The following is a 72,089-nucleotide window of genomic DNA, read 5'->3' on the forward strand; positions in this document are numbered from 1 at the left end:
CATTCAGAGAACCACCAAGTCAGTGAACACATCTAGAGATTGGGAGGGTGTTGTGTCTAGAGACAGCACGGAAGCTTTAACTTCCTTAGGGGACGCCCCTCCTCCCCATGGGAACCTTCCCCTATAACTTGCCCAATGCATCTCTACCATTTGGCTGTGAAACCAAGTCCCCCTAAAACCGAGTTCCCCTGATGAGTTTAGGATTAACCTTTCTATCCAAAATTTTATTCCCTTTTTTGTCCCACCTCTGTTTCCCTCAGGATTAAGGAATATCAAAAAAAAAGGAGAGATTGAAACCAACCAGGACACTGCAGGGCCCTCCCAGTTACAAAAGCCCCTCCATATCCCCTGTTTCTTGTTGGTAGAAAAAGGCTTCAGTCTTCTAGGCCTTCCCTGAGCTCCAAAGAGCAGACTCAAGAAGTCATTAATTAGAGAAGCGAGGGAAAACTGAAACAAAAGAAAAGCAGTCAAGCAAGAAAAGCTTAAACAATGGTTCAGTGACAAAACAGAGTCCTAGTTCCTCCTCAAGGGATATACATAATAATCCGACGCGTATCTGTGAGTTGTTCTGTAGAAACTAAGACCCCCACCCAGGTGGAGGATGGTGACTCCATGCTAGACCACAAGCATGTGGACTTCAGACTGGTTTGAACCAGAAGGTTGATGATTAAGATCCCCAAAACATTACCCTGTTACCTCACCATCAACCAATCAGAAAAAAGTCCACAAGCTGCACCCCTCACCCCAAAGGTTGTCTTTTAAAAGTCTTCCCTAAAAGCCACCAGGCAGTTCCAGTCTTCTGAGCATGAACTGTTAGTTCTCCTTGTGTAGCACCCTGAAATAAACACTATCTTTCCTTCACTGCAATACGGTGTCAGGAGATTGCCTTCGCTGCAGATGGGAGAGTGGACCAGAGTTTGGTTTGGTAACAGCTGTTTCTGAGTTGTATCCTTTATAATTAACCAGTAATAAAAAGTAAACTGTTTTCCTGAGTTCTGTGAGCCATTCTAGCAAATTATTGAACTCAGGGAAGGGGGGTGGGTGTGGGTGTGGAAACCCTGATTAGCAGCCAAGTTGGACAAAGTGTGGGTAACCTGGGGACCCAATAGTTGTGACTGGCATCTAAAGTGAGGATATTCTTGTGGTCTGAGGATTTAGTATCAGAATTGATTTGAATTGTAGCACGTAATCGGTGTCCAGAGAATCCAAGAATTGTTTGTTGGTGTTGGAAAATACCATAGAACACTATAAACATATTTTGAAGACATATATCACGGAAAGGGGTTGAAGTATCATTATAAGCATTGTAGTCTAGGCCAACCTGGTCTAGGCCATCATCACCTCACCTCTCAACACAGCTTTCTCAACCGTCTCTTCTCCTCAGAGCAGCAAACGTGATCATTTAAAATAATAAATCATCTACTCAAAATCCTCTTCCCATGATACTAAGAATACAATGAATGCCTTACCATGACATAAAAGATCGGATAGTCCTTACCTCTTTAAATGCTTTTCTTTAACACCTTTCCTCTTTCCTTCTCTTGGACTCTTGTTTTTCCCCGACAAATTTCTCCTCAGGCTCTTCATATTTATCGTTCCTTCAGCCAGATTGACTCCCTCATCATGTCCTTCAGGACTTTACTCAAATATCACATCAGAGAGACTCTTCCTGATCACTGCTATGAAAACAATACCCCTCCACTAATATAACTCCTCTTCTTATTTCTCTTCATAATGAAGATACAAGGTACAAGACAATCTCTACCTCACCTCCATCTAGGACACAAACTCTATGCTTGCAGGCACTTTGTTTGGTCCTCGACCATACCTCCAGCTCCTGGACAGAACCCATTAACACACCTGAGTGAGTGAATAAATTCGGCAATGATATTAGGCAACAGTAAAGATAGACTGTTTCATTGCTCCTTTTTCATACATTCAGACCTACCAGAGGTTACAGGTATAGAGACAATGTATTACAAAACATAAGTCAGCGTTTCTCACTGGGGAGCAACTATGCAGCACCTGCATTTCTTACTGTTAAGATCAAATTCTAGGCTCTACTCCAGGCAGAATAAACAGAACTTCTGAAAATGAGACCTTCATTTTAACAAACTTCATTTTAACAAACTTCATAAAAACTGAATAAACAGAAACATCAATTAAATAGAGCTGGGAGGTCAGCAGGGGTTCTCTCACACCCTGCAAAGATTGGAGAGCCCAACAGAAAGAGAGACCCCTCTTCTTTGCTGGCAATGACTCAGCCAACGAAAAGCCATGGACTCGGTTGCCTGTAGCTCTCCCAACTCCCTAGTCCTCTCTATAAAAGTGCTCTCCTTCCCTTGCCTGCAGGGACTTGCAGGTGGCTGGCCACGGTTGCACATTCCGAACTGCAATTCTCTGCTGGTCCCAAATAAATATATCTTTTCTGGAGAAATATCTGGCAGTCGATCTGTTTCAGGTCAACACTTCCTTAGAGATTACCTGAAACTGTTGCATTGAAGAATGAGTTTTAAAAGTAAGGCTTTTCAAGGCTCACCATGACCTAATCTTAAGTCCCATCTCCACCGTCTTCACTCAGGGCATACTCTTTGCGAAGTTCCTACAAAACCAACTCCATGGTTTTTCCCGAACAAATCCTACCACACACTCTTCACTTAGCTCTTTCGTTCCTTTCAGGATTCCTTGAAAATTTTCCGGACCCCATAAATGCCTACTAAAATTCAGTTCATCTTTAGAAAGCCAGATCAAACACCCTCTTCTCTACACCAGGGTGGGGGGCATCCTTCAGTGCTCTCATAACACTTCTGCGGTCAGTATTGTATAAAAGTTATTTATGTAAAGATCCAGCTCCTTGATGTCTCTAGAGAGTAGGGACAGCTTCATTAACTGATTCTTCATTTTGTTTTTATTGCTTTTTTTAACAATAAATTCTGCACAGTAAAGATTCATTCAATAAATACTTGCTGAGTTAAAATGTATCTAGGCTATTCTTTTAGGTTTCTTAAGATTTTTACTAGCATAATCCTGATATGAGCTAATGTGAAACAAATATGGGAAAATATAATATTGCAAGTCAGGTGATCTAGACTATAAATTCTTCTCTATGCCTGAGTAGATATCCTTCCTTCGGCAAGTCATTTAAGTTTTCTGTGCCATAGATTAATCGTTTAGTGATAGTAGTTCCTGACCATTTCATAGTAATCTTCTTAGGATAAAATTAAATAAGTATGTATAAGTGCTTCAAAAATACTTTTAGAGGGCTGTACAAATGAAAGTTATTACTACTTTGGTTAATTTCACCTGCATTTAAAATAATAATAATCCCTGATGATGGAAGGTAATAGGCTTCTTGACTGCAAATATCTGAAATCCACTCTAATTAAACAGAAAACCAATTTACCAAAAGGATAGTAGATAGTTCACAGAAACACTGGAAAGATGTAAAGGAGGAGAAGAAATAAAGGAAACCAGAGTGCAGCCAAGATAGCACATAGGAGCAGTATGGATGGATACCATCATCTCTGACACTCATCCATCTAGCAGTGGACACCGTTGCACTTGAAAACCCACTAGGACAATTCCATGAGTGAACTCAACTCTCTTTGTGTTTGAATGAGTCCCTTAATATTGAATGTTCCATTTGTAATGTCCACTTAGCCAGGCTCTGATACTTGCCTACAATTTAGCTTCCAGGAAGTCAAAGAATTATCTACCCCTTTCACTTCTGTAGTGAGAGGCAGGGCCCACTTACCACTACTGTTAGGGTTATCCATCATAAGAAAGATGGTTGGATCCTTGGATGCTGAGCAGCCAAAAACAACATATGCTTACTGTAAGACTCATTTTGCCTATAGGAATATTTAAAATCTTGTTAGATGTTCTGTTTTCCTTGAAATAATTAAAACTCATTGTTGAACTTTACTAAGTACCTATCAGGTACCCAAAAAATTTACTTGAATGAAAATAATGGAAACATGTTTCAAAATAAAGGAGTAAATAATCTAAAAGATCTGATTACAATAGTATGACAGACAAAGTTATTACACAGATTAACAGCCAGGACTATGTGGAGAAGTAATTTTAAATAACATAAAATCTGAAAATGTGTGATGAATAACCCCCAACTATATCAGAAATCAAATTTAAAACTTTTTTTTTCCTCACAATTTGAAGCTTGGTTTAAATCTCTGTACCAATCTGGGTATTTTATGTATCTTAAATGTAAGAGGGAGAAAATTAAAGAAGAAATTAGCAATATTAAAAGACTATATCAGCATAAAATTATTTATGTCTTCTTGCAAATTTATGTATTATCTATGCTATACAGCAAGACATTCAATTTTCTGTATTTTTGTATGAGAACCCAAATGATTTAAATGTATTTATATGGATCTGGAAAAAATGCTTTATTAACTATGGGCACGGCCTAGATTTTTTCCCAGTCTTAGAAACTATGGAAAAGCGTAAGTTGTCATGTCTTCATTGAGGTACTGAGGCACAGTTTCAGCATTTGTAAATACAAGAATAGGAAAGATGCCATATGACCCAACACTGAGCTACCAACTAAGCTTTGACACACAGATACCCAAGAATTTGCATCTTCTTCAAAATAATTTCTCCCTTTTTAAGTTCTCCCTGTGAAAAGTGAAACTTTTTTCCAGTTCAGATGACTCAGGTTTGCTTGCCTTCAAATGAGCAAAAAGTGAAACTATTCAGTCTTTGAAAAAAATTCTGCTAACTCAAACCATTGGAAAGTTTAATAAGTATTATCACTCTCACTTTTCCCTGAAGAGATTCAACACAATTATTGCTAGAATTTGCCCTAGATTTTTAGTCAGCTGCTGCAGGAGAATAATAATACTGCCAAAGCAGTTCATTAAAGCTTGTGTTAATAAACTACAGCAAAATGAAACAAAAAATGGCCGATAGTTTTCAACTATTTCTCATTGGCAGCAATTACATTTATTTTTAAACATATGTAACCCCAAGTGACATTGTCCATAATTTTCACATTGGGTTCTCTTTCCAAGACAGTTAACTGACTTCCTGATGTTTCACAGTATGTCAATCCAGACAGCCTATGAAGGTGAGCTTTCTATGTTAGGGCTTAATAATGCCTCACTGTTCTAGAGGCCCCAAGTCCAAGATCAAGGCAACATCAGGGTTGGTTTCTGGGGGGTCTTGGCTTGCAGACAGACAACTTCTCACTGTGTCCTCACACAGCCTTTCTCCTTTGTGCAAGAGAAGACAGAGAGTGAGCTCTGGTGTCACTTCTTCTTCTAAGGGCACTGAACCCTATCAGATTAGGGTCCCATCCTTATAACCTCATTTAGCCTTAATCACCTCCCCAAAGGCCCTGTCTCCAAATACAGTCACATTCAGGGTTAGGGCTTCATTCAACATAAGAACTTTGAAGGGACACAAATCAATCCCTCACACTTACTTATTAGGTTTAGTTGAAACTCTACAAGTAAGTTTTCCACATAATAAGAACTTCAAACAAGTTATATCTCAGCTTAAAAGTATTCCTCTTATGAACCTTAAGAGTCTTCAGCAGAAACCCAATAAAAGCATGAAATTGTATGTTATTTATCATAAATCAGAATATGAGAATTTCAAGTTAAAAAGTTACTTCCCAATTCTTGAGGCCATTTATAAGATCATCATTTCAGTACACTGAGTTCTCTGCATTCAGAGTTTGCTTTCCCTAATACTGGAAAAGAGAACAGCTTTAATATTAGGCAGCTCCTAATAGTCATAGTAGTAAGACAAGAAAATAATATTTAATACATTCCCCAGGTATCTACAAAATTATAGTCAAATCACTGAACCTAAATTCAAGACCACAATTTTCATGTGTGCAGTCTCACCTCCCACCCAAGGAGTCAGGGTCAGACTTCCCAGGTTCAAATCCCAAGCCCATTTATTTTTAGCAGAACGACCTTGTACTAGTTACCTGACTTCCAAGTCTTCTTGCTCCCAGCTGGTATTTCTCCTACCTCAGCCTCTCTCATTTCCAGTCATGCCAGCACACACCTAATTCCTCACCTCTGCTCCTGTCCCTTCCATACCCAGAGAGCTTCCTCCTCCTTTCCTGCTTGACCAGACTGTCATTCTCAAAGCACCAGCTAGAGCTACTCCACAGTCCTTGATTACCCCCAATTTTCTTCAGTCTCTAAGTATTCATTACATATTTACCATAAATCCAGCTCTCTGATTTCCTTTCATCAGATTCTACTCACTTATTTTGGTTCCTACCAGTCTGTGTTTTATGTGTGTGAATGTACCATCCCCCCACCCCTATTCGTTCACAGACTCCACTTATTTTGTTTTTTTAATCACCCAGAGCACCTAGCAGAGTATATATTACACAGTAGATACTCAGGAAATATTTCATTGTTCTATATTGTGTTCAGCTTATGAATCCAAGTTATTTATGAATATTTTGACTAGCCTCGCCTCCCAGCTCTCAGCTTTCAGAAGACATGAATATGCTATTTTTGGATATCTAGCATAGTGCCTTGGAAATAGCAAACACTCAAGAAAAAATGTGGAATGAAGATTTGTTCTCATTGTCAGAACTTTAAGTGGCCGGCTGAGGCGAACAGGGAAAATAAGAAAAGCGGATCAGGGAGTAGTGCCTTGTCCACATTAACATGTGTACTGATTATGGCTCAGTACAGAAAGTAGCATTTCCTATGTTTAGAAGACAGAAAAGAAAGTTAACTGTTCAGTTGCAAAAAAAAAAATCTGAGAACAGAATTGAAAATCATCCATTTAAATGATACTTTGTGAATAAAGACTTTCTCACCAACAGGACCAAGCCTATTGTATTTTATGTTACAATTTTAAAATACATTTTTTATTCTTATGTTACGTGTCTCAAATGTATTAACTGATTTCTGGAACTTTCCATTATGTCCACGTGGCTCTAAGAGGTCTAAAAGATTCATGATTCCCTACCTTTAAGTATAATTAGTCAATTGCCAAGTCAGCTGAAATGTGAATGTTCTAGGCATTGTATGTACCATTGTCCCATGAATGGCAAATTCAAGCACTTAGAAGGATCTCCTCAAGCATAATTTCTTTTCAGTGTGCCCAAGTTCTATGTAGGGGAAAAATGACCACAGTCATCCCAGTCTAGTACCAGGTTAGCAACTACTCCAGCTATCTATGAGGCTAATATTTAAATAATAGCCATAGCTATAGTGACAAAGTTGATAGCCAGCTTTAAGTGTAAGCAGTGTGAAAAGGCCAGGGTATACACATACAAAATGGTCTTCACAGCTGGCTTGTAAGTTCTCCAGCCTCTCAGCCCATTCCTTTCCATTCCCACCAATTTTATGATACGTTTTCCTTCTTCCATCTGGTGTCCTCTAGTTCTCTTTACTATTCTTTGATCCATCCAAAACTGCTCTTGGGAAAAGATTATTTTTATACCTTAGTAGGAACTTGAATCAAAATGTCCCCTGCCCCAGAGACATTTCTATTTAATTCTCTTTTCTCAATATAGAAGAAAAGTTTTCCCATATGAATTTAATTTCTGCACCGGGGATGAGGTGGCAGTGTTTTCTTCATATTAAGTAAGTAAATATGTATGTTAAGGCTTCAGAAGAAAATGAACATCCTTTCAAACACCATCTGCTATGAAAATATATATCTCCAGCAGCCTCTTCCTCAGTGAAATCCTTCTAGAGAGCTTCAGTCTGCCAAGGTATCTTGGCACACAAATATGTAGGGAGACTCTGAAAGGACAGAGTACTTTTAATAAAAATTGAAAGTGTAATCCCTGGGTCTGGTCTCCATTTCTCTGGGTCAGTGAACCTCCTGAGAATCAGGGGCTTTGCTGAAACACTAACACCAGCAGGAAAAGTTAACAAATCTTCTCAAATCACTAAAACTTTAAGGAGGCCTGGACGCATTTTTGATCTCATCTCTGAGACTACACTAAAGTCTCCTTTCTTAAATACAGTCTTCAAAATGCAAAGAAAATGTGGCATATATAAAATTCCCTTTGCAGTGTATCACTGGACTGTTAGGTGTCACAGACTGACTGGCTGTCTCATTTTTCAGTATGATGATCATTGAAAACACATAATTAGGTTTCATAACCTCTTAGAAAGAGGATATAAAGGAGACTGACAAAAAAAGAGAAAAATTTGTTTTCCCTTATTTTATTTTGGTATATTTTTCAGTCAATATCAAGATCAAACTATACCCTGGAAAGAAAAAAAAAAGAGGCATATTAAATGTTTACCTAGTCCTCAAGGATAAGAAATTTATGACTAAGCTTAGTTTAGAGCCTAAAGAGTTAAGTGTTGTGTGTTGGGCCCACTGACGTCCTTCAAAGTCCAGCGACCCCCATTCCTGGGCTCTCAGATAAAGTACATTCTTTACTGGAAGTGTTTCCCCTAACAAACTAACAGCCCCAGGTAATGCCTACCTTGCCAGAGGCAAACCCCACCACCCTTCACGGATCCTAAACGTATTACCTCACCTACAGACAGAGACTTGTGCGCAAGACGATCAGGTACCTTGTGACCTGACCTTATAAAAGACCCCAATAACCGGCCTTCAGCGCTCACACAGGTGCCCCTCCCCCATGTGGCCTGCTGTTGTCCATGACAGTGGTCCCCTACTAAATTCCTTTCTATTCTTGTACTTGTCAACTGAAATAAATGTGCAGCCTCAAAGTTGAGAGTTACGTTTTATTTGGCGGGAGGACTTGAGCCAGGATGACACCCCCTCAGATGGCTCTGAGGGACTGCTCTGAAGAGGTAGGGGAGGAGCCAGGATATATAGGAGCTTTACAACAAAGACCAGGTAGTTGGAACAATAAAAGATTATTTGTTATTTAAAGAAAACCAGGCATCTCAAGTTACAGAATTTAGTGCCTTTCTATGTATGGGAGGAAGCAAACGTGGGCTCATTGAATTCATTCCTTTGACAAGCACCTAGCTATCTAGGGCCAGCAATCCTGTCCTTTCTTATTCTGAGTCCCCTCAGGGTGCACCATTGTGAGTGTCTGCAGAGGCTGGGCTGCAGGCCTGTCCTCACTAGGGGGTGGCGGCAGCCGCTGATGACTTGGTTTCAGCATTCTTTGTTTACTGATATGGTTGCAGTATTTTCGTTCACATACTTAACCTCTGGTAAATTCTTTTACCAACCCGCGTGTCACTGGCTCACTGACCGGCCACCCCATTGTGTCACACAACATTGTGAACATCAGTTTAAACCACTGCATTTTTATCATTTCTTCACTTTGTACAAGGATTCCTCATGCCTCCCAGCCTCAATCACAAGTTCAACTGTGAAAAGAAAAACACAAATCCAGAAGCTGATGACTAATAAGGTAAGACAGCACTTAACGTTAACATTTCTGTAGCAACATGCAAACATCTGCATCTTCTTGAATGTACACGCTGGCGCTCCCAAACACATACACAAATGTTTATAAACAGTGCTATATAAAGTCATAATAGTAAGACTTTCATAAACAAAAAGACACATGGAAAAATGCATTCTTCATCTCTCTAAGTACCTGAAGAGCATATAAGACATTAAACAAACCTGGCTTTCCTCCTTGCACATTTTACAAATGCAGTTGTTGTTTTGGTGTGTAAACGAAAAATACTGCGAGCCATATCAGTAAACAAAGAATGCTGAAGCCATCAAATCATCAATGGCTGCCACCACCCACCAGTGAAGACAAGCCTGCAGCCCAGCCTCTGCAACCACTCGCAATGATGCACCCTGAGGGGACTCAGAATAAGAAAGGACAGGATACTGGCCCTAGATAGCTAGATGCTTGTCAAAGGAATGAATTCAATCAACTCAAATGTTTGCTTCCTCCCATACACAGAAAAGCACTAAATTCTGTAACTTGAGATGCCTGGTTTTCTTTAGTTAACAAGTAATCTTTTAATGTTCCAACTACCTAGTCTTTGTTGTAAAACTCCTATATATCCTGGCTCCTCCCCTACCTCTTCGGTGGAGCAGTCCCTCAGAGCGATCTGAGAGGCTGTCATCCCGGGCTCGAAGGGGTTTGAGTCCTCAGAAATGCCCGCCAAATAAAACATAACTCTCAACTTTCAGGCTGTGCATTTATTTCAGTCGACACGGTGCTAAGCCTTTAAAAAGTCAGTTCAGAGTAAGGATCTCTGTATCCTGAAGATAAGAATATAAATCATCTCTTAGAAAACAGTACAGTCCACTCAAATCTGTCAAGCTTATAGCACATAAAGTTGTGCAAATGTGATTACCCTCCAGTTTCTCCACCTGAGAAATGCCTAGAGGTGTACTGGCTTATAATTTCAGACTCGTGAATGGTGTCATCTACTTCTAACATAGGAATATAGTTTCTGTAAGAATATAGTCTCTATACAGAAGAAAAAGACTGTCAACACTTGGAGTCTGATGGGGTGTTTTTGTTTTTTTCCAGGTAGTTTCACAGTAACTTAAATTTCAAAGCATAAATGATGTTTAAAGTGAAATGTTACATAATGTATTATTTAAAACTATATATATATATATATATATAATTTTATGTTTATGAAAACATTTTTCCAAAGACACTTTGGGTTAAAAAAAAAACTCCATAAATTCTAAATTCTAAACCACATTCCTCTCATAAAATAAAGTTTCTTATTCTTACCATCTAACTTAAGTCACTATTTAAATGTATAGTTCTGTTAGAGCAGGCAGATAGCTAGAGAAAGGGGAACACAGACCAAATGGCAGGAATTGGGCAGAAAGGAGGGGCCCAGGCCAAATGCAGAAAACCACACGTCATGTAAGCAGCAGGGATCCTTGGGCAGAGAAAGAAAAGCAGGAACCTTGGGGCTGATAAGGGATCATGCCTTTTGGGATGACAAGTGACCTGGAGAAGAACAAAGAAAGGTGAGAAAAGGCAGGAATTTCTAGTGTCCGAATGTAACCTTTTGCTCATTATGCCCTCATTTCAATAAAATTAGCCTTACAGATCAGACGTACCCATCATGCACAGATGGCATGACACTTCCGATCCAGACTAAATAAGGACAAAAATCCCTCCTCCCTTTGGGAAGGTGGAGTTGGGATGATAATCAGGGAATATGACCCCAAACCCTTCCCTCCCCAATGAATATTCCGCCCATTCATTTTTACACCCTATGTAACTAACTTGCCAAAGAAACTCAGGGCAGCCACTCACCTGAGCCTGCCCGCTCTCCCCTGAGAGTGTACTATCCATCCTTTAATAAATCTTCACTTTACCTTTTTCTAACCTCTAAGTCTTGTCTCTGAATACTTTCTGGGATGGGACAAGAACCTGGAACACCAGTTGCATCTATCAGCAACAGTTCCCAACAGCCATTTCATATCACTGCTATAGACTAACTGAGAGGAATGTGGTTTAGAATTTAGAATTTATGGAGTTTTTTTTTTAACCCAAAGTGTCTTTGGAAAAATGCATACCAAGAATGAACTAAGATTTAAAAGTAAATTTATTTACAACATAGAAGTCATATAAGCTATGTGCAAACAGTCATCCTCATAATCAGAGTAGACTATTTCGTAATAGTACCCATTTGAGTGGTAGCAGATTGTCTTCTCCAGCAAAAATATATCCCCTATGTCTCATATATTCATTCACTTGTATTCATTCAACTTAACATTTAATTTATCTCAATAATTATGCTAGGTTTCTACTAGAGGAAAAGCAACATAATAGCCAAATATAATTTGATGAATTTGAAAAGATAATGGCAAAATGTGTGAGAAGTTTTGGAGAAAAGAGAGAATGAGTTAACCTGTCCAGGTTGGGAATAGAGGGAACAGAGAAAAAACTTTAGGGAGGCTTTTAAGATGGATTATGAAAGATTAGTAAGCATTACCCTATTAGAAAAGTAAAAGAAAGCATTATAGGTATAGACAACAGCATATGCAAAGACCAAAAGCACAGGAAACTCTGGGAAGAGCAATATTGTGAATGTGAATACACCGATTACAAAGGCAAGAGATAAGGTTGGAAAGATAGTATCAGATTGGGAAGCTCTTTGCATATCATGCTAAGGAGGGGACCTGTCAGGAGCTTGCTTATAGATGAATAGTGATAAGACCTTTATTTAAATGTCACAGCCTGGACAGCAATGATATTGCAGTCAGAAGGACCAGGTTATTGTGATTATCTGACTGAATAGCACCAGAACCATAAACAAAGCAGAAGAGATTATTGAGCGGGATAAAAAACTGCCTACAATTTGTAACCTATAGTATTTATGGTATTCCTGAAAGGACCTTGAGGCATTTGGATAAACCAGTCCACAAGAAGGGGTCACAAATATAACAGATTTACTTATTTTCTCACAGGCAAGCTGAGCTAATGGAGAGCCCGGGCTGATGGAGGGTCAATGGGTGGGGAAGAATATCGAATCCTGAATGAATGTTACCAACAGGGAAGATGAAAGCTCTAAAGATGTAATTAACCATCATTGCAATTCTTGCACACACACAAAAACTTTACACAAATTTTTATACTGCCTGTATTCATAATAAGATAAAACTGGGAACTATCCAAATGTCCTTGGAGTGATGAATGAACAAATAAACTGTAATACAACTAACTGTTGCAGAAAGATCAGCCCCAGTACCTGACAAGCCAAATAACCCAGAGACAAGGTCTTGGAGCTTAGAAGAAAAGAGGCAATTTTATTGCTTTGCTGGGCAAAGGGGACTCACAGCACGCTAGTACCTTCAAAACTGTGAACCACCTTGGATATGGGGTGGGGTGGTTACATAGCCATAGCTCAAACAATAAAGCATTGATAAGAAGCAACAGAATCATTTTCTCATCAGAAGACTTAGAATGGCAACATGATGTCTCCACGCGACCAATTCTACTGAGGCCAGCGGTTAGATCTCTTTATCTCGTAAGCACTCAAGGTGTCATCTTCTTGGTAATTCAGGCTATTTTGTAAGGTTACAGTCCTTGGAGAAGGACTCAGAGACCAAGCTTGATTATTACTTTCAATTACTGGAATAAAGTAGAATCAATAAAATCAATAGCTTTAGTTTTAACAATAGGCCTGGAACTGTGAGTAGCAACCAATCAGTCAGGTCAGTTGACCCTTTTAAGGGCAAGCATAAGAATAAGCAGTCTGTTAGCCTAAGTGCAGCTTTTTATTAATCCTCCTTCACAACCATACAATGAATACTATTCAGCAATAGAATGGAACGAGATCCTTATATAAGCAACAATATGGATGATTCTCAAATACTTTGTGTGAAGTGAAACAAGCCAAATTCAAAGGACTAAATGTTATATGGTTCCACTTAAATGAGATTCTGGAAAAGTCTAAACTATAGAGGTAGAAGAAGTGGTTGCCAGAAGGGGGTTTGGGAAAAAGAGCTGACTACCAACGGTCAGCACACAGGAATTTTTGGCAATGATCAAGCTGTTCTTCGACTACGGTTGTTACATAACTTTATGCATTTGTAAATTATATCTCCATAAAAATGTGGAAAATAAAGTTTTAGATTTAAAAAAATTGTCATACATTCACTCAAAAGGATCTATTGTAAGTATGTTGGAAAATTTTGTTTCATAGAAAAAGGGTTTCCCTATGTTATTAAAAAAATTATTAACGTAATTTTGAAGGACTCTTTGATGACTATAATGTAAATCATTTAATGATATCTGCAGACTTCCATTTCTTTCATATTAAGAGTACCTTAAATTTTTAAATGAATGTTTACTGAGTAACAGCATTTCCTGAAGATACGCTCTCTTCTTCAAATTGTGTCCATGAACATTACAAGAAAATGCTCTATACAAATGTGACAAGCATGTGGTAAGTATAAAAATGTTTTCTAAAGACTATGGAGGGGGATTACCATTTTAAAGTTTCAGAAATCAAACTGATTTTTTAAATTTTAATTTGTAAGTACTTTTAAAAATAAAAAGTTACAAAAATAACAAAAAATGTGTGTGTGCGCGTGTGTGTGAATGACTGCATTTGCTCAAATATTTACATCATTCAGGGCCAGAGTACAATAATAATAACCAAGGAAATTATATTAGTAAAATACTATTACCAAATCTAAAGACTTCTTTTAATTTTGCCAATTAATAACTAATATCCTTTTCCTCTTCCAAAATGATCCAGGAAGACATGTATTTGTCATATCTTGTTAGTCTACTTTAATCTGAACTAATTCTTCATTCTTTCTTTGTCTTTCATGACCTTGATACATTTAAGGAGTACTGACCAATTATTTTGCAGAACGTCCCTCAAGTTGGGTTTGTCTACTATTTTCTCATTATTGAATTTAGTTTACACATATTTTGTACAAGTATCAGGAAAGTGATGTGTGTCCTTCTCAGTGAATCATATTAGGAGACACATGATGTCAATTTATTTATCACTGGTAGCATCTTCCATCATTCTCCACTGTAAAGTAACAACTTTCCCACTGTATCTTATGGGAAAATACTTTGAGATTGTAAATATTCTCTCTCATTACTAATTTTAGCATTAATTGATGATTCTTGCCTGAAAACGTCCTATAGTGGTTTTCTATTTCTATTATTCCTTCTATGCTTATTACTTTGGATTAAATAATAATGAAGATTTTTATCTTCCATTTATTTATTCAATTATTTATGTATAATAGTAAGTGTCATCAATTCTTATTTTATTGTATGGATTACAATTCAGCCACTGAGAGTCATCAAGTTGGCTCCGGTGTCTTTTTGATATATCTCAATCACTTTCTGAGCACTTCCTTACTTTCTGGCCCTACACTATGTTCCAGTCTCATCACACAATGTCTCTGTTCCAGCCACAGAATCAGTCATTTCTCCAAGGAGCTCATTTCTTTTGTTGGAGATCAATATTTAGAAACCAAGATGTGGTTGAGAGGTGTGCTCATTTGTGCTTTTGTGCCATTGCTCCTAGAACCTTTCAGGGACAGAGCTAAGAAATATATACCGGGGCATATAGATCATGAGTTCATCTGATTCCTCCAATTCTGATCCACTGATAATTGCCCAGCACTCAGAGCTAGGCCACGTTACTCTCCTGTTGAACATAAGCCATCTCACAGAATACCAATATCGGAAAAGGTTACTCTGAGACCATGACACAGTGAAACAAAACAAGACCACTTCATAATATTTTTCCTAACAGAGACAAAAACAAGGTCCCTGTGCTGCCCACCAAATACCAAATCTCTCCTAGCTGATAGAAGTGGCTGCTACTTCTTTTCCAATCACAGATTTATCCTCACTCTAGTCTGCCTTCCCTATAAATACAATTAATAAGGTACCCAAAGATGGAAAGGGAGGAAAGCCTCCCTTTCTGACAGCATCCAATCTAGAGTGAACCCCCACTTCCTTCAACGTTCACTCAGTTCATCTCCAACAAATGCCCAAATCCTATGATAGTTCTTTCTAATATTCTCTGAGACACCCTATGGTTCCCTAAAGCGTGTTCTCCCTTACTGCAAGGAAAAAGAAACCAAACTTGTCAATTATAGAAATGTTCCTGGTGGTCTTTGGCTGAAGGGCTCTGAGAGCAACAAGATTTATTCCAGCTCCTTCCTTCTCTCCTTAACTCTTCTTTCTTGGATAGTGAGAAATCTGGCTTTTATTATGCACAATGTATTTATTTATTTGCTTAACTCTAGAATACACACAAAAGAGCTTCAGAATTGCTTACCTATACACTTATGAAAAACAATTCTACGAACTGGAGTTCAATATTTGTATACAGTTCTTTTTATCTTTAGCCGTAAGAGTATATTCGTCAAAATGCTATTGTTTGAAGTCACTTGGGTTAATTCTTCTCTTTCTCTCCCTCACTGTGGTGATGCTATTTACTGCAATATATATAGGTCCATTTGGTTCTGGGTTTTTTCCCTTGTTGAGTTCCTTGTATCCAAGTTAATTTTAATCTTTTTTTTTTTTGAGTGTATGATGCACTGATAGGTTTCAAAAGATCAGAAGTGAAGCAAAAGGTATGTTCAGAGAAGTGTTAGCGTCATCCCTCTACATTGTTTTAATTGTCCCTTTCTTTCCATGTCACATTCACCTACTTTCTATAAGATCTACATCATTAGTGTTTGTTTTATGTCTTCAGTGTTTCTTCTGCTCAAGTGAATAAATACATGTATATATATGTATATTTTCTTATTTCCCTTTCTTACATGAATGATAGCCTACTAATTTGTATAGATACCAATTTTAACTTAATAATTTATCTTGGAAGGGATATTTGTTCTGCTTTTTTTTTTAATTTGATAGTATATCCTGCAAATTGCTACATAGCAGTTTTAGAGAGCTGTCTCATTTCTTTTTTTTTTTACAGGTACACTACACTCCATTGTGCTGATGTATCATGGTTCATTTAACCAATTTCTAATGTTTTCAAAGTTTGCAATTCCAAACAATACTGAATAACTTTGTGCATGGTTATCTTTATATTATTGGAGGTGTATCTTCAAGGAAAAGTCTTATAAGTGAAATTAATTGAGTCCAAAGGTAAATGAATATATAGTTTTGTTAGATGTTGCCAAATTCCCATCCTGTAGAGTTATATTCATCTGCATTCCCACTAGCAATATATGAGAGTGTTGGCGGACTCACAGCCTTGCCAACAGAATCTGGTCGTATTTTTTAATTTTCACCAATTGGAAAAGGTGATAATTGGTATCACAGTGTAATTTTAAGTTTTCTAATTATGCCTGAAGCTGGATGTCTTTTATGTTTTTCTTTGTTTTGTTCTGCTTTATTGTTTTTCAAACAAGTTTACTGAGGTATAACTGAGGTACAAAAAACTGTTCATATTTAATGTATACAATTTGATGAGTTTAGACATTTGCATACACCCATGAAACCATCACCACAATTAAAGTAATAGTCATATTCATCATCTCCAAAAATTTCCCTGTGTCCCTTTGGGTTTCCTGGTTCTGTTTTGTTCAGTGTTTTACAGTAAGAACACTTAAAAACTTGTTAAGAGAGTAGATCTTTTACTAAGTGCACATTACAGTATTGTTGACCACAGGTACTATGCTGAATAGCAGATCTCTAGAACTAATTCATCTTACATAAGTGAAAATTCATACTCTTTGAACAACTGCCCATTTCTCTCTCCCTCAGCCCCTGGTAACCACTGTTTTATTCTCTGCTTCTATGAATTTGACTATTTTAGGTTCCTCATATAAGTAAATTATGCAGTATTTTTCCTACTGTGACCGATTTATTTCACTTGTCATAATCTCCTCCAGGCTCATTGCTACAACTCAATAGTAATACTGATGATAATAATAACAATAATAATTGTTATTAAATAAAAATAAACAAAGAACTTGAATAGACATTTCTCCAAAAAAGACATATAAATGAATATATGTATGTGAAAAGATACTCAATGTTATTAATCATTAGGGAAATGCAGATCGAAACCACAATGAGATCTCATCTCACAGCAGTTAACATGGCTATTCTCAAAACAATAAAAGGTAAATGTTGGCAAAGGTGTGGAGAAATTGGAAACTTTTTTTTATGTTTAAAAGCTATTTTTATTGTGAATTATTTGTTAAACCTTCTTCCTAATTTCTATAAGGTTTTCTTCTCCTTCTAATTTCACAAGTTTTATCATGTATTGGGGATATTAACCCTTTATATGTGATATATCTTGAAAATATTTTCTCCAAATTTATCAAATGTCTTGGATTTTGCTTATGATTTTTTCATGCTTTTGAAAAACTTTTGTATAGTCAAATTTATCAAGTTTTTTTTCTAATTGCCTCTGATTTTACAATTGTTGGACCCCTAGTAGCTACTCTGTTGGACAGAAGTCTGGGTACTTGACAGTTTGACCAAAATTCTGAGATAGAGAAGGAGTGGGTACCCAAATGGAAATATATTGGGCAGACAACAGCAGCAAATATCGATTACAGAAACATCCCAGACTGAGGAGCTCCAGCTCTTCTCCTCCTTTCCTGACCCACACCCACTCTGTCCCCTGTGCTCATTCCGTTCTTTACAAGTGAAGATTTCTAAGACCAAGCTCCCATTTGTGCCAAATGGCCACACAGTACGTACACAGCTGTGCAAAGAAATCCATCAGTCCCTAGAGCGAAACTTCAGTGGGGAACAAAACCAACCCAGAATTTATGTTGATGCTTTTATTACCTGAAGTGTTACAAAAACAGCCAGTGAAATCAGCACTTTGATTCTTTCTCACTGCCCATGAACTGAAAATGCTCTCAATTCTGAATTAACCAGGCCCCATTTTCATGTCCTTTGCATACTTTCATGATCTTAAAAATTGCCTTCAGAAGAGAAAATAGCACATCAATCTGATATCTGAAAGTCAAAAGAGATACCGAACAGTGAAATAGTGTATGTGTGTGAATACCCTGACCTTTCAACATTTAGACTTATTGGCATTTATCTTCTCTTTTCATCTCTAGATAATAAGGCCATAAACAAACAAACAAAAGATGAAGGATGAGTGTGTAATAAAGCAAGGCAGATAAGAAGATATTTAATAGAAAATTCAAAGTTTATAATCAACAATATTCCCATTATAGTAAACGGGAAGTAGAAGTAGATTGGTTATATTCTTGCATCTTTTTAAACCTCATAAAAAGAAAAAATAGGTTGCAGCATGAATTTTTTAGTACAAAATTTGGATAGGATGATATTTTTCCTTTGTTCATACAGTTTTTCCATTTTGCCATAACTTAAATTCAAAATTATTCATGAAAGCTCAATATTCTTTATTTAATCTAATGGAATTTTACATCATTTTTATTCTTTTTTTTTTTTTACTGTTAATACCAACCAGCATGTCTCCACTTCACATTCAAAAAGGAAAAAATGAGTTCCTGAATAAAAATGAATTAAGTGAATACAACTTTTCAAAAGAAAGGACAACCAACAATTATTAAGTACCTGGTCCATGCCTGACATGTATGTGTATGTTTAGGTTTGTGTGTGTTGTATAACTCTTCTAATAATCCCATGAGGTAAATAAGTTTATCTCTATTGTACAGATTACAATACTGATGTATGTGCAAGAATAATAACTAGCTTCCTCAAAGTCCAACAGCAAATAAGCAGCAAAACTAAGACTATAACTCAACTTCTCTGATTCCAAAGTGATGTGTCTAATTTGAAAGCCTGGAGAGTTTCTTTTCAACTTACATTTATATTTTGTCTTATAGATAAATAAATGATAGTGTGAGCCAGTATATTTACATACAGCAAGTACTATTTTAAGGGAAGATAATGTAATCCCATATTCATTACTAACTACCAACAGCCAAATTACACCAGTTCCCAACTGTATTACACACTTACAGGTCCTTCACGCCCCTCCCACCCCCCTGATTTCTACATGGCTTTAGTGGATAGTTTCATGCACAGTGCCTGAGTCCTACCTCAAACACAAACTGCAGCATCTCAGATTTTTCTGGTTCAGGGAGAAGCTGAGAACACAGCTGTAAACTGTGCATAAGCATAGCACAGAATTACGGGAAGTTAATTTTCCCAAGGTCAACTCTCAACTAAGGTTAGTGGGAGTCAAGGAAATCAGACTGACCCTAGATAGAGGAAACCCCTTTGCCCATGGAGGTAACTAACCGTTTTTAGCTTTTCTCCCTTTTCTGCTTCATTGTCCTCACCCTCTCATTTCTGCTTCCCATGATCTTCTCCCAAGCCACTTGCATCCAAATCCTTATTTCAGGATGTGCTTTAAAAGAAACTCAAACTAAGACATAAATGATTCTATTGTTCTATAAAAAAAAAATCAAATCAGACAACACGTAAGTCCCTTATGTAGCAATCTTAAAACTTTGTGAGTCAATAAGATATATGCTTCTTTTCCTCATGTGACAAACCTAGGGAAGGTGGGCCATGCAAAAGCAAACCTGGACACTTTACATTGTCTGGGTAATAATATTTTTGATTTGACACCAAAAGCAAAGGCAACAAAAGCAAAAATAAACTAGTGTGACTACATCAAACTAAAAAGCATCTGCATAGCCAAGGACACTATGAACAAAATGAAAAGGAAACCTACTGAATGGGAGCAAATACCTGCTGGTAAGCGGTTAATATCCAAAATATATAAAGAACTCATACAACTCAATAGCAAAAGGCAAACAATCTGATTTTAAAATGAGCAGAGGAGCTGAATAGACATTTTTCCAAAGAAGACATACAGATGGCCAACAGGTACATGAAAAGAGGCTCAACATCACTAATCATCAAGGAAATGCAAATAAAAGCAATGAGCTATCACCTCACATCTTTTAGAATGGCTATTATCAAAAGACAAGAGATAACAAGTATTGAAGACATGCAGAGGAAAGAGAAACTTTCTGCACTACTGGTGGGAATATAAATTGGTACAGCCACTGTGGAAAACAGTATAGCTGTTCCTCAAAAAATTTAAAATAGAGAACTACCATACGATCCAGCAGTTCAACTTCTGGATGTACATCCAAGGGAAATAAAATCACTGTCTTGAAAAGGTATTCCCCACCATGTTCATTGCAGCATTGTTCACAACAGCCAAGACATGGAAACAACTGAAGTGTCCATCAATGGATGAATGGATAAAGAAAATGTGATATATACATATATACAATGGAGTATTTTTCAGACACAAAAGAGAAGGAAATTCTGCCATTTGTGACAATATCAATCAGCCTTATGCATAAAGGAAAGCATTATGGTAAGTGAAATAAATCACAGAAAAAGACAAATACTCATCTAGTCTAATTACTTGAAATACCATCTCACTTACTGTAAAATCTAAAAAAAAAAAAACTCATAGAGGTAGGTGGTGGGAGGTGAACAATATGGGTGAAGGTGCTTAAAAGGTACCATCTAGTTATGAGAGAATAGTAAGTTCCAGGGGTATAATGTACAGCATGATGACTATAATTAACAATATTATACTGTACATTTGAAAGTTGCTAAAAGAGTAGATCTTAAAAGTTCTCAGCTCAAAAAGAAAAATTTGTAACCACATGAGATGATGGATGTGAACTGAACTTATTGTGGTAATCACTTTGCAATATATACATTCACCAAATGGTTGTATTACACACCTAAAACTAATACAGTATTATATAGCAATTATATCTCAATAAAACTGAAGGGAAAAAAAGTAAAAACTCTCTCTCAATAAGCATGACAAGTTGGGGTAGAACTGAACCTGGTCATAATTGGAGGCAGTTGTTGTCAATAGAGTCTACATGTTTACGTGGATCCTTGAGACCTGAATCAATGTCTGGAATGCACCAGAATAGACATCTTTGATGAGAAAACACCAGCTGGTAATAACCATCATCATATATACAGCCAGCTAGATCCCACCCAAAGGAGGATTTGCACACTTTCTGGCCTCAAATCCCAACTCTTCCAAAACTAGTTGTATGACAGAAAACATGTGCTTTCACTCTCTGAGCCTCAGTGTTCTCATCTAAATAATACTGAAAACAATTAAAGCCTCCTAATTTTTTCATGAGAATGAAACAACACACTTTCATCAGACCATTTTGATTTACCTTATACTCTGTTGTTCATTCCTTTTCAAATCTTTAGTGCTTCCAACTCCAGTCTAATCCCTTAATATTTGATTGCCCCATAGTTGTCTTTTCTATTCTTCTCTTATTACTCCTTTGACGATGTCATCCAGCCTAATTACTTGAAATACCATCTAAATCATCTCTGTACATTATAACATTCTTCTCTAGTGGAAATATTCTATGTGTGCACTATCTAACATAGTAACTATTAACCACATGAGTCTGCGGAGCACTTTAGATGTACTAGTACATGTGGGGAATGGCTATGGTATTGGACAATACCGATCTACACAATGACTCCCAATTTATTACTCCAGATCATAGATCTGCCTACTTGTGATTTCCAATTGGAGATATCAATTAGGACATTTCAAATTCTGCATGTCCAAAACCGAACTGATCTCCCCTGACACCATCTGAGGTGATACAAGCCCACCTTACCAACAGTCCAAGACACAAAACTTGAAGTCATCTCTTACTCTTCCTGATCTCTCATACCCCAAATTGTACCTAGGCTCTGACCAATTTGCACCACCTTCTCTGATATCACCAGGGTTAGAGTCACCATCATTTTTCCAAGAAAACTACTATGATCATCCCCAATTGGGTCTCCTCCCTTCAATCCCTCGCCCTGCCTGAAGCTATTCTTAACTAGGTATCCAAGCTATCCTGTTAAAATACGTCAGACCGTGTCACTCCTTCATTCAACACTATGCAGTGACTCCCAGTATCAGAGTAAAAGCCAAATTATTTACAATGACTTTCAATTCCTGCATGGTCTCTGATCTTCTATTACAAACCAACACACTCACTATGCTCCAGTCCCGCTGTCTTCTGTTGCTTCTTGAACATAATAGGACACACCAACACCTTCTTAGCACCTTTCTTACAGTTGCTCCATCAGCCTGAAATGATCCTAAGCCAGATATTCATTTGAATAATGCCTTCAACTCTTATCCTTCTAGGTTTTGTTTAAAATTCACATTTTTAATGAAACCCAACTAACCATCCTATTTAATACAGCAAATTATCCTCTCCCTTTTGACAATCCTTACCATGCTCTATTTTTTTTCTCTCTCTTTTAACCTGGTGCTTATCACTTAACACCAGTCAAAGCTGATAGAAAACAAATGGTATGCTCAAATGGGGGGAAGGGAGTGAAGGAGCTATTGGGCAAATAAAAGGGAAATTAACTATGAATGTTGAAATACATCAAGCTAGAAACAACAAGACTCTAGTGCCACTCTTGGCTAAAACGGTGAGGAAGGAAGAGGTAGTTTGTTGGAATCTTGAGAAACCTGTAGGAGAGAGCATCTTACAGGAGCTAAGCCTGTTGCTAGATAAGCCTAGCCGTTAGCAACATTTAGACCAGTGGGCCAAAAGAACAGCTCTCATTCTCCTCTCAGGCTCTGATTTCCTTTTGTTGCCTCTCCTTGGTTGAACTTAATTGGAGGTCTGAAGGCAAAAGAGCCCATTGATTCATCTGTAAAACTCAGACTTCCAGAGCTCTGAGCAGGAAGAGGAAAAGATGTAATAAACCTAGAGAAGCAAACTGAGAATATCAATCACATGGACTTCTAATGTACTATATACTTATGTGCCACTGTTATTTTTTTTTTGCCTGTTTATCATCTGTATTTGTGTCCAAAATGTAAACTACACAAGGGCATGAATCTTTGCTTTGTCCGCTAATTGATCCCAAGGCCATAGAACAGTGTTGGGCTCAAAGAAGGTGCTCAAGAAAATTTTTTGGATGATTGAACGTATGAAAATATCTAGAAATTTCCTGAAATATGGTAAAAGCTTAAAATGTGAGTTTTCTTCCTTCCCTTGTTGTCTAAAACCTCAGCCTCCAAACAGCCCTGCCTAATATTGACAGTCGGTTATGAAACCATATAAATTTTACCTCTGTAATAACTCTTACATCCATCTCCTCTTTTCTATTCCCACGGCTCCTCCCATTATTCCAGACCCTCAAGACATCATCCTTGTGTCATAATAGCTTCCTAGCCGGACTCCCTACCTCGAGCCTTTCAATCCCTCTTAATTAACCTGTCTAGACTTCAGTGCAAAAGAAAAAAAATAAAAAAGGAAAATAATCACCATTCAACTGTTTTAAAATTGTTGAATTCATGATATAACTGAAAATTTTAAAATACAAAAAGGTACTAGGAAGAATAAATGACTACTGACTTAAAAATCTTTAGTTCTTTCCCAAGTCTGCAAACACATAAAACTCGATGTGCCCAAAGCTCCTTTCACTTCCTATCTGAAGTATCAACATTAATATAGGTTTCTTTACCTCCAACAATTTGTCATTCTCAAATATATCCTCCTTAAGGCTGACAAAAAGATCTTTCTAACATAGAAATCATGTTGTGTCTCTTCTCTACTTACAGTCATCACTGTGAGGAACACCATCACTGCCTGCATGACAGTATCCAGTTCCTAAGCTGGGCACACAAGGCTCTCCATCCTCCCTGTCCCACCTTAACCCTGGAGCTGAGCCTCGTTCCTAACAACTGAAGTTCCCAGAACTTACTAGACTTCCATGCCCTTACACAAATACTCTTCCTTGTGTCTGGAATTCCCTCTGCTTTCACACACCTAGCTAAAATCAACACATTTTCAAGACTTGGTAACAGCATCACTTCTTTTATACATTGAGAAAAAATATTCTGACCCAACAGGAATACCCCATTGTCATTCTCTCATTGTTTGCAGCTGCTATAGCAACTGTTACCCAACTTGTTTTGTTTCAAGTCTATCACCACTAAAATGTAAATCTTTTTAGGCAAGAGAGCATCTCTATGTTGTGCTGCTTTTAAAAGAAGGAAAAAATTACCTGTGTTAAATTATTCATTTCAGTGATTTTAATCATAGAAGAACTTGGAAACTCTCGAAGTAAGTATCAAACAATAGAGAAAGTCTTAAAATATAACATATCTACTGAAAGAATATAACCACTAATATGATGACTTATGATAATCATTCAACATGGAAAATATACATAATATTGGCACAAAATGAAAGACATAATTCTGTCTACACCTTGATTAATACTATGTAGTATTTGTATAAGCACAGAATCTATAAAGAAAAATTGAAAAATTAAGATATTTTCTATAATTGAGTGGTAATATTTCCTTCTTTGTTTTTTATGTCTGGTTTGTTATTTTGTGCTATTTGCATGATAAATAAAATAAAAAGAAGAAAAAATGATGAGAAAAGCACAACAAAAACACTTCATGGGGATGGAGCAGGGAGTGGGGGAATTGCAAAATGTCCTTCTGTCTGTAAAGATACAATCTTCTTTATATGGCAGTTCTGAAAATATTTGTCAGGTCCCTAAAAGTCAGTGAACCCAGGAAAATTACTTACTGCTCTCCAAAGCCACACACTCAATGACAGATTGACTTGTCAATATCCAAAAAAAGTCCATAATGTCTTGGAATCACCTTCCCACAATTATCCAAGAACAGGCAAACAAGATAAATCAGTTTTGAAACTTCTGGTGTAAACTAGGTCCAGTCTAGAGCACACCTGGGCATCTATTTCATACTAATAAGTCACTCTTTTAAAAATATCCTTCCTTCCTTCACGACTGTCCAAAGAAATTAACACAGGAAATATTTCTGAGGTGTGAGCAAGAAGATATTGACTGAGTCAGGCTGGCCCCAGGTCTATGTCTCATGTTTCTGCTGTCACAGCCATCCCAGCTTCTGCCCAGGCTACCAGGATAAACAGAGCAGGGAAAATTGTATCTTTGGCAGCCATCCCATGGGGTGAAATCCAATACACTGTCTAGAGAGGAGAGGAAGCCAAAATTTACTCCATGCCACTGACTTGTCATTGCTTCTCACCAGCTCATTGAGAGAAATAAAGCTCTCTACTGTACCAAAGAATAGCCTCTGTTCAGCAAATATTTGTCAAGAACCCACTGTGTGCAGGGCCTTATGTTAAGCACTGATTATTCAATTTAGTTGAAATAAAAGGGCATGAGTCAATGATGTTGAGTATCACGTACGTTGCCAAACTACTTCTTAACATGCAGGCAGAGAGCCCTTCCTAGAACATCAGCGCTGAAGCACTCTCATGAAGCCATCTCTGCCGTAAGGTAAATTTATTCTGGCCAAATTATGATCTGCCTCAGTGCTTCTCACTCAGGCTTTGCTCTGCACAACTCAGGGATCCCACAAGCTAGTTGGATTCTAAGTCCAGCCCTTTTCACCTGACTTATATAATGGACTTTCTTCCTTGCTTTTGAACAGAAGGTGTACAACACACACACACACACACACACACACACACACACACAGAGGCACAAGTGAATATCTAGGTTTTTTTTAAATATCTCTCAAAAATATAGATCCATCTTTTTCCCCAGAAATATCTTCCTACATTTAACATCAGGGAATTTTTTATATCTCACCCAAATCTTCATGGTACAACTAAAACATGTTTGTTCTTTTGATGTCTTCAATCAGTAGTGTTGGTCATCACAATTCTTGCTGTAAATGCTGTTTATACCCTTAAATGCAGCTAGCTGTGAAGTCTCCCATATTTTTGTCTACGTCAAACACTTACAAATTCCAGAGTGGGTCTAATTCTCAGTCTTTTAGTTCTCTCTGGACTCATTCTGCTTTAGGTTCTTCCCATACCCAACAAGGTAGAGTAAAACACATCAGACTTAGAGTCCAGTAAAGCCAGGTTCTGATATGAGTTTTGATGCACATTTAATGTGAGGCATTTGACAATTCAAAACATCTGTGGCCTCAGCTTTTCCAGCAAATGGAACAGAGCAAGACTCCTAAGATTCCATTCACTCAAGCTTCTGATTAGCTGATTATTCATCAGTGAGGCTATGCACCCACCCTTAAACAGTAGATTCTAAGACCAATAATTTAGTCAACTCCTAATTAACACCAAATTCTCTTAGTAAAATCCAGTACCTTTACACTCATGTAAGACTTCAGAGTTATTATCCCTGGAAGAGAAAGAGGTAAAATTGGCTTCAGTTCACATTTGAGAATATATGGTTTATTGCAACTCCTTCGCTAAAAGCATCTGAGAAGCAACAAGACCATTGGAGGACTAGGATAGTACTGAGTACATTACAGATACTCAAAAAATATCTGCTCTATGAATAGTGAACCCAAAAGAGGGACAGAGACAGGGAGTGATGGCAAAAAGTGAAAAAAAGTTTATGAGGAAGCTGACAACAAAGATCTCTGTTCACTAATGTACCTCAATGACTAGAAGGGGCCCTACTGAATGAATAAGAAAAGAAATATAAAGCTAAATGATTTAAATAGGAGGTTCTAGGACTTTCCAATATTGTTAAGGGTAGACCCTGCTCCTACTAATCCTTTTCATGCCCCAGAACTAGAGCCACAAAAGTTCCAAATAAATAGATTTCTATTAAAAAAAAACTAATTACCTGATCTACACAACTTACAGTAACAAATACATACTGCCTAGACTAGGGCCTCACTTTAGACTGCCAGATAACTAAATAAAAATAGATCTTCAGAAGCTTGAAAGATAAGACATCAAATTGTCTCCTCAAAGTAGTACAATACAAAACAATACCCCTAATACGGAGAGGGGTAAGAAATCGTGACAGAGCAATGTGTTTGTATAAAAGATCTTGCTTTAATTGAGTACAAGGTAAACCAAACTTTTCAGTCCTCATAATAAAAAGAGACCCATTTTTAGCTTTTAAACATGAAGCAAGGTTTGCAAATTCTTTGAAGGAAGTTTAATCCCTGGTTGAGGTTGTCAAAAATAATTTATACAAAACTCCCCAGGAATGAAGGTCTACTGACAAAAGAAATCGTAGGTATTTTCATTTCTTGGCTTCAATTGGAATAGTGAAAAATCCTAGTGCTGTTTAAAGGGTTAAAAATGTGTCTTTCTTTGAAACAATCATATCATATTTGTCTTTGTAAATATCAAACCAGGATCATTTGGGGATGCTTTATATTTTTCTGGTTTCTTACAATCCTATGGTCAGGTAAAAACAAGTGCACAGCAGGACAAGCCTTTACTAACTGGTAATTACAGAATTGCTCCAGGGCTCAGACAGGATCCCAGATGAAGTTAGACAGCTTAATTTTTATATGAGAGAGGTCCACTACATGTTGAAAAATGTTATGGCAAGGACAATACAAACAGCTGTGTAAGCCTAGAAACTGGAAACAGAACTTTTCTTTAGTATCCTAGTTCAACCAGTATGCAAGGCACCATGAACAGAATTTCTTAAAAACATCATTCCTTTTCCACCACCTAGAATACTTTTGATTTACTTTTTCCAATAACATTAAAGTAAGTCTGTCTCAATGACTGTGAGGCATGGAGCTCTTGCACACTGTTCTCCATGCACGGAATCACTGAACCGTCATTGTTGGGCCGTGCTTTGATAGGCATGAACAGTCTCATGTCCATAGGCCTGGTCCATGGCTCCATTATGGCCAGTACCCCCAGCACGCTGGCCTGCTTTAGTTATCCTGGTGGCTACACAGGACTTATGGATTCTTTTCATGCCCTTGCTCCAATTTAGTACATCTGCACGACAATGTGTTAGGGAAAAGCACAAGAACAGAAGAGGAATATAATGGAAAAGCCAAGAAAATAGGTTATAAGTCTATATAGAAATGCAATTACCACTGAGACTTATGTGACCTTGTCAAAACAAAAGGCAGACTTCAGGTACTTACCAAAGGGGCTAACTGCCCCTTGGGTGTGATCACATTGGTCACATTTCAGTGGAGATGGGAAAGGAGAACTTGGAAGACCAACATCAATCCCTCAAAAGCACAATATTCTGTAATTAGGATTACAAAAACAAGATATCCAGAAGCCACAGAGCTTCTCTTTGTTTTCCTTTCAGTTTTTTTCCAAGATGACCATGGAGTTTAGAAGAGCTCTGTAGAAATATGTAGAAACCCTCTGACACTCCCTTCCTTCTACACACTTTGGCTGGAACACATCATGGAACCACATGTACTCCCCACCTGCCCATATATCCTTTTACCTGTCTGCTATGCCAGTTTCTATTTAGTTAAATGGAAATTCATATCCATTTAGATGTAAAACTTGTAACCAAGCTCTAACAAAGCCATACTCAGTATCAGGGCCCTAGAGTCAGAATGCCTGGGTTTGAATCCTAGCTCTATCACTTACTCGGCTATGTAACCTTGAGTAAATTATTCAAACGTCTTTAAGCTTCAGGCTTCCTATTCTTTACAGCCCTCCCTCCGTACAGGGTTCAGTGGAGTATTCAGGATGCAGTAGACTCCTAAGTGTTAACTATCGCTGTTACTAATGAAAGGTTCTCATGTACGCAGACCTTATTTTTCCAAGACTTTGAAAAGCAATTAAATCAAAGCCGAGAAGGATTCAGATATAATCGGCTTCACTATAATCGGCTTCACTCACATTGTGAAAATGAGACTAAATATAATTTAGTATTTTTAAACTTGTATCTATGTAGAGCTAGGATTAAAAAAGAGAGAGAGAAAGAGAAACTAGAGAACTTCAGAGGCAGGTAAATAGTGACTAACAGTGACTCTCCCTGCACTAAGGGGAAAAATGTGAAGCCAGAAGCCAAGTTCATGTCACTCAGTGATAACAACACTTTCAGACTGTCTTCAGCAAATCATTTGAATTATCTAGAACACTGAAGCCATTTGAAAGCAAAAATATCTTCATATTCACCTTAAAGAGATGTTATGAGAACAAAATGAAGTATATGACATTTATCAGAACGAACATTGCTTTAAAAAGTCATGGTAGAAATATTATGAAAGTCATTCACTGATGATTAAACAAATGAAAAAAAAAACAAAACTAAAGCAAGTGATTTCAGAAGGGAAGATACATAAATTTGCTGGTCACCTAAGAGACCCTGCTGGTTTTCTGTAGCTTGTCATTTGCAAGTCATTTTGGATTATAATACTTTCTATTCTGTTGAGCCACACGGAAGCATCACTTTGGCATTAACACTATGCAAATACCATTTCAGCAAGGTGTGCCACACTAATTGCCACAGTTGTAGGCTTTTGGTGTCTTGGACAAAATGATTATTGCTTTGCTTGCTTCCGTAATTATATGTTTTCCTATTGTAATTTCAGAGTTTATTGAGTAAAACTGTAATAAAAACAAACCTAGTGCATTCATCGTTCAAGAAAAAACAGAACGAGTGAGAACAACAAAGGGCTCAGAAGATTTCAATGGACCCCCTTAGGTGGTAACAAGAGAATCCAAAGCAAAACAGTTTTGCCTTTTAGTAAATGACTAACCTGGCAATGATTCTGACTCTGGTGTCCTGGAAACTGAATGAAGCTTTGCAGGTTTCTCATCTACTCTCAGTGCTTACTTGTGAATATACACTGGCCGTGGTGCTCTTCAGTTGGAGGGACAGTGGAAGATGAGAAGAATAACAATGCCAGGAAATAAGTCAGAAGGAATCAATAAACAATCTGGGAATAGCTTTAGGTTATTTGAGACTATCAAATCATTTGATTATAATACTTCAACCTCCTAGTCGAGACTCATAATATTAGGATTCTAGTTCATCTTAAAAAATGAAAAAAAATGTATAATAGAAAATGAAATTCTATGCTGAGCCAAATCAATGAGCCGTCCTGCTATATATGCTAACTAGTGTACATGTTTAGCTACATTAGTTATAATATTTTGTTAGGGGGCTGAGTATTCATCACAGAGAGTCAGTAAACTCAGTGACCCCATTATATACTCTTTTTATTAAATATTTTCTGCAAGCACATTATTCCCCTTTAATAAGTGATTACAGTATTGCAATATTTCTTGGATGACTGTCATTTTTTTATTCTTCTCATAAAAACTTCTGTACGCTAATACAGTGGGTAAATTTTTTTATTTCCTACCCACTAAATAAAAAAGCTATTGTTAGTGCAATTTGAGGCAGGCAGGATTTATAGGTTGTTTGCCAGCTGTTGAGGTTGCCTACCGCTGGCTCTGGCAGATGTTTGGGCTTCCCTGGCTCAGTTAGTACCACCCAAAACCCAAATCCTCACTGCCTCAGTGTGAATTCCAAGAGATGACACAGAATCTGTACCAGCCAAGTGCGCAGTCATTACCAGAAGCCAGGGCTTCTGTTCTAAAGCCTCACCTGCTCCCTACCCATCAAGGCTGAACAGTCTAGAATTCAAAGGGCCCTGAGATAGGCAAGCAGCCTTCTTGCTTCCTTCCATCCCACCCTCACCCCTACTCCCAAGGCTTGACCCTGGCCCAGGTTAGCCTTCAGTTAAGCCCTGTCTGGCAAAAGACACACTCAGACCTTTAATGACCACTGCTACCAAAAGAGAGGTCAAAAAAGTCCAAGCAAGCAGTCTTTTCTCATCTTCTCCCAAAGACTCTGCCCTCTACAATGGTGGCCCCTAGCATGTGTCCTTCCTGGAACTCTTTCTGCTGATGTAATTTGCAGGTGACTCAGTCCCTCTGCTCTATGGCAGACTTTAATCTCACAGATAGTGCAGGCATTCAGGTTTGAATCTATGAAGATCCCACACTTATCCTTCTTGCTTCCTTCCCACAGAGGTCTCACTTTTGGGCTTTGCTGCTTTACAGTCTCTGTTGTAATGATTCATCTCTGCCTCTGCAGCACAAAAGCAGCCATGGACAATACATAAAGAGATTCATAGAGCTGTGTGGCAATAAAACTTTATTTAAAAAAAAAAGAATGGGCAGGATTTGGCCTGCAGACCATAGTATGTCAACTTCTAGTCTCAAAGGAAGACACACATAATTACAAAACAAAGTTATGGCTACAATGCAGGTGTGCACAGGTCTCAATGAGCGTTATGGGAAAGGATACCTCATTTAGCTTCTGCCATTAGTTATTTGTGCCACTGGTTTGTGCTTCCTACAAGGTAGCAGAAAGAATGAGAAGTTTGCAAAAAAATCTAAAATTAATGGATAGATAGATTCAATGACTGTGTCAATTTTTTGAGCTTCTTTTGCCTTATAGCACCCTTGGTTCCAAATAGTTAAGCTGAAACAAAATCTTTATTATCATGTCATTTCATTCACCTAGAAACGTATAACCTGCAAAAAACTGAAGACAAATATAATGAAAGATTCTATTTGCCATGATTCCCAAAATCTGGTCTATTCCTGGTGGATCAAGACAACAAGCTCTCAAGAACTAACTATAATAGAGCATTTTGACACTGCAGACCTGAGTTTTGGCTATAGTAGAATCTAACTTTGGAATCAAAATATGTTCAGGAAGAAATATGGTAACGCTACTAGATAGTATAAAAACATTTTTGAAGTTGCTTATATGCAAAACCTTGTATTTTTTTAAGTGAGCATCTTTGGCTCATTAAAATGAGTATCTTAGAGAGAATAAGATTTGGAACACAATTCACAATGGTAAATACAACTGCTGACTGTTTGGCTTTGTATAATTATACTGGAAAAATAGTTTGTCCCAGCAGCTGTCAGAATTGTCTGAAGTGTGGGCATACGAGACTTTTGCATAATGCTGTGTACATGTGAGCCAGATGCTTCTTCCTACTCTCAAGCTGCATGTACCCCCAGCCCTCCAGTCCTGAGCCTAAGCAGCACAGTGACAACAATCAAGACCGTCTCAACTGCAATAAAAACAATATATGGTATTTATCCCTTATTATGTATTTTCCCCTGTTCTCCAGATAAAATTGCAGCTTCTCCCAGAAAGACAGAGCCAATGCCTATCACCTAGAGGAGGTCTGACCAGTCTCAGGAAGAAACTAGACATTTGCTTTTCTTCTTTCTCCTTCCATCCCTCAGCCAGAGGCCTGGTCAATTCATTGCTAGTTAATGCCCGTTACTTAAGTGGAGACAAGGGAAATGAAATAAAATTAAGCCAGAATCGGTCTCATTTCAGCAACTTGCTTAACCCTCTAATAAATGTTGCTAATAGATAAGACAGAAATGACTGCCTAAATGAACATGCTTAATGCTCCTGGACTTCATTGCCTACGTTAGCTTAGTATGTGAGTAATATAATCATAAATTGGACATAAATCTTGAACACTGCAGAACTCTCAGGAGCCGGCTGGAAGCTTAGAGGATCACTCGACACTTCTTGGTAAACAGATACCTTAAGGTTTTTGAGAGTCTATGCGTGTAATACCATGCTACCTAGCAGGGCTCAAAAATACCCATTGCTGAGGGGTAAGAATTCATTAAAACCTTCTCAAATGAAGGTTAAGCAAAACAAACAAACAAACACACATACACACACGTGCAAAAACTTCTTTTTTTTTTAATGTTTCAACACCTCAGAAAGAGGTTAGCATGGCTTTAAAAAAAAAAAGTAAGGATTTAAATAAGCCATTTCTTAGATGTAAAATGGTGTCTCTTATTTTGTCTTCTGCTGCCAATTTCCTTCAGACCCATCATAACTCTAGGAAGAATTATGAGAATCAGTTATAAAGCTGGTAAAAATTGTAGCCATTGTGCTAACTCTGCTTCTTTCACGATTAAAGTGATTTTCAAGGCGTACCATAGAGAAGGTAGAGCAAAAACAGGATTGGTTAGGGATGTAGGAATACTTTCGCAGGAAGATAAACTAGAAAACCTATCAAGTTTACCCAATTCTTTCTCCTGGGATTGTTTCCTTTCCTAAATACGATGTCGTATTTTCTGCTTCCTTCTGCTTTGCTTCCACCATCAAATCTAACAGATAATAACATCCTTCTCGCTAGCAGGAGAAAAAAAAAATCTAAGTTAGGAACCAAAGACATATCAAATCTGTTGATAGAAATTCTCCTGCTAAATAATGATGCCAATAACTACTCATTGAATCTAAGCCCAGAGAACTCCTAGGAGTGAATTTTTTTCTATGCTAATGCTGCAGAGTATCTTGACAGATTTTTAATTCCTTGTGCTAAAACAATCGCTCATCCACACCTCTATAGCACCAACACTGAGAATGAAATACCAGTTCCCAGCTCACTGCAGCTGTCCCTGTATGCATCTTTACGGCTTTACTCCCACAGCTGGGAGACCTCCTGGCAAGACCCTAGCTGGAAATCAGATCCTGCCATCCACCTGAAGACAACCATCAGCCAACGGAGCACAGGGGGGAAAAAAACACTCCCTAAGCAGGAGGTGCTTTGCTTATTCATAGGAAACCAGGAATTCAATTTCAGGTTTGTTGCTATTGGGAAGATTCAATAGACAAAACACAACATAAAACAGAATATAAACAAATACCCATATGAGATTCTAATTCACATTTTCATCTATCTACTTGTGGAAAGAAGGAGAACTGAAGATGAGAAAGAACACTTAAAGCCAAAGAATGAGACTGTAATGACTCCAACCAGGGTCTGCATCGGGACAGAGGGAACAGCATGTGCAAAGAACTAGAGACAACAGAGAATTAGAGGACACAGAGCTTGAAAGAATGCAGGGTAGCTGGGGGTGGGAGAAAGAAGAAGGGTGTGGCAATGGACAAAGTATGAAAAGAAGTAGACAGCTGTTCAATTTAAGAGGTTAATGGTTACCCTACGGGATGCCATGGAAGTATGAAGCAGGGAAGTGATATGATTGAACCTACCTTTCAGAAGACTTGTGCTAACTACAAAGGGAAGAGAATACTGAACAGGGGAAAAACAGGAGGCGAGCAGAACCATGAACAGAATACTGAAGTCACACCACTTTCCCTCATCCTCTGAATACGAGACAGGAAGATTTGGATAGTATAGGAATACAGAAAAGTTCTGCCAGGAGGAGCACTCAATGCTGATGAAAGAAAAGTGTATTTGTCTAGTTTATGGTCTGAAGCATCTGAAATACCTGAACATTTCTCCATCCATGACACAGTAAGGATCTATAGTCAATCGTAACAGGGGAGAACATATCTGACTCCATATTGGATCTGTTTCTTTTACTTTAACCTTTGTATTCTATTGCTTCTGCTATAAGTTAATCATTAAAGGAATGTTGCCTGTAAGCTTAAATTATGCATAATGGCCCATCCCGGGAACTGTGCCTCCCAGGTAATCAGTGTTTAGCTAAAATACCTTTGTTTAGCTCACAGGAAACATCCTGACCAGGCCCATCTGTGAATGACTGCAGGAAGGAGGAAATTAATACATCCATCCCCTCTCGAGGCTGATGGGAAACAGGAAATGTTTGACTTTACTCCCTCCCCTTTTAGTATAAAAGAAGCTGGAATTCTTACTCAGGCAAGATGGTTCTCTGGGAAACTGGTCCACCATCTTCTTGGTCTGTTGATTTTCCAAATAAAGTCACTGTTCCTTGCCCCAACAACACATCCCTCGATTTATTGGCCTTTCATGCGGTGAGCAGTACAAGCTTGGACTTGGTAACAACTCAGAATAGAAACAGGTGCCATTATCAGAACCTCAAGAAATTTAAGGCACTTGAGTTGAAGGTGCTGGAGAAGAGCCAAAGAGATGGCTGGAAAAGTAAAGAAGAGAAGAGGAAATCACAAATGGAAGAGATTCTCAAATTTCCATCTGAAGCCAACTCTACGGGAAAGGTGATCATAAGAGAAACATGAAGAAATGCTGTGGCCCATTCTGTGGGGATTTGCTTATTCCAGTTTGGCTAACATTGAGACTTTCTTCCTAAAAATGACTGTATCTGTCCTCTCTTCCAAATTTTGCATGCTTAAGTGAGGAGCTAATCTAGGGATAAACGTTGAGACTCAGATTAGGGTATTAGCAGAGGAAAGGAGAGATGTGAATATGTTTTAATATGTTTCCTAGTTCAATTTCATAAAACTTGGTGATTAGTCAAACATATGGATTTTGAGAGAAAGAAGAGTTAACTGTGCCCTCCTGTTTCCAGTTTATGATATGAATTGGATTTTAGTGCCATTCCATAAAAACTGCAAAACAGGTGAGAGTCAAATCTGTGAGAGAAGATGATGAATTTTTCCTTAGTTACACTGTAAGAGAAGTACCTAGGAGACAACCAAGTCAAACTATTCAAGGGGGAATTTGATATGTGGGATAGTGTCCAGATGTGAGGCTTCTGATGAAAGCATAAATTTAAGAACAATCAGATATATAAGGAGTTGTATTGTAGATATGGGATTAGGGATTGCAGAGCCATTGGAATGGCTCTGATTACTCAGGGAGGTTGAATAGGATGCGGAGAGAGAGGAGGGGAGGGAGGAAAAAGGAGAGGAGGAAGCCTAGAGAAGAATCCTGAAAAATACCAACATTTTAGGGATTGGCAGAGAAAGGAAAAACATGCTAAGGATCAAAACAGAGGCACCAGAGAAAGGTAGTACAAAAGCCAGGTAGCATGGTATGTTAGAAGCCAGGGAAGAGGCTTTTCAGGAAGGTAAGGAATGCTGCTGAGAGGTCAAATATGGTAAGGACTGACTGTCTACTGAATTTATCAACAAAGAGGTCATCACTGACCTTGCCAAGAAAAGTTTCAATCAACTTGTAGGAGCAGAAGTCATATTGCAGGAGGTTGAGGACTGAATGAGAGAGAAGGAGACAGCCAAGTACCAGGAACTACTTCTTGAGGCTCTTGGTAGGTTCTTGGGTGCCTAATACATATACAAGCACATGCTGAATCATCAATAAATACTCATCCTAAAGTTATATTGTGCTTCAAGTTATTACATGTGTGTCTAATAATTTACATTTATAGCAAATATAGCTCAGATGAAAGACCTCAAAAGAAAAGACAGACTGCCTGTCCAACAACTGGTTAATCATAACCCTGGATAAATTAATTTTTTAAATAAGCAATCACATTTCCAAAGTTCCCAGAAGTCTACAGAAGTAGAAGAGGAGAGGAAGAAAAAGGAGGGACTGAGAAGGCTTACGTGTCCCTCCCTTTAGACAAATATTAGGGTTTTGTTACCCTCCCTGCATGTTAATAAATAAATGAGCCCAAATCCCCCAAGCATCCCATCCTGCTCTGGAAGCTGGATGTACTGATTAAAGCCTCAAGTCAGTTTTCTTACTCATTGGTGTCACATTCTGAGGGGTTTCCAGTCTTGTCATTCTCATGATATGAAAAAAAGCAAGGATCTGTGAAAAGAAGCAAGGATCTACGGGTTCCTCCTTTAGTAATTGCAGTGATTTACATGCCTTCTGGAGAGACCACAGTTTGAAAAAGCATACGATGAAATAAGTACAGACGCACCAACTTGGCAAGGTTCATGGAATACTCTATTTTAAAAGGCTCCCCTCTGATTATCTGCAACAGAAAGGAAGACTGTTTATCCTGTCATCATTTATATCCCTACTGTCTTTATGGCTGCCCTGCTGGTATAATAGGCTGCCTAAGACTCACATTTATTATGAGAGTACAGAGAGAGACATTTACATTCAAACATACCTGACTGGAATTATGTATAATTCTGTTCTCCTGTCTATATGGATTTTTTTTTTTCTCTCTCCATCATCAACTTGCAATTTTGTCCACACAAGGCCAGGCGTCTCGGTGATGAATGGGAGAGTCAGTCAACCACTCAGCGGCTTTGTTTACACTGAGTATCAGCAAGCATCTGGACCATCAGCTGAAATCTGCCCTTCTCCATCTTTTGCTGGTTGCTATGCAGGCACAGCCCCTGTTTGTTTTGAAACAAAACTAACGAGTTGCATTTTCCTTATTTTTCTGTAAAATGTGTATGATCCTGACAATAAGCAGATTGGGACACAGTTTGAAAGGGGAAAAAGAAAAGGGTTTTTGTTTTGTTTTTTTCTCTAGTTCTCCCCATTGTTCTCTTATCCCTAGACACGATATCTCTGTAAAACTATCCCTTCCATATTGGTAGAGTGTCTGTGTGTTTCACAATAACTGTATGAAGGAGCAGGGCAGAGATTACACACTGACTGATATAAAACCTTAAGGTCAAAAAAAAAAAGTGACTAGCCTAGAATATTACAGAGGTGTAAGTGGCAGAATTAAAATAAGAGCACAAGAGAAGTCAAAAATATCCAGCTGAAATTTCTTTTCCCCAAAACAAACTCCAGGATTTCAAAAAAGGAACACTGAAAGGTTCTTTCCAGTAAAGATTTGGCTAGTTGATCAGACTGGATTTTCTTCACACTGGAAGGAGCAGTAACTCAACTTGAGTGGAATCAGCATACTTTGCAAGTGTGGGTTTTCCTATCCTGACTACAGGATCTATCTCCCCTCACTCCCCCAAGAGCTTACACAGTGTTTGATCCACTGACACAGGATCCCACGTACTTTGTAACGATCAGGTGACCAGGCAGTCCACTGGTGCTATCACTTACTGGACCATCTGGAAGATGCTGACCTCATAGAGCAATGGAATGGCCCAGCTCAAGCACAGCTCAAGCACCAGCTTGTACATAGCACCCCGGGAAAATGGGGGCTCTTCCTCCAGAATGTTATAAAATACCCCAAATCAATGCCCTATTAATGGGGCTGTCTTTCCCATAGGTAGAAACATGGATCCAGGAAACAAAGGGTGGAAACAGGAGGGGCCCAGCTTACTCTCACTCTCAGTGACCCACCCACCTGAGGAATGTGTGCTTCCCTCCCCCTCAGTGCAGGGCTCAGCAGGTTTAAAACTTCTGATTCCCAGATAGGAATGCTTCCACCATGGGACACAGCAAGACTGCCATTGAACATTAAGCTAGGGATGCTGCCCATTCACTTCATGTTTCTTCTATTAACAGACCAGTTGGCAAAGAAAGGAGTTATATCCTGGCAGGCGTAACTGGCTTAATCATTCGGAAGAAGTACGACTGCTGTCATAGAACGAAGGTATGGAAGAACGTGCTGGCTCACAGATGAACTTTATCAGTGTCTCTCTGGCACAGTTTTGATTGTAAATGGGCAAATTCACAGCCACATACTGTGAAGAACATATTATCCGAGGCCCAGAACCCACAGAGATTAGAGTCTGAGTCACCCCCGCAAGTAAGCCATCTGGATGAAGAGGTGCTAGCCAAACCTAAGTGGAATCTAGAATGATTCGTAGAAGAGAGAAATGGTAAATTGTAGCCTTGAGACCAGCTGAAGCAGCTAGAGCTATAGCTCATCCCACTAATCTTCTCTTGTCATTTTTCTAGGAAAAGCCCAGGAGGATACAGGGGGAGCTTTCCCAGAGCTATATGAAAGTTACAGCAACACGAACGGTGCGCTGTTGTGGGTGCTGTGCTGTCCTGTCTAGATCAACCTCAGGACTCAACTGACCACTCATTCCCCACCTCCTGCAAGTGTTGGCAGCTGATGGCTTTCAGCTGAGTTTATCTTTGAGCCTCACCGTGGGCTGAAGAAGGCTATCTAAGCTAAAGAGAGCCTCTATCCTAAGTCAAACCTCCACCCTCCAGTATCCGGAGGAAACTCACATCCAAACATGTGAGTATACAGGCCTAGCTCTTCTGTTTCTAATTTTTCCCTCAGAGAATTCCCGTCATCCTCTCACAGGTCTGGTTCCCAAGAACACTCTCAATAAACTCCCAAAGTAATCTCATTCTGAGTATTTTTCCCAGGGAATCCAACCTGCCACATGGAGTATTAGATTAGAAAGATATAAATTAAAAAAATTTAAAGTATGCTGCTATATCTATTTGTCCTCTCTATGCAAAATATCCTCACCCAGGATACTTCAAGCCCCAAGGCCACTTCAGCGTAGTATATTGAGAAGAGAGCTTGGGCAAAGTAAGCTGGTTTAAGATGAATGAATGTCTTCTGAATCAGATGCAAAAAGCCAAGAGAATCACCTCAATATTTGAAAGCAGTGAAGATCATGATCAAAGAAAAATGAAGATAATCTATGAAATATGCATGACAGTGTGTTTAATTAAAGAATTACTTTGTTCACGCTGAGCAGAACTTTATTGGACAATAACCTCTTGGCTTCATAAGGCTCTGTGAAGCTAAGAACGAGCAGGGAGGGGACACATGAGAATAAGCTCACCCGTGGAACAGGTGGGTAGGCAGGTAGCTGAGTAAGCAGGGACTGACATAGGCAGATGTATTCTCTTTGAATTCCTGCCTTCTATTTCTTCAAAACAACTTGCATTTTGCAAAAAAACTTCCAACTTTTTACATCTTTAATACTTTTTAAATATTTTTTTCAGATTGCAAATAAATTACAGTAGTTTCATGTGTTAACAAGCTAATGCTGATCTTTACTGAAGTGTGATTGTTTTGCACATTTTAATTTGATTTGTGGCACTAAATCTTTATAACAAGTACTGATGGTTTAGAGTATTCTAAGGGAAACATTTTCTTTTTATTTGAGGTGGGGTAAATCCGTCCAAAGATGCTCCGAGGGCAGTGTGAGGTGCTGGGAAAGCACAGGGCTGGGGCTCAAAGATTTGTGTTCCTGTCTAGTTCTGATGCCCTCAAGAAGGCACTTCACCTCTCTAGACCTCGGCCTCTTCATCTTTGAACCAAATGAATAGGATTGGATGATTTCAAAGGTTCCTTCCCCTAAGGTACTATGAGTCTGATGTTATAAAGTCACTAAAATGTCCTGCTAGAAAAGCTTACAACCCTAGTATGTGTATATTCAGCCCTAAATGATTTTCTTTTGAGGAGAAACAATCATTGCAAATAAAATGAATTAACATGACACATGGGATGTGGAACATTTAAACTGAAAATGAGGGAGCTAAAATTCTGATGCCATCCGTAGACACCTGCAAGTTCAAAAGGCTCAAGCTTGGGAAAGAACAGCATGGGTTTCCGCCGATCTCCTCTCAGAAAGACCTGGTGGTAAGTAGCACACCAGTGTTCTAGATAAAGGCTGAATGGCGGCAGGCACCATGGGGTTGGAGCACAAGAATCCCAGCCCCCTCCAAAAAAATAAGCCTCACAGATTCAAAGTCCTCAGTTTCCACCACTTCCAGCCTCCTTCTCTCAGCCTACCTCCCCTAGAACACACAGCCCTGAAATTCAGTGACGAGGGGCAGAGACTTTAAGTGGGAAGGCAAGGGAAGAGCCTCTGGATGAGAGAAAAGATCTCGGCTTCAAAGAATCCAAAACCCAAGCCCCTCAGACAACTCAGGAAAACTGGGTTCAGACTTTCAGCCCAGCTTCCAGTGACAATAAGCCCAAGATCCAAGAGCGGTGCGTAGCAGTGTATTAGCCAAGATGCTTTTCCTTTCTCATACCCTATCCCCAAATTTAAAGTGTTCCTGACTAAAAAGTGACAACATAGGAGCCATCTGCTCTTCAGTGTACCCACATTAGCAGTATTGGCCATGCTTTCCTTTTCAGGACACTTAAGTGAGATATGCAGAGCTGGCACTTAACAAAGTGGAACTGTTTGGGTCTGGTGTCCCCAGCCCCTCTATTCCATAGCCTCCTCACTGTTCCTGACATTAGATGTCCCCAGTCCTCCTGCAGTCTCTTCCATTTCTTCCCCTACTCAATCTTCCTCTTAAATCAATTTGCTTGAAATCCTTAAATATATATGTTTGCATATCTATCCTGTGCACGTTTTAACATTGATCAAACGGCTTAGAACAAACAGATGAAACCCCATTACATAGAAAAGACTGTTTACAGACTTTTTTTAGTGTTGCAAGATCCCTGAAATTCCATCACATAGACAGTCACCGACTAAACTTACAGACTTGCTTTAGATCGTTTATATCCCTTCTGTTTATTTGAATCATAATGGGAAGTCTGTTCCTCTTCATATCAAAGATGTTTTTAGAATCTAGGAAATGTTACAAATAGGAACCAACCTCCCATTTGCTGTATATAAGACACAGCTAAGAGCGAAGTTTTCTGGAGACATATATTGAAAGTGGTAGATCATAGAAATTGATATGACAACACGGTGGAATTATCTTTTGAGTAAAATAATAAAATACTGGTAGAGAATCTATCATTTAGACATTAAATTTAACAGATATGTAGAAAAAGCAGAAAACTAAGCTGCCAAATGACAGAATAACCCAACTGCCTGAGTCTTCACAATGTTAAGCTGACTTTAAATATGTGGGAGGAAAAAAATAGAAAAGATTTAGAAAAATTTCTCTCAAATAAGCATTAAATAAATGGGCTATTTAAGGAAAACCTCAGGCCTGAAGAACAGTGACAGTTTAAACTCCCTAACAATACCAGGAGCAGTGACAAAGGAGCTTAGGGCTTCAAATTTATTACAGGTATCATCGTACTTGTAGAGAGCCTTCTGAGAGTGAATAGCACGTAGTATTCACATATGAAAATGCCTAAATCTCTCTCTCTTTTTTTTTTCCATCTGCTCACTGCATAGCCAAAATAATCACTGCCTGCGGGTGGGCAAATTGCATGACTTCTAGAGCCAGCGGTCACATCCAGACTGCCTCCATAGCTGAAATTTTGGACAGAGCCTACAGACCATAACAAGGCTCAGCCATTGTGCTTAGCACTTTTAATGATTAGCAAAGCTCTCATCAAAGAAATGCAGAACAGCAACTTGGCCAACAGAGTCCTTGACAGAAGCACCTCCAAGCTGTAGTGATTCTATCAGTTAGTTGTGAAGCCTCTAACTAAAATCATAAAATATGTTATTCTTATTCCAATAAAAGGTGATAATGTAGATTAACTTTCTAAAGTATAAATTTATTTTACAGGAGACTTTGCTGTAAGTCAAATTATTAAGGTAGTTCTTTTTTTTTTTTAAATGATGGAAGGTATGCTCATCAGTTTTACCCAAATTTGTTCTACTGAACAGATGTTCCACAGAGGAAAACACAGTTCCCATGGTCAAATAAGTTTGGGATTTATTTTCATCTGGGACATTCACCGTCCTAATTAGAATATAAATTAGCTATAGGAAAGATTTTTAGTAAAAAAAAAAAAAAAGCATAACTGTTCAATTTTTTTTTAACTCTGATATTGGCAAACTAATTTCTCCCACCAAGTTGTTTCACATAGCCTTTGAACATCTGGAGACATTTGTTTACAGATGCATGTTCTTTGGAAAACTTGGCAATAGAGAATCAGTCACAGCTTTCAAAAAAAGATTTCTTTTCTCAAGTAACTACATTCACTTTATTTCATTAAAATTTTTTATTCAATTTCCAAGATTTTTGTAATTGAAATAAAGAATTGTGATAGATTTAAGTTGGAGGCATCTGTGCTAATCTGAAACCAGAGAGAAAACTGGGAGAACTGAAGGGATCCCAGCATCCACCCTGCTGAACTGATTCACCTGCACTGATTCACCTCAGAGTGGTAACTTCTGAACTGGGTTCCCATTTCTTTAGGTAGAAAATGGAAGGATAGCACCATCCTACCTAGTTATAATAAGCCGATTCCAAAAAACTTGTAGAAAAACAGAAGCCACTTAAAATGGTTGAAACTGCCTAAGGCCTTGCTGTTAGTAACAGAATCAGAATAATAATTTCTTTTGTGAAACTATTTGCTTATTAAACTATGGCTATATAAAACTGATCTGAGAAAAAAAAGGTGGGGGAAGGATAAAAAGCTTGGTGATGAATTAATTTTCAAGGTCTTAGTAAACTATTATTAATTCAATGGTATTATTAATTCAGTGATTGAATACATTTTATTTCTCTGGTTTATGTTTGATTTGTATTTGAAGGCAGAGTATTTTTAAAAAATATTTCTACAAAGAAGGAAGGAGTGAGAATTATTTATATGTTTTTAAAATTTTGAAAACAAGATGGGATAGCGGCAAGGTATCAAAAGAGAAAGTTTTTTTCTCTAGAGACCTTCAGAAATTAAAATTTCAGAAATTCAGAAAGTATACTATATATTTTTCTTCTTATAATGAAATAGGTACAACTATGGAGTGATTTAAGATAACTATTCTTTTCTTCTACAAGAAGAACAGCTACAGAAAATTTATCATGAAGCTAAAAAAACACAGTAAGTTGAAAAGGTCACTGTTTTTAAATTAAAGATGTTTCTTTATACTTAGAATATGGCATTGGAATCCAATGGAATAGTAAACTGAATAATTTAGCTTTTACATGTTTTATATGAGTCTATTAGAAAGTTACACAATGAATTCCATTATTTCAAAATACCTGTCTTCAAAACAAAATGTTAAATTCACATAATACTCTTAAAAACTAACACAAAATCAGTTTTATAGGAAATCAATGTAATGTATTTAACAGTCTTTATAGTCCCCTTTCTTTTCTCTTTAAATTCTATTTAATTTGATGACTTTTGAAATAAGCAACTATTATAGAATAGACCCATTACACTTTGCATTAAGTGAGCATTACTGCAAATGGTGCTAATAGAGTTATCCTGCTAGAAATTCCCTGCTTTTTCCCCAGTAAAATAAATTTGTGCATACTTGTGAATAGGTCCCTTACTCACATGACAATGTAGTTTGGATATCTGTCCATATTTGTTAAAAAATCTACCTCACTTTTTGATACAAATGAATTTATTTACAAAACAGACTCACATAGAAAACAAACTTATGGTCATCAAAGGGGAAAGGTGAGGTGGCAGGGAGAATAAATTAGGAGTTTGGAATTAATAGATACACACTGCTATGTGTAAAATAGATAAATAACAAGGACCCATTGTATAGCACAAGGAACTATGTTCAATGCCTTGTAATAATAACCTATAATGGAAAAGAAGCCAAAAAAGAAACTCTCTCTATATACTCATATACATATCTGAGTCACTTTGCTGTATGCCTGAAACTAACACATTTTAAATCAAATATACTTCAACAAAAAAGAAAAACATCTACCTCATTTTTAAATAAAATTTTTGCAATATTGCTCTATTATTTGTGTGAATCATAACTGATAGATATTTAGATCATTGCCAGATTTTTTGTGCATATACTTGTTACAAATGTGTTGTGATGGTCATCCTAGTAAACTACCTCTTTACGTTTTTGTTCATATTTCTATAGGGCTGAGCTACCTTTTCTTATTAATTTATGAGTATTTCACTAAAACTAAAATTAGTCCTTTCTCATATGCTTTCCCAATTACTTTTTTCCATGGTTGTCATTCATGCTTTGACTTCAGTATTTTGTTTTACTGAAGGATTTAATCTTTATGTCCTTAAATTTATCAGTCTCCCTTCATGACCTCCAAATTTTGTATCATGCTTAGAAGCCCTTTACTACAGCAATATTCGAATGTTTTACTCCATTGCTTTCCTGGTTTTATTTTTTATGTCATAATGTTTGATTTATCTGAAACTCATTTTAGTTTAAGAAGTGAGTAGTGATCTCACTTTAGGTCTCCAAATGTTATGTCAATTTATTGAACATCATTTATTGATCAATTCCCCCCTCCATTTATTTGAATCCTACCTTTATCATATATTAATTCTATTTCATATATTTTTTACTTCTACTTCCATACTCTTCAGTCTTTTCTTAAATCAGTAATAAACTCTTACAAGTTCTCTAGATTTATACTTTACGTTAATATCCAGTAGGGCTTATTTTTCCACATTACTCTTCTCATTTACAAACTTTCATTTTAACCTTACTCTTTATCATTCCAGATGAAATCTAGTATCATTTTGCAAATTTTCTTGAAAGCAATCTTGCTGGCATGCTGAGAGATTTGTGAAAATATACATTTTAAACATATATTGTTCTTGTCCAAAGTATTTCTCTTAATTTAATTCTTCTTTACTATCTTTAAAAAAGATTGCTTTTCTCACGTAAGTTCTACAAATTGATAATTATTTGCAGATGCTGTATATTAAATATTTTATTCCATTATGTTTTTATTTTTTAATTTCAATATTGTATTCAACCCAATATGTCTAAATATCATTTCATATGTATTTAACATAAAACATGATTAATGAGAGTTAAAAAATTTTTTACAGTAAGTCTTCAAAATCCAGGATGTAGTTTTCACTCACAGCATGGCTCAGTTTGAACTAGCCACATTTCCAGAGCTCAACAGCCATTTATAGTTAATGGCTATCATACTGGACAGCACAATGCAGACAATTCTCATTTATAGTTCAGCGTGGAATGTTGCTCTACGGAAGTCTGAGGTCTGTCTGAATTTTTCTCTTTTGGAAGTGATTAGCTTTTTCTGGTGCCTGAACAATTATGTCTTCATTCCTGAAACTCATTAACTTAACAGGGACATATATCCATGTAAGGAATTCTATACCAAATTTTCATGTCCATTCCCCACACAGGATTCTTCATTTCAGGAATCTCTTCTCGTGAGATATCTTTGTAGTACTACTTTTCTTATTCCACTTGTTATAGAGAACATATAGAAACTGTGTGTTTCTAAAATGATAGTTTTGTATATAGAAAACTTTTTGGTTATTTATTTTTACTCTGTTACTTCTAGAACAGCTTTTAGTTGATTATTTTAGGGCTTTCAGGTTCATACTGCTATCATTTGCAAAATTAAAATTAGCCCATACTTTCCAATACTTATACATCTAAATTTAATTTTTGTCTGATGAATCTAATAGCTGTACTTCCAGAGAAATAATAAATGATAACAAAGCAAAAGAGTATCTTTGTATTTCTCCTGAATGTAATAGGAATATCTTAGTGTTTCAATATTAAGCCTGATGCTTGCTTTTGAATTAACACATGTATTTATCACATGCTAATGAAGATTCCATTTCCATGTTAGAGTTTTAAAAGTTTTATATTAGAAATAAATATTGCTTTAAAACAATTGCATTTTTATCATGTATTAAATTGATCAAATTTTTTACTCCATCTTTTAATTTGGTAAATGTTATCACTAGTTTTCCAAATATTAAGGCATTCTCCATATAACTCTATTCTATTTGCCAATAATTTGTTTTGCATTTTTGTGTTCATGGGTTAACAAATTTGTTCATTTTTGTTTTTCCCTTTCTGTTATCATTAGTGAAATTTTGTATCAGTTTAAACTTTTTTATATGAGAGAAAATATTTAACAGTATTAGAATTATTTCCTTCTAAACTCTAAAGTATTTGGAAGAGTTTATCTGTAATGTCTTCTGAGAATGATGTTTCTGGAGAATAAAAAATAATTTTCTCAATTATCACTTTGGATTTTGGGACTGTTTAGTTTCCCTACATCTTTTTAAGTTAATTTTAGTATTTATGGGGTTTTTTAATTGGAAAAAAATATCATTTTGTCTAGGTTTTCAAATAGAATTAGAGAAAATATGTAGGATACTCATGACAAATTTGATTTTTTTCTCTATGTGCATCTTTTTCAACAACTTGATTTGAATAATTAATTCACTTTGTTAATCATTCCTATTTAGGAGTTTAAGATTATGGGAAATGTACTATACAGAACTGTAAGTATATCCCATTGGTTCTGAAACTTATTGTTTTTATTTTCATTATTTTATAAACATTGCACAATCAAGGTTTTGATTTTCTTCTTGATCAGTGAGTTATTAAATGTAAAAGATTTCATGAATTTCTATCAAAGACATTTGTTATATTTTGTTGGTTTGATTTTATATTTCAAGTTGGTTGTGCTGGAGTTCAATTTCAATATCTCAAATATCCAAATCAAACTTTTGTTGAACCAATACTGAATTTCAGATAGCCATTCACAAAGCCTGGAAGTATAAGATTTCTATTCTACAAAATGAAAATAATAATACTTACGTCATTGGTATTCTCTGGAGACCTTATTTAAAACTAAAGCCCCACGAATAGCATTCCATATTCACTTACTGTGCCTACTTTTTCTGGACAGCACTCCTCACTACCTAAAAATTATACATGTATTTTACTTACACATCTGCTTACATTTGTGTCTCTCCCAACTATAATATCAGCTCTACTGGATTTGAGAACAAAGTCACATATTTAAGCTTTCTGCTTAAATTTAGTATCATTTGGTCAGGTGTCTCAAAATGTTGCTGTTTTATGCAGACTGCATTAATTATATAGCTTAATTTAGGATTTGCAATCTTGGAAATCTGGATTACACATAGCAAATAACTCAGTATATATCTGTGTCTATGTTTGTGTTTCTATAATAAATAAACTTGGATTATATGAGAAATCACAGAGAAACCTATTGTGAAAGCATAGCATGGTGCTCACTTACTCTCAGATATGGAAAGTCTATCAGCACACAATTTGGTCCTATCTGTTCATCTCACATACCATTTGGCGAAGAGCAGTTGCTCAGTATATGTTGGTTTCCTTTCTATCAAAGGAACAGAATTGGCCTCAAGAGGCACCTATCTCTTAAACAGAGAGTTGTATGTCTCTATGCTCATTATAGGACTCAAGTGGGGATAAACAGTTTTTTCAAAAAGATAGTTCATCTAACTAGTCAAATTTTACTTTGACCTTGAGCAAGTCTCTTATAGAGAGCCTCAAATGTACATACAAAAATTAACCACCAAACCAATCAAATCAACCAGATCGTTTTATTACCTGGTCATTTCAGTTAAGAAAATGGAAAGTCAGTGAGATGACTAAATCTTACAATGAATGAAATAAAGGTATCCATATCTATTTACTGGAAATTTGCTTCCAATTATTATTAATGCCATTATGTATCTGAACTTAAGCTAAATTTCTTTGGATTCATTTGATTTGAAGTGACTAGTACCATACAAGGGTCCTGTAAAATTAGTGTGTTTATAAACACTCTGAACTAGAATACATAAGAGATCTGAATGATGCCCATTGGCTACTCAAACATGTCTTTAAGCTGAGATTTCTTGATCCAGCTCTCAATTTTATCAGCCTCTCAGAAGGTGGTCAGATTCTGTGGAGTAAACTCACATTAACCAAACTCAGAAACCAACTCTGATAACAGAGGAAAATATATTCACTTTGGATAAAACTTAACTATCTGAAAACCACGATGGCTGCAAACCAAAAACATTCATGCTCTTCGGTATTATCTTCTTGGTTCAAGCAACTGGTTCTTTCAACATCCATATGCGTGTTTTACACTTATTGTTCATATACTGTTGATTAGATTGAGAAACATCATGCTTTCTCATTGGATTTAGGAGACATCTCTGCAGTACACAGTGACAAAATATTTCTTAAAGTGATCCACTCCATATTTACTCATTCATTCATTTTTCACTTGTTCATTCACTTATTAAATATTAAATATGTGCTACATGACAGAACTTAATCCAGGCACTGATGAAATAGTAGTAAAACACAATCCCTGATTTAAGAAGGTCACAGTCTGGAGTGGAAGACAGACATATAAAAAGATAAGTTACAATATGGTGTGACAAATGCTTTGACAGGGTGCTACAAAGCATACTATAGCTGTCTCATTTAATTAGGTTTTCATTAATTGCACTTGTTTCAATTTCAGAGGCTTTTGGGGGGAAGGATGAGGAGTAAGGGTGAAATTATCTAAATACTAACTCTACCCCGAACTATAAAATGTACTTTTGGGGCAAGGAGAACTATTACCCACACACACTTTACATTCAGCGACAGTAATCATTCTTCATCTTGGCAAAAAAATAACCCAAAGGTAAAAGTAGACTTTATAGCAAACAAGCTCATATTCAATGGGCCATATCTCCAGGTCCCTGTAACCCAGCTGGAGGTCACCACCATCTCTAATAGCTCCTACTTGGAACCACGATTCACACCTTAATGATGAAAGCAACATTACCCTGTGGAATTAGACCCATGAATTGTCCAGCCCAGCTATCTTTAACAGCAATCCACTAAGACCTCAATGCCAAAGACTGAAGCTACCCCAATTCTCCATGATTTTTCTTATATACTATACGGCAACTAGAAAGATATAAGAATAAGAGAATAAAGAAGTGGTGATTAAAAGGCCAACACTTGTGCATCACACTTGGAAGCTGATTTTAACCAACCATGAGGCCAATGTTATAACTTGTCTAGGCAAAGCAAGCATCCAAGTAGTAGAGTAAGGACTCCAAAGGCAAGGTACAGTAAAATAGCACAACACATTTTACATCTGAGAATGTACCTGGGCTGAAAACTAAACTCCTGTATATCTTTTTGACCTAGACATAAATGAACAGGCTCACTTGAAAAGGTGTTGTTCTACCAAGTTTCATACCAGGGTCAGCATTTTGAAATTGCCCTCCAAAGAGAGCAAGAGTGATATATTGTAGAACACAAACATTTTAAAATTCCTATTGGATGTAACCTTTTTTTCCTTCAGTGTAGTTGGGAATTATGTTCCATTATTGTTCAGCAACTACTAAAAAGAACAGAGCAGCAATAATTCTTTTGAATTTCAGAGCTTCAAAGTAAAATTTCTTGCTATCATCATTAGAGATACGCACTTACTCATCAGCAGACTGTGTTCTCATTCTAAAATATTGCCTTTGTAAGCACAAGAGGTCCCAAAGGAGAGAATCAATGGTTATTGACTTCAAACCACTGACGCAGCAAATGACATTCATCTGTTAGGAAGGAAAGGTTGACAGACTGACACAAGGTCAGTTTCTCTCCAAAACTCACGTGTGCACCCTTTCCTGTCAACTCACTTCCATTTATCCCAAGAGATTGACTAGCAGTCTTTCTCGTAAGATCTCAGTAATAATTGGGAAACTAAATTATTTCCCAATTTGTATCATTTTAAGAATTCTTGATGATGTTGAATTTCAAGAAATGAACATGACTTTTATGCAAAAGATGGAAAAGTATTGTTCCTAGTTATTTAAACTTAGCTGTACCACACAAGTTTAAATAAACCTTACTATTCTTTGAAGGATGGAAATGCTAAATAAACGTGAAAACGCTAATTATAAAACGTTGCATTAAGTGGAAATTATTTATTTATCTTCAAAAGGCTAATTTTAAAATTATTTTAATGAATTCTAGGAAGATTAAAGCATAGTTTTCTCTGCAGCTGCATTAACTCTTCCTAGACACTTGATCTCATCAAAGCTATTCATCTGAATAGCTATCCATGCCTGAAATCTAGATATTTTGAACAAAAAAAAAAAGAAATAATGATTATTGCATATACTTTTTAAAAATTACTCATTTATTAAAAAGATACCTTTTTTCTTTTCAAAATAGCCATCTCTTTGATAAGCTATATTCATGAACATTCTCCAAAATGAAATGTTTAAAGGAAACAATGATCTGAAAATTCTAGAATCCAACACTATTAGTTCCTTGAGGGCAGGAATCTTGTCTTAGTTGCCTTGTAGTCCTTAATCTAGCACAGTTCCTGGAACACAGCTGGACTCATAATAAATGTTAAGTCAGTCAGTCAAAAGAATGTTCTTTTTGTCCATTGTTTTTGGTATAGTTAATAATAACAGCCAATGGTTATTAAGCGATTTTATTTACCAGGCACTGTGACCACTTGACATATATTAACTTTAAATTTTCACAGCAATCCTATGACATCTGAACTATTACTATCCCCATTTTACAGATGGGGAAACTGAAGTACCGAGAGGTTAAGTAACTTGCCCAAGATACCCATGTACTATATAGTAGAACCAGGATTCAAATCTGGTAAGCTACCCCAAGCCCTCTTACATAATCATGACACTACATTCTCCTACCTTTCTGAATTATAAGATATCAAAAATTGAAGCAGCTTCCAAATATTTTCCATAGGGGCTAGTTACGTATGTAAAAGATTTCATGGGGGTCTAGATTGTTCTAGCAATCTTAATTTTAAAATAAGATATTGTATATCCTTGGAGCTGGTTTGAAATAAATAAAATACTAAATCAGTCAAAAACAGTTATTCTAAAATTAAAACATTTGAATAGTTTTTAAAAATTTATTTACCAAATTTGTTCCTTTTATTTCAAAAATAATTAAGTTATTCTGCTTAACTAAATTATTTTTAAATACCATTTTCTGAAGGCAAAAAAAAAAAAAAAGCAAACCCAGAACCCACTGAGGATTAACAAAACAAAATAAACTGAAGTATTTATACAAGTGCAAAGAGGTTTTAACTTGAATTACATGAATTCAGTACACTAACTCAATATACATGGACAACTAAAACTAAGATAAGTTATGGGTAGAAAATATAATGGAGAAAAGGGTTCCTTCCAATGTGCAGAGTTCATGACAGACACGAGGGGGAGGTCACTGAAGTTGTCACAGGCTGGACCGGATCTCAGTGCCGACCCTAATCTCCACTCAGGCTTCAGGTCCTACTGACTGATTTTCATGAAGTGAAGAGTGCCTGCCAAAAGGTAAATTTTGATGCCCAAGAGTCTGGGGGAGAGATGAGCAATAGAAGAGACCTTGACCCCAACCAGCTCCAAGGAAAGCACTGGAGCCAAATGTGAGCAGGAGTTTTCTCTCCATTTCTGTGATGAATACACAATGGCACTGATTCTTCTGACGGCCTCTGGATTTGCAGATTTCAAGAATCATGTATTTAGTACTCAGGGCAAGAACCTTAAAACAGAGAAGCAGCAGCAGAAGCTACTGTGGGTAACAGGAGGGATTAATGTTTATGAAGCACTTAACACATGCCAGATGCTCTCCAGCCACTCCAAATGCATCACCTCAATCTTAAAACAATCTCCACTTCCCAGATAACAAATTGAAGTTCAGAGAAGGTGAGCAACTTGCCTAAGAACACACAGCTAAATGGTTGCACCAGTATTCAAACTCAGATAGTTTGGCTTCAGATGTCAATCTCTTAAAACTGAGAAATCTGGTAGAAGAATGGATTTTGGGGGGACATAGACTTTATTAACCTGCAGGAGAATATTCCCTAGGAATTCCCAAGAATGCTTTTACAGGTGGTACAGTGGTAGTAGTAAGGGGATTTTCTGAGATGCTGAGTTCCTGCTCGAGCAGGTAGGACAGTGTTTAAATAGAAATTCTAACGTGAACTCATTATTTTCACAGACTGGTGAGCCCTAAGGCTATTTGGACATTTTGTGTATTTTATATTTGGGGAGGGAAAGTATGTGGGCATTAGCAGAAATTAGTCAATACTGTTGTATATGTATTAAATTCCAATACTGAAGTAATGAGCTAGCTAAAAAACTGAACAATAAGATTCATCTAGACTAAGGATTGGGCTTGAAAAAAGGGGATCAAATGCTTATTCAATAAAGCATTTGCACAAACATAATAAGAAAATCTAACAGAATTCTCAGTGAAATTCAGCTAGCCATTGACATGAAAAAGAATTTAAGGCTGTTTCCTGTGAGTCTAACCAGATTGTGCTATAAAATTCCACCTGCAAATCATTCTTCACTTAGGACGCACATCCCTTTGAGAAAATATCAAAAATGGTGATTGGACATTGGGCAGCCCATCTACATAAATCTATTTAACTTATAAAATACCTGAAATACTGTTTCAGGAGCACTTTGAAGCTCACTGCCATGAACAACAATCTTTCTTTTCCACCTTAAATTATTTTGGGAACAAGACAGAACTTAAGTAAGTGCAAATAAGGAAAAGATTTCTGTGAGAAAATGCATTTGGAAATCCAACTCATCATGTCCCAAACACACTTCCTCCCCATCTTTTAAGCAGTGAGTGTGGAGATTTTCCTGCTCACAGGGGAGGGTAGATGAGCTTGTAGGGCAGTGACTAAGGGAAAAGTGAATTATTTTCCCTCTGTGTGTTCAAAAGGAGAAAGCACCCTGCTTAGTCAAATTCCACAGTCAAATTTTAAGCCTATTGTAATAAGACTATAGAGACATTTGAAATGACAGAATATGAGCACTTGGATCAAACTGGCCTGAAGCCATATACTCCTGGACCTTTAGTTCTGTGACAGTAAATTAAATACCCAGCACTATTTATCAGTTTGCTTTAAGGCGTTTTTAATTTGCAAATTTAACGGTTCCCAACTAATTAATACAGCAGGCTCTTAGAGTGTTAAGAAACTGGGTGGGAGCTTATGATGGGGTGAAGAACAGGAATGGTTCAGGGAGGGAGAGCCGTATAATGGGTGATAATTCAGCCTTCAGATGGCATATAGAGGCAAGTAAGAGGAGGAACAGGAGCTCAGAAAAGTTATGCCTAGTGGCACATGGACAGTATCTCCCTGTCATACAGTCTTCACTTTCCCCCTTTCTACCAATGCAGTTTTCTGGGAAAAATCGGCACTGGAAGTGAGGGAGAACAGGAGTAGTTCAAGAGTCAGGATGCTGCAGGGAGGACTAATAGGGTTTCTCCAAACACTGAGCCAAAGTTTGCAGCTGCAGCAGTGAAGTGGGTAAGGCTAGTAAGAAAAGTTCCCTTTGCAGCTATATTCTTTGCAGATATTTGTATTACAGGGATGGACAGATGTTGATTATTTGAAAGGTAAAAATGGAGCTTTTTGGCCAAGATGACTTAAATATCTAAAGAAGACAATTGGATCTCGAGATCTGATTTGTAGGATTTTCAGAATTTTAACTAGATAACCACGTTGTGTGTCACTGACACAACCTCAGAGTCCTCAGAAAGCATTTGAACTTCACAGAGGAGAGCCCTTAACTTTCCAAAACTCAAGAAAGAAAATTAAAATGTAGTTATAAGTTTATTACAATCCAACACAGAGTCATTAACTATAAGCATGGAAGAAAGTATGTCAACAGCAGAGATTAATTAAATTTATAGCAGTAGGAACAGCCCTACATCAGTCATTTGGGAAGCATTTTCCAGCTACAACAAAGCAGCCTGGGGATGGGCAGGGAAGATACTGTGTAATGTAGACTTAAACATATCTAGCAAAGAGCAGACACTTAAGGAAGAATGGAAAATCCTCAAGGACTTCTGGAATGACGGCTCAAGTTAAAATAGTACTTAGAGGCAAGTGACAAAGGAGTAATCTAATCAGAGGAGCCTTCATGTTATAGTAACTTCTGAAGGAATTTTCCAAAACCAGAGAAGGAGTTAAATACCCAAAAGGAGAACCTATAAACATTTTTTCTTAATGCATACAGAAGAAGAGGGGAGAAAGCAAAACAAAAAAGGGTAGTTACATGGATTGAATTTAATAGACTTACCAAATTTACTGAATTTACTAATAGGGTTTTACTCTTCTAGTAAGAATGGGAATCTCCTGCATTTACAAATTAAATCTCCTTGGTATGGGACACTGCAGCATTTTTTTTTCCCCAGCATTTTTTAAAGGAAACTTGTGATATATCTAAAGATGAGAAGTCCATGTGCCTCTGTGTTTAAGTGCTAATTTGATTTGGGAAACTTATGCACTTAATAATTGCCCCCTTTCTCCTTGTTAATTGGTTCCCTACCCCCACCAGCAGCTCCCAGCAGAGGAGTAAAATGAATTTCTTTAGCACTATGTTTAGAATTGTTAACACCTCCTATGAAATTCTACTGTCCTTCACAATAGGAGCAGCGGGAGGAAGACATAACTCTGGCACTCTTTGGGTGATGAGGAAGACTCCCTGGCTTAAAAGGCAAATATCACTTTATTAAATTTCAGGCATGCTTTTGGATTACATCAAATTTAACTGCTAAACTTAATAAACAAGTAACTAACATATCAGGAAGAGGGTAAAATCCATGTTAGCTGAAAAGAAAATAAGAAACCTGAACACAGGGTCCAAGACCGTATTTTCACCACCTTAGAGACTGATAATCAAAATATTTAAAAACTGGTATAAATGATGTCAGCAAGATGGCAGAACAGTTTTATATTTTCATCTCCCCAGAGTGCACCAATTTTGACAACCATCCCCAAATGAGAGCATCTTTGTAGGAGTCCAGAAGCACAGCAGAGAAGTTTCAGCACATCATTAGAGCAAAAAAAAATCAAAGAACAGACTCACTGAAGAAGGTAAAAAGAAGTTTTACTTTGCCTGTGTCACTCCTCCCCCAAGGCGGCATGGCTCAGTGCCAAGAGAGACCCCCTCAGCCCTCAACCAGCCCCACGAGGGGATGTGAGAGCACAGTGACTGAAAGCCCAGTTTCCCCAGTTGTGTGGGACACTCCGAAGTGACCCACCTCCTTTTCACCCCACCCAGCATGCTGAGAGCAGGCAGGACTTACAGCAACCAGAGCTTGGAACCACAAAGGGCCATGTGTCCTATTAACTGCATTGCAGACTCCATCAAGAAACCTGCCCATGAGCTACCGGGGATGACTCACTTGTGGACCTGTAAACTGGCCCACTGGTACTTCTGATGCTTTGTGCCATATCTCACCTCCCACCCTCTCCCACTTCTCATAGCCAGCCCCCTGAGTGTTCTGCAGATACCAAGTATGAGCCTTTGCAGATGGCTACTGAGCATGTGCAGAAAGCCAGCCTGACTGCAGGATTGGGAGGAGACACACAGACGTGAGCATTTCAGAGCAGTGCTCCAGGAAAAACAAATACGAGGCTCTAAGCACTCAGCCTGGGATTGCAGGATCAAGAGAAGGCATATGATCTTAAAAATCCTCCCCATCCCCAGCATAAAGAACAAGAGGGGTGTAGCAAGGACTGTTGTGATTACATTGAACTCACTCAGATAAGCCGGATAACTTCCCACCCTCAAGATCCTTAACTCTGGCCACGTAAAGTGGCCACGTAAAGGTTCCAGGGATTTGGACATGGATATCACTTGGCGTCATTATTTTACTTATCACAAATAACAAATTATTAAAGGAACTGAAATGTTACACTAGAAAATATTCACTTAATACAAAAGAAGACAGTAAAGGAGGAACAGAGGTAATAAAAAGATGAAGTACATAGAAAGCACAAGCTTAAATAATAATGGGTTAAAGAAGTCACAGGGAAATTAGAAAAAAAATGAATTAAAATGAAACGCAACATATCAAACTTATGAGATGCAACTCAAGCAATTCTCAGAAGGAAATTTTTAGTTGTAAACACCTGTATTACAAAAAGAATAAAGATTTCAATCAATAAACTAAATATCCATCTGAAGAACTAGGGAAAAAAAGCAAACTAAACCTAAACAAATGAGAAGGAAGGAAATAAAGATTAGAGCACAAATAAAACACAAATAAGATGAAATAGAAAAACAATTTATAAAATCAATGAAACAAAAAGTTGGATTTTTAAGAAGATCCATAAAAACTGATGAACGTTTACCTAAGCTGATCAGGGGAAAAAAAGAGAGAGAGAAGACCAACATTACTAGTCAGGAATGAAACAGAAACACCATTATTGATCTTGCAGAAATAATCTTTGATTTTTAGAAAGGAATAATTTACTGGTCTTTAGAAAGGAATAATGCAAAGAATTATATGCCAACAAATTTGATGACTTATATGAAGCGGAAAAATTCCTTGAAAGCCCCAAACCACCAAACTATCTCAAAATGAAATAAAAAACCTGAATGGACCTATAACAAATCTATAAAGAGATTAAATGTGTAATTTAAGAATTTACTACAAAGAAAGACCCAGATCCAAAAGTCTTCACTAGTGAATTCTAGCAAATATGTAAAGAAGAATTAATGCTACTACTTCACAAACTCTTCCGAAAAATAGAAAAGGAGGAAACACTTTCCAATGCATTATAAGAGGACAGAATTCAAAAACACAGAATTAAAAAAAAAAGACTAATAACTCATGAAAATAGATGCAAGAATCTTCAACAAACTACTAGTAAACTGAATCTAGCAACATATAAAAAGGATTATACACCATAACCAAATGAGTTTTATCCCAGGAATGTGAAGTTGATTCAACATACAAAAATCATTTAGTGTAATACAATATATTAATAGAACAAAAGACAAAACCACATACTCATATCGATAGATACAGAAAAAAAATTTGACAAAAATCCAGCATCTTTTTATTTAAAAAACAAAAATAGAAACTTCTTCAACCTAATAAAGGATGTCTACAAAATAACCACAGTTAACATCATCCTTAATGGTGAAAGATTAAGAGCTTTTCCCTTAAAATCAGGAACAAGATGTCCACTCTTGCTACTTCTATATAACATTGTACTAGAGTTTCTAAAAAGGGCAATTAGGCAGGGAAAAGAAATAAAAGTAATCACTATTGGAAAGGAAGAAATAAAACTATCTCTATATTTGCAGATGACACGATCTCATATATAAAAAATTGTAAGACATGCACATAAATACTATAACTAATAAAATAGTTCAGCAAATACCAGAATACAAAAATCAGTGTGCAAATACAACTGTATTTCTATACACTAGCAATGAACAATCTGACAATAATATTAAGAAATCGATTTCATTTATAATAACATCAAAAAGAACAAAATTTTTAGGAATAAATTTAACAAAAGAAATATAAGATATATACTGAAAAGTATAAAACATCATACAAAGAAACTACAGAAGACTGAATTACATGGAAAGACATCCAATGTTCATGGATTGTATGACTTAATATTAAGATGAAAATACTTCCCAAATTGATCTGTAAATTCAATGCAATCTGTCAAAATCTTGCTTTTTTTTAAGAACTGACAAACTGATCCTAATATTTATGTGAAATTTCAAGAGACCTAGAATAGCCTAAATAATCTTAAAAATGAAAAACAGTTGGTGAATTCATACTTCCTGATTTCAAAACTTACTACAAAGCTGTTATAATCAAGACTATGTGGCACTGGCCTGAGCATAGACATATAAATCAATGAAATACAACTGGGAGCCCAGAAATAAACCCTTACATTTATGTTCAATTGATTTCCTACAAAGATGCCAAGAAAATTCAAATAGGCATGATGAATCTTTTCAATAACATTAATAAAAGTATTCTAAAATTTTGAGGATGTTTGAAAAACTGTAACATGACTAAAAATCACCGAATTGCACACATAATGTAGGTGAATATTTTGGTATGCAAATTGTTACTCAATAAAGATGTTTAAAATCCACTGATTGACTTCAAATATAAAAATATTCCTTTTAGATTAAAAAGACAAAACATAAAATAACGTGATTTTTAAGATTGGAGAAAAGAGGGATGATTAGGCATTTCAAATTTTTGATAGTTAAAATCCTATATTTAAATGTGTGTCTCATTTTGCAGGTTGAGAAATTGAGGAAGTTTCTGGATGAATTCCTTGTGCACCAATGAGTTCCAATGAGATTTTGGTTAGTGCCAGCATTATGTGACAGAGAAAGCCAAGAAAGAATCACTCAAGTTGATGTCGGAAGGAAAAGGCAAAGATTAGAAGCAGGCATTCTAGGTTTGTTTCAGATCAGCACACATTTGGATGCTTTTAATACTGAACATTTATTAAATGCAAGCAGCTCACTGGGCCAGAGAGAATCTTGAGCTATTTGTGGCCTCCAGCTCCCTGGTCTGAAAAATTGGAGTGGATATCTGTTCATTCTACTTGAGGTTTAAGAACTTCTCTGAATTTATGAAATTGGAAACAGATATTTGAGTCACTTGGAACCATTCTTCATTCATAGTACGGTCATAAGTGTTTTCAGTATATTCTCCCTTAGAGTTGAGCAATATGAAAGTAAATCCCGGGCATATTCTAGAGAGATTCACCCTTTTTTGAATGAAATATGTTTTGTGAGTTTGTTTTGACTACCTTATCTCTGGATCCCATGAACTCTGAGCTTTGTGTAAGAGTAGCAGCATCATGTTACCAGATTCTGAAACCACGCTTTTCTGGGATGTTCTGATGGCAGAGAGTACAAAGAAACGACTTCTCTGGAATCGTTCCAAGACAGCATGCTGCCAGGCAATCTGAGGATAATATGCACAGTCCAGTGAAGGCTACATAATTGTCCATGTGCTATTTTTAACTTACTCTCAAGAGTTACATCACTGGCACTGATAAGCTATTACAATGTGCTCAGATACACATTCAAAATGATTAACTAAGTGTCATGGACTTAGTGACATAATATCGTATATTAAATTTTGAAGGTTGAGCCCTGTTTCCAGGGCTTTTGCCTACAGTGCTGTTTGTTCCTTCTCGTATCACCCCATTATTTGGAGAGATGACAGAAGAAGGAATGCAGAGGGGAACTGAGTCACTTAGACCACTGCTAGATGCTGAGGTCAGTGCAAGGCAACTGACTGCTAAGGGTTCTCTAGACTCACTCTGATAAAAATGAAAGTGCCTTTTTTCCCTACTCTAATCAGTTCGCTGATCGATGCTTCTCTTGCACTTACAATAGGCATGGTAATATTTATTTTCTTCAAAGGCTTTCCTCCTATGACTACTAAAGCAGGGCTCACTTCAAAATCAATATAAGTTCATCATCCGAATGATAAATTGTCAATGCATGAAATCATGAACAAGCAAAACTGTTAATACGTTACACTCCTGTTCTCGCAGCCTCTCTAATGTCCTCATTCTGACTTTCCCTCAACCCGAGAACCACTTCCCCTTCTACCTCATCTTCTCCCTTCAAGCTAGAGGAATTTCAGATATGAGCCAAGTAGATGAGCCTTTTATTTTAAGCACATGTGTATTTTCAGCTTCCCTGAAACAATTCATGCCTCTGGATAGAAGGAGATGGGTAATAAAATGCTCAAATGATGTTAGAAGGAAAAAAGAAAGTGTCGTGGACAGGCCTGAAGATTTCTGTCATGACCTAGAGTCTACTTTCTAGCTTCTTAGCAGGTCTTCAAATCCAGGACTGACTTGAGTGGTCAACGCCAGCATAGACTTTTACACTGACCCATGCTTCTCTTCATCGAGCTTTCACCAGGCTTTATAAGACTCTTTAAAGTACCATTTTTAAACTGCTTAGAAGAATTAAACCATCTGAAGTTGTGAAAATTAGGGTATCCCTGCAACATTGTGATTCTGGGCTAAAATGAGCCTCTTGAAGATACGTGCTCTTCTAGGATAGGTTAATTTCAAGGACTAATTGGTCTTGAGTCCAACTCCAGCCTAACATGTGGAGTTTCCCATGTGCTCTGAAGGCACCTTCTTTGACTCAAATGTATGGAGCTCTGAATGGGGAGCCAGGACACCTCTTGGTGCTGGCCTCGTGCCCACAGGTCTGCACCGAGGACCCAACATGATTAGCTCAGTCCACAGTGGCATTAGTCAGCTAGGTATAAATACTTTGACCTGGAGTAAAGGGAAGTCAACTCAGATATTTGGATTTCTAAGAAAGAAAACTCCACAATATTTGCAAAGTCAGTAAAAGACGACTACCAACCCTGAGATCGTGCTCCCAGATTCAGTCCTAGCTCCCTGACTTTGTGACCCTGAGAAGATGTCTAACCTTTCAACACCTCAGTCTGTGCTATAAAACTGTAATAATAACAATACTCTTCTTCATAGAGTTACTTTGATAATTAAAGGAGATTGTGCATGTAAAATGCATATCCCAGAGTCTGGCACATAATAATTTCTCAACAAATTCTTGTATGTATTAGTATCAGTGTGAATATTTGTGTCGTTTATCTTATTTGGTGATGGTTTAAAATATGAGATTCAAAAAAATACATTAACAGTTTTTCAGAAGAGTCTATGGCCTGCATCTAAAACAAAGCCTGTCTACACCACTGGGAAATAAATTCTGTTGTCATGCAGCCTTGGGCTAGACTGTCCTCTGAGAACAGCTTCTGACCTGCAGCTCTCACTAGCCAGTCCCCTGCAGCCCTTCAGGAAGAAGTCTTGAGATGCATTTGTTCACCTAGAATATTCCAAATTGAGCAAAACAGCACAAAAGTGGTACTTCTTAGCCACAATGTGGAAACAACCTAAGTGTCCATTGATGGATGAATGGATAAAGAAGATGTGGCATACATACATATACATATATATATATATATGTATGTATATATATATATATGTATGTATATATATATACACACATATATATATATATATATATATATGGAATTATTTAGAATATTATTTAGTAATAAGGAAATCAGTCATTTGTGACAACAGGGGTAAAATCTGAAGGCATTTTGATAAGTAAAATACGTCAGACAGAGAAAGACAAATACTGTTATGATCTCATATGTGGAATCTAAAAAAACTGAATTCATAGAAACTGAGAGTAGAGCAGTGATTGACAGGGGCAAGGGGTGGGAGTGGGTGGGGAAAATAGTTGAAAGTGGTCAAAGGGTTCAGTTATAAGATGAATAAGTTCTGGGGATCTAATGTGCAGTATGGTGACTACAGTTAATACTGTATTGTATATTTGAAAATAAGAGAGTAAATTTTAAAAGTCCTCATAACACATAGAAAAATTTGTAACTATGTGAGCTGATGGATGTGTTAACTAACTTGTGATAATCGTTTTGCAATATGTACATGTATCAAACCATTACATTGTACACCTTTTTTATTGGGATATAACTGATACAGAACATTGTGTAAGTTTAAGGTGTACAACATGTTGATTTGGTACATGAATATATTACAGTATGATTACCACTGGAGCATTAACTAACACCTCCATCATGTCACATAATTATCATTTCTCTTTTTGTGGTGAGAACATTTAAGATCTAGTCTCTTAGCAACTCTGAAGTATATAACACTAAGAATTATTAACTGTAATCACAATGCTGTGCATTCGATCTCCAAAACATATTCATCTTCTAACTGCAGTATGTAACTTTTGATCAACATCTCCCCAAATGCCCCCGTCCCCCAGTCTCTGGTAACCACCAATCCACTCTGTGTTTCTGTGAGTTCAGCTTTTTTAGATTACACATATGAGTGATACAGTACAGTATTTGTCTTTCTCTGTTTGACTCATCTCACTTAGCATAATGCCCTCGAGTTTCATCCATATTGTCACAAATGACTGGATTTCCCTCTTTCTCGTGGTTGAATAATATTCTATTCTGTGTATGCATACCACATCTTCTTTATCTATTAATCCATTGAATGGAATCAGTTAAGGTTGGCTCTTGTGAATAATGCTGCAATTAACATGAGAGTACAGGTATGTTTTCATTTCCTTTGACTATACACCACAAGTGGGAATGCTTGATCATATGGTAGTTCTATTTTTAATTTTTTGAGGAACCTCCATACTGTTTTCCATAGTGGCTGTACCAATTTACATTCCCACCAATAGTGCACAAGGATTCTCTTTTCTCCACATCCTCATCAACACTTGCTGTCTCTTGTCTTTTTGATGATAGCCATTCTAACAAGTGTGAGTTTATATCTCATTGTGGCTTTGATTTGTACTTTCCTGATATTAGTGCTATTAAGTACCCTTTTATGTACCTGTTGGTCATTTGTATGTATTCCTTGGAAAAATATCTATTCAGTTCCTCTGCCTAGTTTTTAATTGAATTGTTTGAAGGGTTTTGTTGTTGCTATTGTCATTGAGTTGTGTATATTCCTGATATATTTTGGATACTAACCTCTTATTAGATATATGGTTTGAAAATATTTTCCTCCCATGCAGTAGGTTGTCTTTTACACTGTTTCTTTTGCTGTGCAGAAACTTTTTAATATGATATGGTACCAATTGTTGATTTTTGCTTTTGTTGCTTATGCTTTTGGTATTCTATTAAAAAAAATCATTTCCAAGACCAATGTCTTTCCTTATGTTTTCTACTAGGAGTTTTATGGTTTCAGATCTTACATTTAGGTCCTTAACTCATTTAAGTTAATTTTTGTGAGTGGTGTAAGATAGGGATAAAATTTTACTCTTTTGCATGTGAATATCCATTTTTCCCAATATTTATTGAAGAGACTATCATTTTCTCATTGAGTATTATAGGCATCATTGTCAAATACTAGTTGACCATATACACAGGGGGTTATTTCTGGGCATCTATTCTGCTCCATTGTTCTATGTGTCTATTTTTATGCTAATGTCATACTGTTTTGATTACTACATCTTCATAGTGTAGTCTGAAATCAATAAGTGCGATTCCTTCAGCTATGTTCTTCTTTCTTAGGGTTTGTTTTTGTTTTTTGTGTTTGGCTATTTGGGGTCTTTTGTTGTTCCACATGAATTTTGGGATTGTTTTTTCTATTTCTGTGAAAAATGCCATTGGAATTTTGATAGGAATTGCATTGAATCTACAGATGGCTTTGGGTAGTCTAGACATTTTAACAATATTAATTCTTCTGATGTATGAACACAAGATATCTTTCCACTTGTTTATGTCTTCTTCAAATTATTTCATCAAAATTTTATAGTTTTCACTATACAGAGCTTTCATTTCTTTGGTTAAATTTATTCTTAAATGTTTATTGTTTTTAATGCTTTATGAATCAGTTTGTTTTCTTTATTTCTTTTTCAGGTAGTCCATTGTTAGTATATAGAGATGCAGCTGATTTCTGTGTGTTTATTTTACAAACAGGAATTTTAAAAATATATTATCTATATATAAGATCCTATCTTTTCCAAATAAAGATAATTTTATTTCCTCCATATCAGGATAATGCTGCCCTAGTAAAATGAGTTTGGGAGTATGCCCTCCTCTTCAATTTTTTTTGAAGAGTGTGAGAAGGATTAACATTAATGCTTCTTTAAATATTTGATAGAATTCACCAGTCCTGGCCAGTATCAGGGTTTTAAAAGCTCCCTAGGTGATGCAAATATGCAGCCAGGATGGACAGGACCACTGTCTGAGAGACTTCATATCTCTACCCAGAATGTGACAGTGGTGCCCCTCCACTTCCTCCTTTACCCAACTGCTAGAATAATCTTTCTAAAATATTAATCTGTTTGTGACATTCTTTTAATTTTACTATGTCCCTGTGGCTCCCCATCACTGACATCCCAAACATGAACATCCTTCATTATCTATCTCTGCAGCTCTACATTTACCACCTCACCATCAAGCTCCCATTCTTGGTAGCCATACTGACCTCAGTGGCATTTCTGAGATAAGCCTTTCTCCCTCACACTTCTATGCCCAATATACCCCATTTCTGTAGCCTATAATACTTGCTCCCACTGGTGTATTTGATTAACTCTAACTTGCCCTTCCAGACTCAGTTTCCTCTACATAGAGGAAAGATCGAGAATGAGAAGGGGGAACTGGTCTGTAATTGTATCTAATGGGTTCTGTTTCATTTATATTTTAATGAAATCTTAACAAAGATCCAACTTAGTCACTATGTCTATTGGCCCCCTCTTTTGTAGAACCTAAGCACAGTGTAAATAATTCTATCAGTAAATGAACCATACTGCTTGGTAACAGTTTATCTATCTTAACCTTGTGAGGTTAGGATCAGTATCTAGTTAATCTTTTAATCTCTAACATTTATCAGAATCTAAGGTATACAGTGGCAATGGAAAAGTATAACTTTGAATATCAAATGAATGAATGAAACCAGCACAGAAATATTAAAGCAAACCTCCAAAGGAGTCATTTCTTTCCTTGCAAAATCTTTTCCCATCCAGGGTTTGCTTCTGTGGTGTGATACTATACCCAGCTTTAGGCCAGGAGTTTGAATGCATTTTGGGTATCAGAATCGCTGTGGGGAGAGGAATAGGGTCCTCAAATCTAGAGGTCTCAATCTGTCTATGACAGTTAAGGGCAAAGTAAGCCAAGGGTCCAGGTGTCTTCACAAAAGCCTTACCTAGTAGATCTGGGTAGGATTGTAAACCCACTTTGGAAGGAAATACAGAGATGTGTTTAAAGTTCCTCACTTTCCTCTTGGAATTATACACTTGCCACGGGGTAATTCATGCCATTTTCTGCCTGCCTTTTTATAACCAGCTTGAACTTAGAGAGATCACTGCACTCCAATCAAACAGTAAAGCCCATATCCAGACAGTGTGATCGCATCAGTTCCCTCAGGAGTAATATGTACCTGACAGGAAACTAACCAGACCAGTGGCCATACTCAGACCACATCGGTATTTTTTCTCTCCTGAGTGAATAGCTCCTCTGGGAGTTTTAAGCACAGTTAGAACTTACCCATGTTAGGCAGAGAAGTTTCTTTTAAAATGAAAATGTGAAAAAAGCATGACCAGTTTCCTTCTCAGTGAATAAGAATGTTTAACAAATATTTCATCCTAAACACTAAGAGTCAAAGCCTGAAACACACCCACCCTTAAGAGAAAAGCAACAGACAAATCACTGGACAAAGTCTGATATTTTAACGATGATAATTTCACATTATAAATTTTGTTCCTTTCTCCTTTAACCCCACATTCCAAAACAGTCTTTGTTTTCAGTCCATTGTTTCCAATCAAGTTAAAGTCAAATGTCTCAGCCTCAACCTCAAATTCTTTGAATTGAACAGAACCTTTCTTCAAAGGACGTTTCTGGTCCATGATTTGTTAAACTCTAATCTATGCCCCAAATTCTCTTACCTTTGCATGAATCCTTCCCCCAAGAAAATCAACAGACACTAAAATCTCAAGACCACAGGGCCAAAGAGCTTAGTCTTCAAAACACTTTATACTGTTAGAAAGGTGAGAGGTGGAGGCGGGGAGCCATGTGATCAGGCTCAAAGCTCCAGGCTGAGCCTCTGCCTCTGAAGCTCCGTATCTTCCCTGGATTAGAAACCATGGTTAATGATGTCATCTCTTATCTTCACGTCATCCACGTCTAGAAGCAAGGACCCTCCGGGAATTAGTGTTCTGCATAACGACACAGTCCAGCAAAGTTAGAATGTGTTGAAGCGACATGAGGAGACTCCCATCAAGAGAGAAAACAGCAGTGGCTCACTGCCGGGTTCAGGTTCCCAGGGCTACTCTTGATGCTTTCGGGACAATTCAGCCCACGAACAACAGCTCAACCGCCAGAGCTGCTCAAGGGCGAGAAAAGGACCTACAGCCGCTACCTGCTGACCTGAATGCATAAAAAAGTGACATCCAACTTGATTCAGTCCAGTGTTGAGCAGGAGACAGAGCATGGATTTTGGAGCACACGGTCCTAGGTCCAAACCCTAGTTTTGCTTTCTATTGCCTTTAATTTTCGGTACATCTATGAATCTTTCTAGGTCTATTTTACCACTCTGTAAAATTAGTTCTAAATAAAGTAGTATACATAGATGGTCAAGGATATATCATGGGCACACATCACTGTAAGCACCCTCACTCCACACTCAAGACTCTCTCCCACTCCTAGCACAAGCACAGCACAACTCTGTATCCATCTGTAAACACGAGTATTTTCACACATACCCAAATATATCAACCTCAGATTTTCCTCTTAAGCTCTACAGATCACAAATCATAAGAACAAGCCCATGAGATGTGGAACAGTGAAGTTTACATTCTCTTTATACACAAACACAACCACAGTTCATAAAAACACCAGGCCTGGAAGGACTAGAGACCAGTGACACATGCTTTACTTGTAGGCCATTGATGGAGCTCTTAAAACGCATAGTATTCTCTCATTAAACATTAAAAGACAAGAACAAAACTTCAGGCTGAGTTCAGCCCATTCCCTGAATCACCCCTCTGGGTTCTTCTTCATCATCTGAGATCCTGGTCAAGTGGCGTTTCACGCGGGAAAGCCCTGTGCTGCAGGGTCACAGGGGAAGCCTGGCTGTTCCAGCTACAAAGAGATGCCAGTAGCAATGGCAAAGGCCACCTGGACAGAGCCCCCGGGTCGCTGGCCAAATACTATTCATATCCGTGAATGGTGCGCCTGCCCAGATCCTTGAATGGGAACTGTTATGGACTGTGTTTGTGTGTTCGTAGTCTGCTCGTATGTGTGGACTTAGGTTGTTTGGCTGTCAGTAGCCTCACTAGAATCTTTCTCAAACACCCAAATCATATACCAAATAAACATATGACTCATAGAGGCTAAAGAGCACAGTTCCAGACACATATCAGCAGACTTCCATAAGGTTTTGGCTGGGGTGCAGAGGGGTGGTAAAGATTACCACACCACGCGACATCGGAACAGGCTGTGTTTACTATTGGTACGTTTCTTATTGTTTTTGCATATTCCTTAAAAGGAATTGTGGTCGGCAGGCGTTTCTTCACTCTCCCATGAAATAAGGCAGTGGAGAAGGCCAGACATCTCCCACCCCAGGAGCTTGTGTCAGAAGACAGCTCTGCCTTTGTCTCAGGTGCGTCTTCTTGAGTAGAGCTGACACCACTCAAGATGCTGGTGCTTGTTCTGGCCTCTTCCCTGGAGCTCTGTGATTGGTTGAGCTGACCCCACCCCTGAGGAGGCTATGTTTCCATCTTCAATCTGATGCTATTCCAGAATTCTGCCTCGTGTTTCTCTGTAACAGGTTATGATTCTGGTTGTTTGACCCTAGCCTGAACTGAGGATGGTTTAAGTCTCCTAGAAATAGATGATGCAAACCAACATTTCCCAACACTTGATTCCAGGGGTGTTATATATATTTTATATATATATATATATATATATATATATATATATATATATATATATATTTTATCATAGAAAGAAGGCTTTCTGTGAACAGCATTTGAGGAAATATTAGGTTATATTGTTTTCTTTAGTGCAGGACTTCTGACAGGCTCCAGCACATTATGAATGTACGGAAAGGAGAACCAGTATTGAGTGCTTCTCAAGAACGTTGGACCAAAATGCTTCTCATGTGCCCTAAGGAATATACTTTGGGGAACTCTCATGCAGTCTGACAGGAAAAAGGAGATGATAGCCCCTATCAACAGTAGACCTCTCATCCTTCAGCATCGAATTACTTTCCAATAAAGAAGACTGACACAGACTTTACCTCCATTCACTGTCTCCCCTGAGGCACTGTCTGAGTGCCCCTACTCTTCAAAACCTTCTCCCATCCACTCTCTACTGAAATAACTGTCACAAAGACAAATTTATAATAGAGGTTTTAATTTCATATTTGAAATCAGACTTAGAATGAAAATCCTCAGGGGGAGAGATGAATTAAGAGTTTGGGATTAGCGGATACAAACTACTGTACATAAACTAGAAAAACCACAAGGTCTTAATGTATAACACAGGGAACTACATTCAATAACTTGTAATAAGAGAGAGAGATATGTTCTGAGGAAGAAGATGAAGACTCGTGCTCGTACAGTAGTTGGTGATTGTGCAGCTTTGCTGAGACCAGACGTTGGGCATGCTGGCATTTCCTGGGCAAGTGGGAGGGTGGTTGGGAGATCCAGTTAGAAACCACCTCATGAGTTCCTTTCAGACTCAAGAGAGCCGTTAGCAATGATCCCTAATCCCAGTTTCCAGGTGGGACATAATATCAGAATCTCTTTAAATGCTTTGAGGGATTTATCTCTCTGTGCTCTTTTCATGCATAAATGGAGAAAAGGTGCCTGGGAGATTGGCAGCTCAAGTAGCCCAAAACCTGTCTGCAAGTGGATCAAAGACAATAGATATAGGAAGGCCAGTTCTTCCCCAAAAGTAAGACACTAAGCCTGGGCAGCTGAGCAGACAGAGGGGTAGCCTGGCATGCAGGGCGTCCATCACAGAGGAGGGCAGGAGGAGGGAGTTTCCATTCCTGCAACTGGGATCCCTGCTGCAAAAAGCCGGAGCAGCTTTGTTTTTGCTTTTGTCTTTAACTGTAAAAGCGGGACAAGTGGGAGATGCTAGCCAGGATCAAAATAAAGAATCAGTTTGCCTTGGCAAAGTGGTAAAGTTTTCCCCCAGTACTCAATAGCCCTTCCTAAAAAGTGAGTGCAGAGGTATCTAAGATAGGGAGGGAGGAAGGGGAAAAAAAGGAAAGCTAAAAGAGAAAAGGAAGAAGAGGAGGAGTTGGGTGAAGCTTCCTCATTAGGAAGTGCTGTTTAAAGTGTTACTTACCTACTAGTCATGATGGAAGAAAACAGCCTTCTATTTAAGCTTCTATTTCATCTCACTTCTAGTTTCTTTTCATTCTAACAATATGTTGTTACTTTCGAGAAAGAATTCTCATTTCTGTTTATGAAAATGCATTGCTGGGTACAAGTTCAACACAGAAATCCTAACCTAAGCTTTGGGAACTGAGGTTGCATGGGGTCCCAGCATGGGCTCCTTTATGAGGTCTGGGAGGGCCATTTTTACAGCCATCTATGTCATATTAATGCCTCTGTCTTACATGAATCCCCTGAGAAGCAAAAAAGCTGAGAAAGGAATAAAATCTGGTGGTTGTTGACTTGATGGGCAGCCAGGGAACTTGGCTCTCGATCCCTTTTCATGAGCTTTAGTACAAAGTTGTAACAAAGAAGTGGGAAGAAAACAGGAGAGCTCATTGTGCCTCTCAGAGTGGGCATCACTAGGTCTGCAAACAACAAACGTGATATCAATCTCCTATCTACGTGGAACTTTACAGTGCACAAAGAGCATGACATGTGTGTGTATGTACATGTATATATCTTTATGTGCGTATCCATGTGTGTATACATGTATCTTTGTGTGTATGTGTGGGTGTGTGTACATATATACTTACACATATGTATATATATGTGTGTGTGTGTGTATACATACATATATATATATATATATATATGTATATATATATATATATATATGTCTCCTGCATTTAATCCTCATAAAAACAATAAAAACTGTGGAATGTAGTGCTCCTTATTCCTTTACATACAGATAAGAAAGGTGGGGCTCAAAGAGATAAGGTGATTTGTCCAACACCAGGGAGATAGTAAGGGGTAAAGCTGAGACAGGAGCACAGATCCTATGACTTCAAGTCTGATGCGCTTTGCATGGGCATTATACAGGGAAACTGAGGCATGGAAAGAGATTTGGTGATTTATCCAGGGACACCTGGCTGGTTGGAAGCAGAACCCAAACTAAACAGACAACTCAGAAGTGATGGAACCATCGTAGGGAGGGAGAAGGGGACTGATTGGCAAGGTTTGGTGGAATTCCCCCTATGACCCCACGACATGGTCATCCTTTTGGAAGTTGAAAGGAACACAGAAAAGGCCTTAGAAGAGGAGGAAAAAGAGAAAATGCAATTGCTCACTCATCCTCTCCCCACAGTTTCTTCAAAAGACCTTGAGGAATGCTCTTCCCAGGATTTTTAACGTCTCATAGGTAACGGTGCATAAACACAGTCAGGAGGTTCAGGGTGAAACTGAGCTTCCCCCCAGGACAGTCTCAAAGCCTGTTCTTCCTCACCAGCACTGGCAAGGGGGTGGGAGGCCTCAGCCACCACAGATAGGGAGGGTCCCAGGACACCTGCAGCCTCACCCCATGCAGGTGTAGCCGCTGTAACACACACGCTCCCAATTCAGCTACTAGATTTAAACTGTGTGTGTGTGTGTGCGTGTGTGTGTGTAGGGGGTGGGGCTGGAAGGCTTCCATTTAATTTATGAGCTTTCGTGGGGAGCCACACTCATAACTAAGGTGCTATTTCCGGGACTGGACAAATTTAATTTTGTGCTTGCCAAGTTTCCTTCATTTTTAGGAAAAGTAGTTACAGCCCTATTTGGAGTTTCCAAATTTAAACCTGAGTCCAAGTTTTTACTCTATCCTTGCTATAAATGGACTCTTAATCATTTTGAGGGCCAAGGGGAAAGTATGTAAGCACGAGTCTCATCTTTTTAATACATTTTTATTTCCCCTCTATAAAATAGGAGCAGTGGTACCCACTATAACGACCTGGGGGAAGGTGGGGGGTGGGTCTGAATGTCACTAAATCTTGGCCTGAGATCAGCCGCAGGAAAAGAATCCCAGACCCCTGGCCTGGAAGCTGGAAGACTTCCATGAGACAGATGGCCCAGTGGTAAAAACCCCTGTGCGGGCTTTTCTCTTTCAGTTTCTCTGCCTGGATAACTGAAGTGATAGTATCTTCCTCATAGAATTCTTGAGAAGATTACTTTAAATTATTTATGTTAATTCCAGAGGTCCTTAAACATGGTAAGTGTCCAATAAAGTTTAGCTATTGTTAATGTTATTAATATCACTATTATGTGACTCCGGTGAGGAGGAGACAACAAGACTTTACATTCATAAGAAAAACTGATTGTGATGTTCTGATACATGAAAAATAGAAGCAACTGCTCGTCTAGAGGATATGTGAGGGGACTGCCATAATTTGTAGTAAACTGAAAATATATATTTTCTGTAATTCAGCTCCCCTCTCAGCAAAGTCACACAACCAGTAGGTTGTGAGGTCAGGAGTCCATGGCAAGTACTCTGATTTTAGAACCTGTTGAGTCATACTGCTACTTGGACTTTTGAGACACAGCTTGTGGTTTTGTCTTTTTCAAATAGAAAAATATGAGGAAAGTAAAGTTCTAGTGTCATCTTACAGAAGAAAGGGGGAAATGAGCAATTATCCTGCTGTGAATCTGGGGTGCCCCCATGATGAAGGAATTGGCAGAATAACTGGACAATGACTTGTAGGACCCCTGAGGGATGCTTCTCTCAGTAGGCTGTGGGAGAATCCCATCAGGAGGAGGCTGGGAATGTGGTGTCATTCTGAAGTTTGGTCTCTTCAGCTCAAAGAGCTTCCTGAGGACAGATGGCTATACTGGGAGTTTTATAGTATTAAGCTATAAGCAAAAGCTTGAACTAATCCCAGAGTGTGGAGTTAGACCGCTGTGCCCAGCACTGTGTGGTCTCCCAATAGTGACCACATGGCTGACTAACAAAGCAACAGTCTATTGTTATTCACATCATTTGCTATAACATCACTTCATCAAAGTGAAGGGAATTCTGTTTCCCTAAAAAAATTACTCATGAGAAACACACTATTTTGGTGGCTTATTTCTGGTGGGAAATTATCCTAGAATTGTTACACTCTCCCTGCAAGTTCCATTCTTCCTCCCCCCGGAGGCAAAAGAGTAGCTTTCTCAACACAAAGCAGCCATGGAAA

General features: G+C 37.6%; 2 long non-coding RNA genes across 8 annotated transcripts; one reads left to right on the forward strand and one right to left on the reverse strand.

Moving 5' to 3' along the window:
• Positions 1–18,166: 18,166 nt before the first annotated feature.
• Positions 18,167–37,857, reverse strand: LOC140685684 (uncharacterized). 5 transcript variants are annotated; one of them, XR_012059002.1, is made up of 8 exons: positions 37,786–37,857; positions 36,964–37,195; positions 36,587–36,822; positions 36,030–36,163; positions 34,817–35,055; positions 33,219–33,328; positions 29,895–29,998; positions 18,167–18,355 (listed from the first exon to the last, which is right to left on the reverse strand). It is a non-coding gene; the product is annotated as an uncharacterized lncRNA (long non-coding RNA). The 5 variants fall into 5 exon arrangements; XR_012059003.1 differs by lacking the exons at positions 18,167–18,355; positions 29,895–29,998 and adding exons at positions 32,875–33,031; positions 34,656–34,704; XR_012059004.1 differs by lacking the exon at positions 33,219–33,328.
• Positions 37,858–37,921: 64 nt separating this feature from the next.
• LOC140685868 (uncharacterized) lies at positions 37,922–39,937 on the forward strand. 3 transcript variants are annotated; one of them, XR_012059307.1, is made up of 4 exons: positions 37,922–38,037; positions 38,277–38,364; positions 38,673–38,961; positions 39,851–39,937. It is a non-coding gene; the product is annotated as an uncharacterized lncRNA (long non-coding RNA). The 3 variants fall into 3 exon arrangements; XR_012059306.1 differs by lacking the exon at positions 39,851–39,937 and adding an exon at positions 39,206–39,537; XR_012059305.1 differs by lacking the exon at positions 39,851–39,937 and having other exon boundaries at positions 38,673–39,076.
• Positions 39,938–72,089: the final 32,152 nt, after the last annotated feature.

The sequence above is a fragment of the Vicugna pacos genome, chromosome 15, assembly GCF_048564905.1.
Source record: "Vicugna pacos chromosome 15, VicPac4, whole genome shotgun sequence".
NCBI classification, from domain to species: Eukaryota; Metazoa; Chordata; class Mammalia; order Artiodactyla; family Camelidae; genus Vicugna; species Vicugna pacos.